The sequence below is a fragment of the Ranitomeya variabilis genome, chromosome 4 (assembly GCF_051348905.1).
Source record: "Ranitomeya variabilis isolate aRanVar5 chromosome 4, aRanVar5.hap1, whole genome shotgun sequence".
Lineage (NCBI taxonomy): Eukaryota > Metazoa > Chordata > Amphibia > Anura > Dendrobatidae > Ranitomeya > Ranitomeya variabilis.
The window spans coordinates 211,250,746-211,322,834 of NC_135235.1; the positions used below are offsets into that span (position 1 = coordinate 211,250,746).

At 44.4% G+C, this 72,089-nt stretch overlaps 2 long non-coding RNA genes across 3 annotated transcripts; one reads left to right on the forward strand and one right to left on the reverse strand.

The window, feature by feature from the left end:
* Window positions 1-15,327: 15,327 nt before the first annotated feature.
* On the reverse strand, window positions 15,328-37,020 carry LOC143768631 (uncharacterized). Its single transcript, XR_013213971.1, has 4 exons — window positions 36,667-37,020; window positions 36,411-36,557; window positions 26,149-26,278; window positions 15,328-15,456 (listed from the first exon to the last, which is right to left on the reverse strand). It is a non-coding gene; the product is annotated as an uncharacterized LOC143768631 (long non-coding RNA).
* On the forward strand, window positions 15,440-55,319 carry LOC143768632 (uncharacterized). 2 transcript variants are annotated; one of them, XR_013213972.1, is made up of 3 exons: window positions 15,440-15,576; window positions 21,294-21,478; window positions 55,154-55,319. It is a non-coding gene; the product is annotated as an uncharacterized LOC143768632 (long non-coding RNA). The 2 variants fall into 2 exon arrangements; XR_013213973.1 differs by lacking the exon at window positions 15,440-15,576 and adding an exon at window positions 20,948-21,073.
* Window positions 55,320-72,089: the final 16,770 nt, after the last annotated feature.

Here is a 72,089-nt window from a genome sequence, read left to right on the forward strand (position 1 = left end):
AAACTTTCTTTTCAGCTTGATGCCTCAAACATCTTTTATCTTCTATACAAAGGTCGTAGATTCAATAATAAATTACTAATGTTAATCGTCCTCTTGTATAGGGATATATAACTTTTTGTGTGGTGTCCTTCATGAATTGTTCATCCTGGGCTGACTGTTTCATTCTATAAATTTTACAACTATAAAACTGCTCAAGGGTGCCATCTTGTGGCAACAAAGAGGAATTGTCACATTCTCTTCTCCCGCAGAAAAGTGTAGCAGAATAAATGATTTAGTGACCAGACAGAAGACCCACCCAGGGACGTCATGTGGGAAAGTAGAACACAGTCTTGAACCAACAACAATTATTGTTTTATGGAAATTTCTGTAATTTTCTTACATTTTTAATTCTTCACCATTTCAGCTTCGCTCATGGTGCTCCCATTCCATTGGCAGCAAGCAGAGATGTTTCATACACAGGGCCAGTTTTAGACAAAGTGGGGCCCTGGGCAGAAGTTTAAAGTGGGGCTCCTAATGCTCACATATTGCACCATCACACAAACATTTCTGCGCGATCGACAATATTTAAGTCGTTTGACGCTTGTTTCGCGTCCTCTTTAGGGTAGGTGCACACGGTCAGGAATCGGCAGCGCTTTGGACGAAGCACATGTCCGCTGCCAGCTATTGAACGCAGGTGAATCTGCATGTGCTCATTGAACTTGGCGGATTCACTGCGTTCAATACATTGTACGGGTGAAATTTATCTTGCTGAGACAAATAAAGATAAATTAACATGCTGCGGTCTGGAAAGATGCGCCATATGTCTGTCTCTGCGGGTGAGCTGTGGGCATCTGTGCACACATAGTGGATGGTATTTCAAGAAACACCCTTCCCACTATGCTGTAACATCTGACCGCTGCACAAGTACGCAACATCCAACCTGCATCGTTACTGACTGTGTGCACCTACCCTTACTCTGGCTGAGGAAGAATTAGTGGTATAGATAGTCCTCGATACAGTATAATGCAGATCCCATATAGTACATATAGTAGAATGCACTCCCCATGGTCCTTCATAAAAGAGTATAATGCAGCCCCCTCAGAGTATATGCAGCCTCGTCAGAGTATGATGCAGCCCCCTCACACAGTATAATGCAACCCCCACACACAGTATAATGCAGCCCCCTCAGAGTATAATGCAGCCCCCTCAGAGTATAATGCAGCCCCCTCAGAGTATAATGCAGCCACACACAGTATAATGCAGGCCCCACTCCCACAAACAGTATAGTGCAGCCCCCTTCACACACAGTGTAATGCAGCCCCCCCAAAGTATAATGCAGCCCCACACACACAGTGTAATTCAGCCCCCACAATAAACACATAGTATAATGCAGCCCCCCCCACCCCGAGTATAAAGCATCCCCCTCAGAGTATAATACAGCCCTACACACAGTATAATGTAGCCCCCCACAAACACACAGAATAATGCAGTTCCCCCACACAGTATAATGCAGCTCCATAAGAGTATAAAGCATCCCCCTCAGAGTATAATACAGCCCTACACACAGTATAATGTAGCCCCCCACAAACACACAGTATAGTGCAGCCCCCACACAGTATAATGTAGCCCCCCCACAGTATTGTGCAGCCCCACACACAGTACAATGCATCCTCTCCCCCACACATGCACACTATCGTGCAGCAGATACACAGGTGCACTATAATGCAGACACATACACACGCACTGTAATGCAGACACGCACACAATACTTACCTCTCCCACTAATTCCCCTGCTGCTCTGACTTATGCAGAGCATCTCACCAGCACAACTGCTGAAACACGCTGACTCACAGGCAGAGGTAGTGATGGGAGAGGGAGCGCCACATGACGCTCTCTCCTCCATCAATGCTTTCAACTTTATCGGCATCTATGATGCTGATAAGTTGAATGTGCGATGCGGGGAGAGGGCAGCGCCGGGCCCCTCTTATTCAGGGCCCCATAGCAGCCGCTGGCTGGGGGCCACTGGAGGAGCGGGAGCCCTAGTCAGCTGCTTCGTCTGCCTGCCCCTAATGCCGGCCCTGTTCATACACTGGAGTAAGAGGCGTATAAATAAAAAAATAAAAAATCTACTCCCACCTATGAGCAGACGTTAATTTGACATCCAATTTACACCAGTTTTAATAAATCCCCCGACTCTTGTGAAAACTTTTGAAAAGTGTCATAAAGTAAAAAAAATAGTTGTACATTTTAGTCCAAACCCCAAATTTAATCTTCCCCAAAGTTGATTAAAAAGTTGTACAAACTTTTCATACGTAATGTGAAATATATTAAACGTTGCCCAATCTGGATTATATATTATCAGCGCCCCCCGTGGTCACATGTAGAATGCATATGGAGACGTTCTTTCCTATACTGGAAAGTATCCATCCCTGAGGTCCTGACCGGAATTTCCCCTCATAGGTAAAAGGATCATATGTTTTGACTTAATGGATGGAGCATTTTCCCAGGAATTTTTTGCAATTTTTTTTTTGGGGTGGGGGGTGATGAAAAGTGTTTTATCATTTTCTGTATGTAATAAACATTTCTCAGGAAATTCAGAGCGATGCACAGAGGATGGGAAACATTTTATCACACTGGTGCTGACATATTCCACAGCACAGGAGAATGTATCACACAAGATAACGATGAAAGACATCAGCGGATCAGATCATTTTGTCCTATGATCACACATGAGGGATTTAACATGGACTTTTCAAGAAGGGAAATCATAAAAACCAAAGAAAATAAAATTCAGCTATTGTAAGAAATAAAAAAAAATTGTTTGTCCCCATTTTCGAAGCCTTGTAACTTTTTAAAATTATATTATTACTGTATCAGTATTTTATTTTATAGTTTTTATCATTATGGTTTTAGTATTACTATTATTTTTACATTATTATATTGCTATTATTGTTATTATTACATTATTTATTATCACTGTATCATTAATTTGTATTGTTATTTATTATTTTATCACTATGATTTTAGTATTACTATTATTTTTATATTATATTGCTATTATTGTTATTGTTTCTATTATTGTTTTATTATTATTACTACTACTACTGTTATTAATATTGTATTTTATTTTTATTATTTGTATTTTATCATTATCTTATTATATTGCAATTATTATTAATGTTATATTATTTTTACTATTATTGTTGCGTTATTATATTATCAGTAATAATTTTCCATAAAAAAAAATCGTATTTTTCTGATTTTTTTTTGCGCTGTGAGCTGTAATGTTCATCAGTACTACATTGGGGTAAAAATGACTTTTTGATTGCATTTTAATTGCATTTTTGGGGGTGGACTAAAAAACAGCAATTCTGACTTTTTTCCTTCTTCATGCTGTTTACAAGATGGATTAATAATTTTAGATTTTGATAGATTGGACTTTTGCAGATGTAGTGATACCAGATATGGTTATTTTCTATTTTTATCTCTATTTTTAAATGAATTAATATAAGTGTATTATTTACTACTGTTGAATTAAAAATACATTATTTTTAATTATTTTAATTATATTTACATCTATTTTTATTTGTTATTTTTAATACATTTGTCCCATCTGAAACAAATCTATGCTATGAACAGTCAGATTTGTGTTACAATTTGCACCACTTTCTGTTGTAAGGAAGAATACATCGGTTTTGTGGCCGCAGCCATTCTCACTTAATCACTTTTTCTTATCTTTTAGCAGGTTTTCGCTATGTAATCTGAGAGCAGCATGATGTAGGGGCAGAGACCCTGAATCCAGTGATGTGTCACTTGCTGGGCCGCTTACTGTCATTTTGATACAATCACAGTTTTCTCTGCTGATCTAGCAGAGCTCAAATGCTGAGCTGTTTATAACTCTGCCCACATAACTGATTGGCTGCTTTGTGTACACTGACAGAAAACTGCCAATCAGCGGTAGGGGCGTGGTTGGACCAGGAGGCAAAAGACACCTAGTCCTGTAGTGATAATCTCCTGCTCATAAAACACTAATTTTATTGAAACAGCATCACACAACCTAGTGACACATCGCTGGAATCAGGGTCTCTGCCCCTAAATCATGCTGATTTCAGATTACATAACAAAACTTGCTGACGATTCCCTTTAACCTTTTTCAAAATAATGAAATGAGAATAAGTCTCAATGTGTAAAAGAGGAATGCTCGAAAATGTGCGCCTTTATTGAAAACTTCCATTAACCCCTTCACAATGTGTGACATACATGGACTTCACACATTAGGTGCAGTTGTATGGGGTGGGTTCAGGAACTGACTCTCCTCAAAAAAGGACAGTTGTCAGCTGTGTTATACAGATGTCATCCTCCTCTAACAGCAGCAATCAGAGATGGCTCCGATTACTGCTGTTTGACTGGGACATTTAAGGGGTTAATCTCCGATAGCAGCTTTTTTTTTTTTATAAAACATAATTTTGTAGTGCGATTGTTCTGGTGCCCGTCACCCCCGCCATGATGCAATTATATGGAGCGATAGGATCCCAGTCGCCACCATCTTGGCGATCAATAATTTTACTGTATACAGTAGAAGTGATCAAATATTCAGCTTCCCTAAGGGGAATAAAAAGTAAATTAATAAAATGTTAAAAAATATATAAAAGAAAACAAATATTAAAGTTTAAATCCAATAAAAAAAAAAATAAAAACATTTGGCATCATATTGATCAAGTGCGATAAATCAAAACATAAAGTTAATTAGCCTATACAGTAAAGACTAAGTAGAAAAAAAATCAAAATGCTAGAATTGCTGTTTTTTTGGACACCACTCTTGACCCGATGCGCGTTTCGCCAGTATTACAGTATGACTTTTTCCAAGGGCCTTAGAAAAAGTTGCTGTACCGGCGAAACGCGCGTCGGGACACATGTCCTGATATTAATGATAATATGTGGGAAAGTCAGAACAGATTGACACAGGGATATTGAGCACATTGCAGTGTGAAAGCAGAGTTGTCAGCCTGCTTTTAATTATACGAGAATCTGCCTATTACCCAAGTGCAGCAGAGGTATCACGCTCTGACTGTACAGCAGAGGTGTCAAACTGCATTCCTCGAGGGCCGCAAACAGGTCATGTTTTCAGGATTTCCTTGTATTGCACAGGTGATAATTTAATCACCTGCACAGAATGATTCCAGCACCTTGTGGAATGCTAAGGAAATCTTGAAAACACTCATGGTTTGAGGCCCTCGAGGAATGCAGTTTGGCACCTCTGCTGTACAGCATGTGTTCACTCCTGCTGCTAGCATCTGCTTCCTCTGCTCAGTGTCTCACGGTGAACTCCTACCACCTGACTGATGTCATTGCGAGCATGAGAAAGTTCACATGCTCGCGGTGCCATAAACATATGAACAGGTTATAACTTTTCATCCCTTACGGGAGGCACGGTTCTTGAACGTTGCAAAACAAATTTATAAAAGTATATCTGGCCTTTTACCAAGGTGTCCATGTTCATAAGTTTATATTAAACAGTACCGAGGCGGGGGACCTGTCATGAACCCCCAACGTAGGTCTTGGGTGGGCTACAAGGCATATCCAGACCCAGAATTCGCCACACCAGACGGTTTTATTTTTGGTCTGCTGAAACAAGGAAGGCTTTACCCACGCCGGCAGGTGGGCAGATCCAGGGTGCACCTTAAGGGTGCTGAACGATTTACAATGAAAGTTTTTGGGTAATCACTGTCCATTACCTCAATGTCCATTATAAACCTGTAACGGAATACATGCAAACATTTTCAAACAGGTAACACCAACTATTGACAGTCCCTGGATCTGGCTGGGATTTGACCCTTGGTGCTAAGAGTAGACCTACGTAATTCCTGGTCTAAGATGTTTGCTAATGTGTACCCAATGGTGCATGTACTATTTGTAAGCCTGCATTGTGAGGGTAAACTTGGTAATTGTCTGCGACTTCTCAGATTCACCACTGCTGGGTTGACATTTGCTGCTTGAACCTGCTAGTGTAAAGTCTCTTCTGGTTCAGGATGGTCTGGAATCACATTTTGTTCTGGTATTTCCAGCTGGGGAAAAGTCAAGACAGGTATCACTATGGCCTGATGTACTTGAGTCCAAGACTGGCGAAAATCTCCAAGAACGGTGTGAATTCTCTTTTCTTCTACCACGGGTTGAGCAGTTCCTGGATTTTTTTCTCTGTTCCTCAGTTTGTCATGACATACTTTAAGGTGATCTCTGGATACTGCAGTTGAAGTTTCTCCTCCATCTTTACTTATAAGGCATACTTTTGCATTGTCGAAGTTTGAGGGTAGGATAGTATACGGTTCTGCTTCCCACTGGTCGTCAAGTTTTGTGCATTCTCCTTTTACATTTTAGCACTTGTTCACCTGGTGACAAGGGAATTGCAGTGGCATGTTGGTTATTAGTCTCGCTCTTGTTTTTGTCTCGCTTGTGATAGACTTCTTTCAACGCACTCTTGTACTTGGCGGTACTTTTGTTGTCTCTCAGTATCTGAATCTGCATCAGGTGAGGTATCTTCTGGGGTTATGACTCCCATGTCTAGATCAACTGGTAGTTTACTAGATCTTCCTCTCATCAGGTATGCTGGAGTGCAGTTGGTGGAATTCACTGGAATGTGGTTGTACAAGTCTACCAATTCTGGTAACATCTCTGGCCATAAGTTTCTTTCATGTAAAGGCAAGGTCTTCAGTAAGTTAATCACTACTTGGTTCACCTTTTCACACATTCCGTTGGTTTGCTGGTGGTACGGTGTGGTTCTGATCTTTTTGCATCCATACAGGTTGCAGAATTCTAGAGACACTTCCGCTTCAAAGGCAGGTCCTTGGTCAGTAAGTACGTTCTCAGGATATCCATGTGGTCTGCAGAAGTGCTGTTGGAACGCTCTGGCTGCCATCTTTGCTGTCTTGCCATAGACAGATACTACTACCAGGAATCTGGAGTAATGGTCCACAATAGTCAAAGCGTAGACATAGCCTGACCGGCTTGGAATTAGCTTCACGTGGTCTAAGGCCACCAGTTCAAATGGCTGTTTGCTTACTATGGGCTGTAGGGGAGACCTCTGGCTGCCATGGTCCTTTCTGCGCAGGTTACATGGGCCACACTCTCAGCACCACTTTTCAATGGGTTTTCTCATGCCAATCCAGTAGAACCTTCCACGTAGTAGGATCTCCAACTTCTTCCATCCGAAGTGTCCTACTCCATTGTGGTACGCTTCCAGAACAATTGGCACATCTTGTCTTGGGACCACTATCTGCCAGACTAACTCATGAGTGCGTGGGTCGATGCTTCTCCAGCACAGCTTACCATCATAGATAAATAATTTGCCTTCCACAGTTGTTGCGTCTCTTGTGGATCATCTGGATCAGGGTGTGAATCTGCCTGCGTCAGCAGCTCCTTCACCAGACGGACCGCGGGGTCACAGTCCTGGGTCTCTGCCCACCCATGGTGGGGCAATGGGTTCAGCGTGGCTTCTTATTTGTTACTGCGCCTGTTCCTCACATAATGAGAGCACCGAGTTGCTCAAGGGCGATGGAAAGCTGGTAACTCTACCTCTTCAAGTATCTCTGGATCCTCTTCCTCCTCTGGCAAGTTAGGCATCCTGGATAACACGTCGGGATTCTTGTGCCCTGCACGGTATTTGATTGTGAATTCATAGTTGGACAACCAGACCATCCAACGCTGCTCCAAGGCACCTAATTTTGCCGTTTCCAGGTGAGTCAGCTGATTGTTGTCCTTGTAAACTGTGAATCTTGCTGAGATCAGGTAGTGCTTGAACCTTTGTTACCGCCCAGACGATGGAGAGGAACTCCGGCTTAAAGGAACTATAATTTTCGGGGTTCCTTTCTGTAGGGCGAAGCTTCCTGCTGGCGTAAGCATTTACCCTTTCCTTGCCTTTCTGCACCTGGGACAGTACTGCTCCCAATCCCACGCTGCTGGCATCAGTGTACAGCACAAACGGTTGGTCATATTCTGGGTAGGCCAGTACCTCATCTCCTGTGAGAGCCAACTTCAACCAAGTGAAGGATCCTTCCAGCCTGTCGTTCCAGTCAAACGGGGTATTCTTACCCTTGGTTTTCTTAGGTTGGCCCACCAACAGGTCTTGCAGTGGTGCGACTATCTTGGTGAAGTCTTTAATAAATCTTCTGTAGTAACCTATCAACCCGAGGAACTGTCAGACTTCATGGAGGTTAAAGGGTTTCGGCCAGTTCTTGATCACAGTGACCTTGTCAGGGTCTGGTGCCACTCCTTCGGAGCTTACCACATGGCCAAGGTACTGCACTTTGGGTTTCAACAGGTGACATTTAGATGGTTTTACCTTCAAACCAAAGTTGGACAGGGCTTCAAACACTTCAGCCAGGTGCTTCAGGTGGTCCTCATAAATCTTGGGGAAGACAATGACATCGTCCAGGTACAACAAGTACTTTAGTAGTAGTGTTTTCGAAGTTCTTGTGCCTGAGACAGCACTCCATCATTCTCTGAAATGTTCCTGGTGCGTTGCACAGTCCAAACGGCATGTAATTAAATTCAGGGAGACCCATTGTTGTTGTGAAGGCCGTCTTCTCCTTGTCTTCCTCTGCTACGGGAACCTGCCAGTACCCACTGGTGAGATCCAAGGTGGAAAAGTAGTTAGCAGATTTTAAGGCAGCAAATGACTCTTCTATTCTAGGCAACGGGTATGAAACCTTGTGTGTAAAGCGGTTTATCTGCCTATAATCTACACAAATTCTCATGGTGCCCTCCTTTTTCCTGACGAGGACTAATGGAGCTGTCCAGGGGCTACAACTATCTCTGATTACCCCAGCCTCCTTCATCTCTCGCAACATACTTTTGGCACACTGGTAGTGAGCGGGAGGTACAGGCCGGTACCTCTCCTTAATGGGTGGATGACTTCCCGTGGGGATATGATGTTGTACCCCTTTTACCTGCCCAAAAACTAGTGGGTGTTTACTGCAAACCCGTTCATACTTATGGACCACCCGGTAGACCCCTTGTTTCTGGTGTGAAGGTATAGAATCAGTGCCCACGTGTAATTTCTGACACCAATCTTCCATTTGTCCTGCAGAGCCATTGTCCTCCGCCTGGTTGGATGGGAACAAGGGTTCTGTTGTCTGCATTACATTATCGTCTACAGTAAACCGTTTGGCAAGTGTGGCATATCTGGTTACGTAAACCTTCTCTCCACAGTTAAGGGCACGTACTGGTACCCTCCCCTTGCGGACATCAACCACCCCTCTGGCTGTCAAGATTGTGGGCTTATTATCCGAATACACAGGATCTACCAGGGCCTGGTAGTCTTTACCTCTGATACCTATTGCTGCCCGACACAATATCAACATTTCACTCCTGGGGGTGGTATTACAATGGGGATTGGATCACTCACTGCGACTGCCAATTTCTCCACCAGATAGTTCTACATGCTGTCTCTGTACCAGGGCTCTGATTTCCTTTTGCAAGACTCTCTGCTCACTGGAATCAGCAGTTTCAGCCACCTGTTGTAATAAGACAACCTCGGCAAGACAATTTTCAATAACATTAGTACCAATGGTCATCATAGGGTTACATTCATGTCGATCAGTATCAACAATCACCATTCCTTGGGCCTTTAATTCCACCCGCCCCTCTTTAATGGTGACCTCCTTGTATCCCACCTGCGGCAAAAGCTGACCATTACTGGAAACTGTGGTTAAATCACTATCTGGACCATGGGTAATGTCTGTCAGCCCAATAACGCTTATAAAGAATGTAAGGCATAGTTGTAACCTGGGAACCGGTGTCCAACAAAGCGTTCATCGGCATGCCGTCGATCACAAACGGGGAGAACTGGTCGTCCTCCGACATACTTGGCTCGCCAGTTGTGTGGGCCTGGTCATCCTATTCCTTGGGGTTGGCCCTCTGCCCCAGGGGTCGCTCGTTTAAATGACAGTACCTTGCAATGTGTCCTGCCTGGTTGCAGTGGCTGCAGATGGGTCGTCCATCCTGGTGATAGCGGTCATCGTCTCGCCCGCTGGTCAGCGGTATCCTCTTCTGTCATCCCCAGGGGACATCCTCCGGTCTGGTAGCCAGCTTGATCTTCTCCTTAGGGGATTCCTGTAGAGACTGTCCGGGTAAATGCAGCAACACTCCAGGTCAGCTCTTGCACCTGTAGGCGTAGTCCTATGGAAGAATCATCATCTAGGACCTGTGCATCGTCCTCAACAGGGACCTGTGGATATGATGCCACCTCCTAGTGGTACATGAGGGCTGGACGCTTAAGAGGCATTGCATGGCTGGGCTGAGGTTCATGCAGCACCTGGATGGCTCTGTCCTTAAATTGTGCAAAGTCCAGGTCAGGGTTTTGTAAGGCCAGGATGCATAACTGAGTCCTGTGGGTGCTAGGCAGGAGCCCCTCGATGAACTGCTCTTTCAAGAGTTTATCTCCATCCTGTATGCTGTTAGGATCTAGATGGTTAACAGCCCGGAGCGCCTCCTGCAAATTAAGGGCATAGTCCCGTATGCTGTCTTGTGCTTTTTGCTTACACTCGAAGAACTTCATTTTTATCTCTGCAGCGGTGCGGGTGTTAAAGGTGACGGAGTTTAGCAAAGATCTGCTGTACAGTCCTTTTTTCCACATCTGGCCAGTATTTTACCTCCCTTAGGGCCGCACCAGTCAGGTGGCCAGTTAACATCTTAATTTTCTGGTGCTCTGTCAGGGGATAAACTTCTAACAGGCTGCAGAGCCTTTCCTTAAAGTCATTTAATGTATGGGACTCTCCGGAATACTGTGGAAGCCATGCTGCCCCAGGTATGTGCAGCGCCCCAGAGTCCTGGTCGTTGCAGTACTGTCGCTCCGCCACTAAGGGGAGTGATGGTACGTCTGATGGCACTGAAGGAGTTCACCTGACCAGGTATCACAGTCACACATTACACTTCACACTCTGGCCACCAGGGGGAGCAAAGGGTTCTATGATTAGGCCACGCCTCACAATCTGGTAAAACTGGGGGCTGGATAGGAAGTTAGGGAGAAGCTGACTGGGTTTTGCCCAGGCAACACCTAGTGAGAGAAGGGGTTGCTTGGGAAGATTCAGGGGGGTCCCTATCAGGGGTGGGATCCTGACAGAGGCCTAGCGAAAAGGACAGATTGTTACGGAACCGCGCCTGCACTTCATTGCGGCGGTATCTTAAGAAAGGACAAGAAGCGAGGTTTATTGTGGAGAAGTGAGAAACGAGATCACAGCAAAAAGGAGAATAGAACCAGTAGGAGTCGTGCCCCGAGATCGGCAACATCCTACTGAGGCGCGTAGCCGGTGGCCGGAACGCCGAGGAAGTATTGGGCTCCACGCATTACTTCAAACAGCGGCAGGGCAGTTGACTTTAGGTTGGCTGTCTCACCTAAATCACCTAAGCAGACAACGGAGGCAATTGTGGGAGAGGGGCGTCTCTAGGGTCCCAGAATAACTCCAGGCCTACCCCGTCATACGGGTGCGTCCTAGCCAAATCATCTGGGGGACGGAGCGAGAAAGAACATCAGAAACAGATACAACAGTTATGAGGACTATCCCGTGGTGCTCAGCAGGGAAGTACTACAACACCCAGGCGCTAGAAGGTAGGCACTGATTTCCACCTGCAAAGGGAACTCTGGATGTGCCTTTGTACTGGCCGGTCTCAGCCAGCCCTGTTAGCAGTGCTCTGGATTGCGGATCCCAAAGCCTTCAGTAAAGAGGTAAAGAGACTGCAACCCTGTGTCCTCGTTATTCATCGCGCCTTGCACCACGCACCATCATCACACCTTTCATTGGACGCCCCTTAGCAGGGTCACGGACCGGGTCTAGCCACCGTGACAACCCCAGGACCGAGACAGAGAGGCCCGGCACCGAGAAACCCCGCGGCCCTGCGTCTGGGGGCGCTCCAACTATACGGCATGGACAGGGGCATGAAGGGTGCTGTAGCTGTGGCGTTGTCCGGCCAGCTTGTTGGAGCTGTGGGCTCTGCGGGGCCTGGTAGAGGTATGGGGCCTGCAGCTGCGTCCACTGCAGGGTCTGGGGGCATCACTGGGCCTGCAGGTGCATCCGCTGTGGGGCCCGGGGGTTCTATAGTGCCTACGTCTGCAACCGCAGCCTATCCTCCCTCCTTGTCAGACATGGCTCTTCCCCCTTGCTAACCTGGTAGAGGCTGGGTCTCCTCTCCGAAGTCTGCAGCGGTTCCTCCGGTGCGCCGCTCGGCACTTTGCAGCGTCCTCACTTCTGGCTTCGCTGTACGGCGTCTTCACTTCTGGCGTTCCAGGCAGCACGGCACCCGTTTCTCCTGCTTCATGCTCTTTTCGGCCAGCTCCACCCATGAAGATACGTCTCCTTCCCCTCACGCTCCACGCGGCGCAGCATTGGCGGTTTTTGGCAGCAAACTGTCACAGTCTCTGGCACACAGTACCTGGCGATGCCAGGGCATGAAATCCTGTTCGTGACGCCAAATTGTTGAGCCAGCCAGGGCAGTGGGATACTCGGTACCGAGTCCGGTCTGCAGGGGGGATGTCACGGTGTCTGCGACCCGGTCCGTGGCCCTGGGGCTCAATGTTAAAGGGGAATTGTCTTTAAAGGGAAAATGTTTATGAGTCTGTCGTGACACCACCTGTGGTGTTCGGTCAGTAGTGGGACCGATGCTGCAGTGAAGGGGTCCCCTGGGGGATGTTGTGGCAGCACGGTTGTTACACGTTCCACAGGTGAAGCGGGGTCCCCAGGGGTCCTATGGTGTGTGGCCAAGATGATGGTATGTGCCGGTGAATAAATGGAGGAGACAAGTTGTTAAGTCTTTACCTGGTTTACTGCAGATGGTAGGCCACAGTCCAGGCCACCGGCAACAGGTATATTAGAAGTCCAGGCAGTCCAGAGACAAGTGGAATCCCCTTGGCAAGTCAGGTTGGGGGCCTTCCACTCTGCTTTTACTGTGTCTGAGGTCCCTGCTGCCACTAAGTGCTCCAAACAAGGTCCTAGTTGCTTCCCCTGTCCTGGGACAGGTTCCTGTATGGTAGGCAGCTTGAGCCGTACCTACTGAGGGGTCTTTGCACGGTGACTCCAGGCTCCAGGGTGCTGCTGTACCACAGGTGTAAATGGGCAATGTCCGTGTAATCCTATGCCCTCCGGTTCTGCTCTGTGTCTTAGTACTCCACAAAAGCCTTGGGCTCCCGGTACCTGGATTCTGCGCACTGACTCCCTGGAGGCCTACTCGTAGCCTCCTTGAGTTTTGTATCTCCTCTCTGCTCCCTTCATGTCTGTCCTCGCTCACAGACTCTGTGTACCAACTGAACTGACTCATGTTCTTTATCCAGGGAAGCTGCCCTAAAACAGGGTTTTGAGCTCCTGGCCTGGATTTGGAAGGTGTTGAGTGTGTGACAACCTGCCAAAGGGAATCTCACTCATCTCCAGGCATAGCACTAACCTCCCAGAGAGGAAGGCAGCGCTATTGTGGTACCCAAACTCCTGGGGTGCCACATATATACTGTATGTCATTTATTATATCCTGTCGTGCACTATGTGTTAATGACAGAGAGTTGCTGTATGTAAAAGCTCATGTTAAAAAATCACATTGCAATCGGATGTAAATCGGATGCCAACTTAAAAATTGGATTGTGCTCACATGAAAAACTCATGACACTCATCCAACTTCGCGGGAACAAAATCGGACCTATTTTAAAAATCGCTAGTGCCTCAATGGCCTTTTCCTGGTCTCCTCTCAGCTGATTTATGACCACAGACCACAAAATTGAGTGTGCAGTAAAACAAAAAGCCGAAAAAATACCAAATGGTCCAAAATTCTAAATGAAAACCAATTGCAAAATTGTTTTCTGGTCCCAAATACATACATAAAAAAATAAGTATGTAGACAATTCCTTTAATCCTTGATTTCTTTGAAGGTTTTCTTCAAGACTGTATTTTTCAGGACCACAGTTATAATTTGAATTAACAATTCATTTATATGTTTATTTTTTTAATAGTGTATGTTTTGAGAAAAGTTAAAAATTGGGTGAAGCACAATGTACTGCCACTAGGTGGTGCGGTAGTCTCATTTATCCTTTTTTCTTTTGTAGAATTTTTTTTTTTTTTTTTAAGACAGTAGCCACAACCCGGCCAAGTGGACTTTAGGGCACAAAAGATCATTTTGCCACATCCATAGCTTGATAAATTATAGTCTAAAAATAAAAGCAAAAAAACTCACTAGAAATCAAGAATTGCGTTTTTTTTCCCAGTCTTCAGAACACTGCTCAAAAAAATAAAATAAAAAAAGTGTTCACAATGTTGTATCTCCCCCAAAACGGTATATAAAAAAGTAAAAATAAGCCCCGACACAGCTCAACTGCTATAAAAATGAAAATATTAGCATTCTAGAAAATAGCGACACAAATATATATTTTGATGTATATGCAGTTTCATTTTTTAATATAGTGAGAGCTGTCTAAATTAAATTTGCCAGGAGATGGCGCTGCAATCAACTGTTAACTGGATATCCATGGGAAATATTTACAAATGATTGTATAGGTCCTTATTCAATTACATGCAGTTCTTTTTTTCTTTTTTTTTTTTTTTTATCTCAAAAATTACTTTAATAGTTTTTTTTAGCTTTAATTTTTATTTTTCAAAAATTTTTTTTTTTTTTTTAAAGCTCACTTTTACTCCTCAGTATGGGATATCACCATGTCATCCTCTGTTTATAAATTATACTGCATTATTTCTATAGGGTAAAACTGACATACAAGAATGGCCTAATAGGCTGATTTTTTTAAGCCAAAACTGAGCGAAAAATCAAAATAATCAAAAACTTGTAGATTCTGTTCCAAAAACTCCAGAAAGACTCCCTGTTTACATAACCTAAAGCTATGTTCACACTATTTTTTTCCGAGGAATTCCAAAACTATAATTTCTTTCAAGTGCAAACTTCATTCGAAAATCCAGCTTTTTTGTGTGTTTGGGTGGAGTTGAAAGAGTTTTTCCATTTCTTGAAGCTGCTGTGAAAACTTTGGGATTTTATTTTTCCCTGAATTATTGGCCAGGACGAAGTTTGGATAAGTTTCCTTCAGAATCTGTTTCAAAGACGTGACATGCACCTTTTTTCATCCCATCGGGTCCTTTTCAAAACCTCTTCAGATGTAAAAAAAAAAAAAAAAAAAGCCCCCAAAACTCCTATAACTAGCAAAATGGATTTTTCCATAGAATTCAGTAGAGTTTAATTAATTTTTGAGTCAGTTTTTAAGAAGTATTTTAAAGTGGATCCATGGTAAAAAAAATAAAAAATAAAAAATTTGTGTGAGCCGCAGTGTGCACACAGTTTTTTTAAGGAGTTTTTCGAGCAGAAAATGAGTGGAAACTTTCCTCCAAATCTCAAAAGTCCAGGTTGGGAACAGATGGGGATGGTGCAAGAAATGTGAGAATTCAAATGTGTCTTCGTTGTGCTCTCTGCAGGCGAGACATGGCTGGAAGACGTTATGGAGGTCTGGAAAAGAAGGGAAAAGTGAAATACTACAACAGAAAGAATCACCATCAATAACTGTACCGTAATCTCCTATATGTTCTGCAGGACTGGTATCTCCCACTACATGGTCACCATAATCCGGTAATATCAGTGTTTATCTTTGTATAAGAGATTTTCAGTAACAGAAGGGTCATCTGCTGAGGTTCCCCTACACTACACCCACTATTCGGGTGTGCCACCATAGTTGTAATCAGGGTTACCGGTTAGGGGCCTACTCGGTTGTTTCTATCCCTCTGAGCTGAACCCCTTTCTACGCCTCTGCCTCTAAAACATGTAATGCATTACTGTTTTTGGAATGTGAAGAAGAATAAAATTTGCTGCATCCATAAAGCATTATTCACAATAGTAAAAGTAGAAAATTTGGTGGCGGTCCGGCCACTGCAATCCCATCAATCCAGAACTTTGAATTCACTCTTCTGAATGAAGCGTTGGCCAGGCATCCATGCTACTACTCCTTTAATTATCTTTTATAGTGATGTATACTTTCCCATGGCTCCATTCCGAGGCAGAATCTTGGAGCTTTAGATCCGCAAGTTATCACCTTATCTTCTGATAGGATAGGTCATTAATATTAGATTGTTGGGAGGTCAACACCCGGCACCTGCTCAGGGGCTGATACCCTGCACAACAGCTTCTATACTTGTAAAAGGAGCTGTTCTGCAGCACATGGCAGCAGCAGCTACACGTTAAATGAAGCCACGCTTTTTATTATTATTATTATTATTATTTATTTATTTATATAACACCATTAATTCCATGGTACTGTACATGAGAAGGGGTTACATACAGGTTTATAGATATCATTTACAGTAAACAAATTTACAATGACAGACTGGTACAGAGGGGAGACCCTGTCGTTGCGGACTTCCATTCTATGGGATAATGGGGAAGAGACAGAAGGTTGAGGGTACGGCAGCTCTGGTGGTGGTGAAGCAGCAACTCGGGTGGTGGTGAGGCGGCAGCTCGGGTGGTTGGTGAGGCGGCAGCGGCTCGGGTGGTTGGTGAGGCGGTGGCGAGGCGGCAGAATGGTTATTGCAGGCTGTAGGCTTTCCTGAAGAGATGGGTTTTCAGGTTCCATCTGAAGGGTCCAAGGGTGGTTGATAGTCGGACGTGTTGAGGCGTGGAATTCCAGAGGATGGGGGATATTCAGGAGAAATCTTAGAGGCGATTGTGTGAGGAACGAATAAGTGTGGAGGAGATAGCTTTGCAGCTATATTCAAAGTGTTTCCATCTGATGTCCAGCGGAGCAAATAACAGCTGATGGATGGGGTGCTGAGTGTCAGACCCTCGCTGATGATATTGATGGATCGACGATCTATAAGTTATGCACGGACAAGCCCTTTCACTTCTAATCCCAGGAATAACCATTTAAGGCTTTAAAGAGCTCATCGTTAAAAATAATTGACTTACGGAGGAACTCTATACAAGCCATATATGCTTTGCTCTGCTTAGTGCTGGGCTCCCGATGTCACAAATCATTCAAGTCAGGTTTTGCATCTTTTGTTTTTGTAAAATGCTAAATTCATTGAAATGTAGTAAAAATCTGTAAATTGATTGTATTTTATCACACGTTCAGCCAGTGTTTATCTAATGTAAAAAAAAAAAAGTGCGAGACCTCTACTGTGAACTCTTCAGGCTGTCAAGATCTGTCATTTTTCAAATTGGTCCAGAGATGTAGGAACCGGTTGACTCTAGTCAAGATCCCGAGCGCCTCCCAAACTGGTTCTGCTGCTTTCTCGGCACAGATAGGATGTTTCAACAATCTGGATAGACAATTATGACCATTTACTTTTTGCATAAGTGGAACCAGAAAAATCCAGAATTTAGAATGACAGCGCAAGGAACCCTCTTCTGTACCACATTGTACATAGGGATTTAGCTACAGAGATTGTGGAAAAAGCAATTACAGCCAGATTGCAAAACTATCGGCAGATATCAAGAGCAAATAAGAAATCAGAATTTGGATGTCATACTTGTTAACTTTTCAATTGGTCTTGTGGGAGACTCCAAAATCTTTGTTGCATAACCGTGCCCCTGTTCCACAGCCCGTTTGCCCATCTGGTCTACAGGACTCAATCAGATGAAGCACTGTGCACAGGAAATATTCAAGGAGCATTGCTTACTGGGAGGTCCCTTGAGGCTTCTACGACGCTTAAGAGATTTGACAACTTTTCTTGGAGTCAGGAGGTCTCACATTTTTATGTGAACCTTAGGGAGAGTTGCCATATATGCTTTTTAAATAGTTATCCCCTACATTGGAAATTATTAATCACACAAGATAGGGAATACCTTGCTGATCAGTGAGGTTCCGACCGCTAGGATCTCCATCAGGAGCAAGAACGTGGCTGTGAAATGTCCTGGTGGGAATGGAGATGTGGCCACATATGCTCTCCTCTGCTCCAATCACTGGCTATGATGTTGGGCAAGCAAATTGCTTAAATTCCTTGACAATCTCTCAAACAATGCATAAAGGTACCACCTCCCTGGTGGCCTGAAGTACAAGACACAGAAGTGGAAACATCAAGACTAGGCCAAAAAATCCAGATATGTGGTCAATTTAAGGAGCGCTATGGCTATAGAGCACACTGCAATAGACTAGTGGTAAACAAACCTTTTATTAAACCACTACGTGTTTCGGCAGCGGACTGCTACCTTCCTCAGGTGGATTTACCTGAAGGAGGTAGCAGCCCGCTGCCGAAATGCATAGTGGTTTAATAAATGTTTTGTTTACCACCAAACTATTGTAGTCTGCTCTATAGTCATAGCGCTCCTTAAATTGACCACATGTATTTTTTCCAAAAAACATTGATATTCCCGTTGAGGGATTGTGGCTGGAGTAGCTTGGGGCCATAGAGTTCATCTCCCGAAAACAGGACCTGAAGTGACGTCACATCCTGTGCAGAGGCATCACCTTACTATGGGCCCAGGTGACCAGATTAGGAAGCACAGCACAGGAGAGGTCCCGGAGCAACAGAGAAGGAGTGCATGGAGACGTCTGCTACCAGAGTTGTAGGGGTGCACAACCCTTCCAGGTGAGAGGCTAATCCCCCCACCTTTCATTGAAACATCCCAATTAAACCACCTAGTGCTTCTCATGCTGCGCTCTACCATGAGTATGGTCTTTAAAAATATCTGGAGACCGATTGTTCAAAGGTTTTATAAACTAAGGAGATGAGTGATTCTGGATGGACCAGATGGATGGGCCCATGGCTGGATAATTAACAGGCAAACACCTCCACTTCCACTCAGACACCGGAATGGTGGAGGTTCACACTCATGGGCTGGTATTTTTGGGTTCAAGATGGACACAAAATCAACTCCCAAACCTGCCGCCAGAGTTTAGAAGACACTCTCTTCAAGCAGTGGTACAGGGAAAAAAGTTTCAAGAAAGCCATGATTTTTCTGCAGGGCAATGCTCCATCGCAGCATCGAAGTCTCAACCAGCAATTGGTTGCAGCAGGTCACCGCTGAAGTCAATAACTGTCTGAAGCGGTGACGTGTCCCTGAGTCAGGACGTCATTGCTGCAGTATTAAGTAGAATCTGGTGGGGAATTGACAGCAACAGATTGAGAGTGCCAGAACATCAGTGAGCCAGGTATTACAATTTATTAATTTAGTTTTTTGGGCAAAAATTTTTATCGAACCTCTTAAATTTAAGTGCCACCATATGTGAATCTATAACCACTAAGCTTCTGTTAGACTTTATTTGCAGTTGAATTAGTATACTGTAATTCTTTTAGTCCTAATCTGACCTGTGACTGTCATTCTTTAAAGGGAAAAACCTGTATGACCCCACCCGATATTGGCTTCTCTATTAACATGTCCTTTGGGGTTTTTCAAAATGCAAGTTATTTTTATGGAGGTCACACAACGACACCCTTCACTGACATGAAAAGGTGTCAACACATGAACAAATTGCCGCAATAGATCCTTTCATACAAATGAACTCTCTAAGGTACAGTCAGCTTAATAGATGGAATTCAATTTGGACACTGACTATTTGGGTTGAAAGATATTGCATGATTTCACCGAACTTTGGTGCTGTAAAATGGTCGTAGTAAGGGCTAGGGAGCTGCAGAAGGAACCACAATGGGCATATGAGCAGGACAATTGCCCTGCAAACAAAGGTGAATAGAGAAATTACTTAAAATAACAGAATAAAAAAAATAAAAAAGAATAATCTTGAACCAGGAGGCAGAGGTCCTAGTGGAGAGTGGAGCAATGACTTGCGTGTGTAGTTTACTGTACTTGTTACTAAATAAATAAATGAAAAAAATGACGTGGGGTGTTCCCTATTTTTAATAACCATCCAAGGGAAAGAAGACAGCTGTGAGCTGGTTTTATTATTCTGGGAAAGGGCCAATATCCATGCACCTTCCCAGCCTATTAATCAGTCCCCAGGCTGCCTGCTTTGCCTTTGCTAGTTATTAAAAATGGGGGGACCCATAAAAAAATGACATGGGGTACACTCCATTTTTAATAACCAGCTAAGGCAAAGCAGACAGCTGGGGGCTGATGTTAATAGGCTGGTTAAGTCCATGGATATTGGCCCATTTTCCAGCCTAAAAGGAAAGGCCCTCAGTTACCCCAGAAATGGTGCATCCTTTAGATGCACCAATTCTGGCACTTAGCTTTGGCTCTTCCCAATTGTCTTGGTGCAGTGTGTGGTTTTTTTGCGCCTGTGTGTATTTTTATTTTTAAATATGGGTTACTAATAGGGGTGTCTGATAGATGCCTCACCATCGCTAACTCCATGGGCTTGGTGCCAGCTGACATTACAGCTGACATCAACCCCAAAACTATTACCAGATTGCCACCACACCAAAGCAAGAGAAGCTGAGGTTAAGCACCAGAATTGGTGCATCTAATGGAAGATAGCTTCCAATATTACTGATAAAATGTGTGGGGTGTTTGTAAGGGGATGTCTAAGGACACAACACCTACAATAGCTCAGTAGACCATAGCTGCAGTCAAGACACCCTGTTTTTTTTTTTTTTTTTAAACAAAATGCCGCTCTGGCACCAAAATGCATAGATGTTGATAAAAAAAACCTCGACTGTACTCTAAGGACATTTGTTATTCTTCCAAGCTCAGCCCATGTGTCGTGATAATCTCTGATCTGGTATTCTGGGTGTTGGGATTCGAACCCAGCAGCTTTTGTGCACCAGGCAGCAGCTCTTCTTTTTGTGCTTTTGAGCTCGCTGGACAGTTCATTGCAAACCCAGATACAAGTACCTGTGTGGTTCCTCATTGTCTTCACCCTAAGTTCCTGATGGTCTCTACCCCGGGTTCCTGATTGGCTACACCCTGATTGAACAACCTACTTAAATCTGACATAGAAATTCCTTCCTTGTGAGATTATTGAGCTCCCAGGCTTTAGTCAAGCTTTCTTTCACCTGCTCCCTCATTCCAAGATTATACTGCTGCTCTGCATACCGACTCCTAGGATATACCTGCCTACGCTACCTGCCGATCCTTTAAACTACATTGTTGCTGTGTACTGACCCTTTGCCTATTCCTGACTACTCTACCTGCCGGTGCTGCCCTCCGTGGTTACAATACCACTACTCCACCTCAGGTCAGTCCATAACACTGTGCTACTTTGACTCAGATTAGACTTCATTGCTTGCCTGGTAATACTGTAAAGAGCCCAAGTAATGACATATACTGGCTCAGATACTGACCGGTTAGAGAAGATCATTTCCTTGTGCTTTTTGCATCATTTACCTCTTCACCTATTGATTGAGGGTCCGATGTCTTTTTGTCTCATTGTATTTTTTGTTTTGTTTTTTTCATAGGTTTGCTATATCTATGGACACCAATATACATGAAATGACTGGAGGATTTCTGCATATGAGATCTTGGCCACTTCAGGTGTAACTTAAACCACTTAGTAATAATAACAGAAGAGTCGGCCCTAAGGCAGTCAAATTCTCGAAGACGTAACAATTGTTCTGCTATGGACCAGTTCTTTCTGGCACTGGTAGGTTTTACAGATGCACAATTTCTAGGTATTCAACTGAACATTATCTTAATTCCTTGAAAAGATTTTACCATAATACTTTTCTCTATTGCATGAAAACAATGGTCACGGTTCATCAAAATGTTTACACCAGAAATACGGCAAAAAACACTTTGGAAAGTCTCAAAGTGTTTACGGAATTCAAGGTTGTGCAACCATTTTGCCACTTTTGGCTGTTTCCCGTAAGCTTCAGCAAACTCATAGGCAGAGCTGGGGCAAGACAAGGTTAGGACAGGGCGTGGAAACACCTGCTTTTCTAATTCGTGTTTAGTTGTGTCATACCTTACCTGACTGGAGTAAGAATTGTGGTGGTTGATTAACCCCTTTACGTCATATTTCTTGTATCTGAAATTGATACGGGCTCCCACACCGAGCCCATATCTTTCCTGGTAGATGATGGCTGAATTATTCAGCCATCATCCGCCTCTAACCGCCCACGGTTGTTGACTTGTTACATGCCGCTGTCAATTTGTTGTGTCATTCCACGCACTTGTGACATGACCGCGGGGCGACGAATGGTTGCTTTTTTTTTTTCAAAATTTCTTTTCACCGCTTGACTAAAAGAAAAAAAAAATGCGTGTTTGGTATCTGCATAATCATACTGACCTCATAAATAAAATTACCATGTCAGTTTTACCGTATAGTGAACATGGTAAATATAAAAAACAATTGTAAAATTGTACTTTTTTGGAAATTTCACCACATTTTGATTTTTTTTCCTGCTTTCCAGTGCATCACATGATAAAATGAATGATGTCATTCAAAACTACAGCTTGTCCTGCAAAATACAAACCATCATATGGATATGTGAATGCAAAAATAAAGAAGTTATGGCTCGTGGAAGAAGGGAAGGAAACAATGAAAATATTGAAAATTGCCTTGTTGTGAAGGGCCCATTTCTTGGTGTTTTCAATGCTGAAAAATACAGGCAGAAACTAATCCATAATGCAAAACCATAAGGGAGGCGTCTGAATGGCTCCAAAACTTACAGCCAAGGTCATTAATCCTTTAAGGTCCAGCAAATATTTCATTTTTGCGCTTTCGTTTTTCATTTGTCTTCTTGCAAGAGCCACAGCTTTCTTTTCCCATTTTACATAGATGTATGATGGCTTGTTTAATGTTGTAGTTTTGAATGCACCATTTTTTTCTACCATACAAATGTACTGAAAAATGGCAAAAAAACTCAAAGCGTGATGGTGAAAAAATGGAACTTCGCCATTGTTTTGAGGATTTTTGTTTTTACGGCATAACATTTTTATCTTTCTGCTGATGAGACTGAGTGACGATTTGATTTTTGCGTGGTGAGATGACGTTTTTATTGATACCAATTTTGTGTATATGAGGGTTTGATTGCTTATTACACTTTTTAGGGTGGTGAGGTTACATAAAAAAATGCAATTCTGATGATTTTTTCTCTTTACGGCGGTTCGGAGAAAATGTTTTCTCTCTCTCTGCCTCCAAGTAAATCAGATCACAAACTCTGATCAGTGTGATTGATATTATTGGAACGATTTTTCCAAATGTGGAGAAAACGGTCATCTGCACTTGCCCTTATGGTCAGTCCTATGTAATTGCAGGAAGAGCAAGCACTTACCGTATATTGTTAATGCCTTGAAATCATTCTGTACATTGTCTTACTCAGAGTATAAATGTTCAGTAGGAAGAAAAATGAATTCTCCTCATAGCAATCATTGTGAGTTGCATCATCGTGCATCACCACGCCTTGTTCGCTAGGACTTTTCTTTTCTCAGAAGTTTTTCAATTTTCAGGATTGCAGATGAAGACAATGAAACCAGGTTCTAGGGACTGGAAGGAATGCAAAGAATTAAAAATATTATTTTTAAGGCAGATCTCTTAAATGATTATTTTACGCCATGAACTTCTGTTAGTAAATCCAGTTAGGGCATAATAATGTCATAGAGAGAATATTCTTCATGGAATCTCATTTAGGCCCCATTCATAAGTCATTTCTTTATGCGATCTCTTCTATAAAGACCGCAAATGCGGACATACACACACACTGTATTCAATGGTGGTGTGCACACGTCAGGTTTTTCCCATGGACCATGTGCGTGTGTTAAAAAACCTCAGGCATATCCTTTTTTTGCACAGCATGGACAAAATAAGTGCCTTACGCGTGCACAAGGATGTCATCCGTGTGACACATACCGGCGCCTGGGAAAAAGCAATACAGCTGCTCCCAGGTGCTTTGTGCTGAAGGCAGCTCTCATCATTATCGCTTGGTCTCCCTGAGCTCAGCGCGACCAGGCGACAAGGATATGCATGGTTTTCAGCACCTTCTGTGTGTGTAAGTTCTATGGCCATGAAATTATCACCTGATGTCAGTAACAACCCATCCAATCCACACATGCACAGAAATCAAACCACAGATTTCCGTATATGAAGTTATGTGAAATAAAGAGAAATGACACAGGGAAAAAGTATTGCACATTTGAAGCAAGAGAGGTGTAAAAAGCCATGGAAAGTCATAACACCAGCTGAAATCTATCAGTAACTAGAAAGCAATCCTGCCATTTAGGTGCCACATAAGAAACATCTCATGGTGGGTAAAACAGGTGAGCTGTCTCAAGACCTTTGCAACCTTACTATTGCAAAACATACTGATAGCATTGGTTACAAAAGAATTTCGAAACCACTGAAGGTTCCAGTGAACACTGTGGAGGCCACAATCCGGAAGTGGAAGAATATTGTTTCACTATAAACCTGCCATAACTCAGACTGAGGAGTAAAAAGAATTATCAGAAGAGTTTTCCAAGAGCCAAGAACCACCTGTGGAGAGCTACAGAATGACCTGGAATCAGCAGGTACAATTGTCTCTAAGAAAACTATAAGAAATGCACTTAACCTACATGGCCTGTATACACACTCACCATGCAAGACTCCATTGCTGAACAAAAAGCTCTCCAACCTGGATTGTCTCAGCTGTTCAGTGTTGGCCACTCTCCTCTGATATATATGCTCATCACTGGCACTTGAGAATTGCCAGTGATAGTTCTTACTGCCTGGTTAGGAGTTGAAGGCGAAGTTCATGTTTGGAGAGTTGTTCAGGAGATAGTTGCTTTGAGTTTTTGAGTGTACATCCTCGTCCTCTCATATTTGGTTACTCCTTCCTATACCTCCTCTGTGTTCCACTCTGTTTGGTGAGTGTATTTTGTATGATTGTAATTTTCATTTATCCCTGTCCATCTTCTCTTGTTTGTCTGGTTAGTGTTATCCTACACACTTTGGCATCATGCCTACCTGACTGGGGGGGGGGGGACAGATAAGGCTTAATATAGAAATATAGCAAGGCACGTGAAACCGGCTTCTCCACCTTCAGGAGTAACTCTGGGGACAGGGATAGACTAGGGTGCCCCTAGGAATGGAGAGGATGGTAGGGAGTCTCAATGCAGGCAGTCCGAATTGAGAAAGGTAGTGGATTGAGAATGATGCTGGAGGGTGGCGATCCTACCGGTGAAAACAGCACTGGGTAACAGGCAGGAAAGGATTTGGTTTCAGTATTCCATCCAGGTAAAATCAGTTTATTTAGTCCATGATTAAAGCAAAAGAAACTGCATAGAAACAACCTATGCGTTTCTGGCTCGATAGGCCCCTTTAGTCATAGGATGTCAGAAAGTGAATGGGGAAAGTTATATATAGAGGACAATATCCAATCACAGTGTAATCTAAAAAGATTCTTTACTGATCAACTCTTTTTGGCAAATTAGAAACCCATTGAGACAAGAGTCTCGTAGATATGAAGACCAGTGATTATGTGGTCGTAAGGCTGCAGTCTATTTTTCACAAGACTGTAGAAGACCTGTTTATTCTGCTACAAGTAATTTTCTTGCAGTCAATACTAAATATATCCAAAAACACAAATTCTTCCATGCCGAACAACATGTGCTGGACACTTTCAGAAATGTACCTCTACAGGATGCCCCAAAGAATTTGCTCTCTATGAAAACGTGCCATGCCATCACATACGACGTGTATGCATTCCAGTACGAAGCAGTCTAAACAGGCAGCAACCGTACTGTTAGTGTTGTATTTTTCTAAGTTTCTTCTAATATTTGCATACAGTTCCATCTCTGGTTTTCGGGTAACAATGGGACATTATCTATACCATATACCTGGCCCCTTCTGTAAATCAGTTTTTTTTTTATAACTATCAATACATTTGGATCATATAATTGGACTATCACATACCCATCACTTCCTCTTATGCTGTCGGTAAGGCCACTTTAAGGAGTTCTGAATGAGAGTAAATTATTGCATAGAATGTCATGTAGAAATAATTATGCATTAAGCAGAGTCCTTGTAAAATTACAACTCTCCCTATCTCCTCATACTTGTAATCTGGAAAAACTACGTAAAAAAACACCCAAATTGACTATTTTCCAATTTCAGTAACTAAACGAAAATCTATTTGTTTTTGTTGTAGCACATATCAATTTGTAATCATATACTCTACCCCAATTTGCATTTAACAATCCAAAAGAATAAAAGAATATAATACTAGGTAAATTGTTGTATTTGTTGATTTAAAAAGAAAAAATCACACCGAGAACACAGGAGAAAAAAAACAAGAAAATCTACAAAAAAGTTTGATTGACCTAAGGTAAAATTACCTGCAATTCTGATAAATCCTTTGAGGCGCACTTAAGCCTTTTGTGATACAAACCAGTTCATTCTGCAGCAGGTAGGTTTCACAACCACCCAAAATTTCAAGTTCGGCAACTCTTCGCAGTATAATATTTTCTCCATGAGACAGAAGTAACAAAACAAGGGTGAGCTCAGTTACATACAGAATCCAAAAAGGCAATAAAAAGAGTGAAAGAAAAATACACAAAATGGGAAACAAAAAAATCAAACCAAATAACAGGTAAAACTTATAAAAAAGAGCAAAAAAAATTTGCTAATTTTATTTAGTGATAATGTCTGGGCATTATACAGTTATGTGCAAAATAATAGCAGCGTGATTAAAAATACTGAGAAAAACTCAGTAGCATAATAGTAATAATGAAAACATGAACATATCAATTTTTTAACTGAAAATGAAGAAAAAGGAACAATAGGCTAAAAAAATAGCAGTGTTTACGTCTACATTTAAACTCAAATATTTACAGTACAAACTGAAATTTGGCTCCAGACTGAGCTTTTGGCCTCATACCCATGACCGTACAAAAAAAAAACTAAAACAGTCTGATATTGTAGCTGAAAAGTCAGATGAGTGTCATGCGATTTTAATGTGAGTACAATCCAAGTTCTATTACCTAGCATCAGATTTACATCGAATGACATGCAATGCAATCCGTATGCCCTGCGATTTTCACATGAGCTTTTACATAGAATAATTCTCTATGTAAAATATATATTACAAATATATAAATATGTGAGTGAGATATACAATCAGAGCTTTACGAGTGTAACTTACAATAAATGTATTTTATTGTTAAATAAATTATTTTCAGAAAAAAAATGTCATGGGATCCCTCAAAATTTTACTAACCAGTAGAGGAAAAGCCGACAGCTGGGGGCGGATAATTATAGCCAAGGAAGGGGGCAATATACATGGAGCTTCCCAGACTATTAATATCAGATCACAGCTGTCTACTAGGCCTTTACTGGTTATTAAAATGGGGGACCATTACCATACAAGGATAGGGATGAGGAGCCATGCATACAAGGATGGGTGTCATGATCTCAATGGCAAGAGAACATAGCATAAGCATATATAGGAACTAGCTCTTGGAAGATGGGAACTGAGCTGACCATGAACTAAACCTAACGCACAACTAGCAGTGGCCGGGTAGCATGCCTACGTTGATTCTAGATGCCCAGCCCAGCCGGAGGACTAAATAAAGCTAGCAGAGGAAAATATTAGTCCTAGCTCACCTCTAGAGAAATACCCCGAAAGGAGACAGAGGCCCCCCACATGTATTGGCGGTGAGTCGAGATGAAATAACAAACGTAGTATGAAAATAGGTTTAGCAAATTTGAGGTCCACTTACTACATAGCAGAAGACAGAAAGGACACTTTCATGGTCAGCTGAAAACCCTATCAAAAACACCATCCAGAAATTACTTTAAAACTCTGGCATTAACTCATAACACCAGAGTGGCAATTCCCGTTCACAAGAGCTTTCCAGACACAGTAACGAAACTACAGCTGTGAACTGGAACAAAATGCAAAAACAAACATGGACAAGAGTCCAACTTATCTAGTAGTTGTCTAGGAGCAGGAACAAGCACAGAGAGGCTTCTGATAACATTGTTGACCGGCAAGCAACTAACAGAGCAGCAAGGTTATATAGCGACTCCCAATCTTGATGGGAACAGGTGAACAGAGAAGATGAAGACACCAGTTCAATTCCACCAGTAGCCACCGGGGGAGCCCAGAATCCAAATTCACAACAGTACCCCCCCCTCAAGGAGGGGGCACCGAACCCTCACCAGAACCACCAGGGCGATCAGGATGGGCCCTATGAAAGGCACGAACCAGATCGGAGGCATGAACATCAGATGCATTCACCCAAGAATTATCCTCCTGGCCGTATCCCTTCCACTTGACCAGATACTGGAGTCTCCGTCTGGAAACACGAGAGTCCAAGATTTTCTCCACAACGTACTCCAACTCACCCTCAACCAACACCGGAGCAGGAGGCTCAACGGAAGGCACAACCGGTACCTCATACCTGCGCAATAATGACCGATGAAAAACGTTATGAATAGAAAAGGATGCAGGGAGGTCCAAACGGAAGGAAACAGGGTTAAGAATCTCCAATATCTTATACGGGCCGATAAACCGAGGCTTAAACTTAGGAGAAGAGACCCTCATAGGGACAAAACGAGAAGACAACCACACCAAATCCCCAACAGAAAGCCGAGGACCAACACGACGGTGGCGGTTGGCAAAAAGCTGAGTCTTCTCCTGGGACAACCTCAAATTGTCCACCACCTGCCCCCAGATCTGATGCAATCTCTCCACCACAGCATCCACTCCAGGACAATCCGAAGATTCCACCTGACCAGAGGAAAATCGAGGATGAAACCCCGAATTACAGAAAAACGGGGACACCAAAGTGGCAGAGCTGGCCCGATTATTGAGAGCGAACTCCGCCAATGGCAAAAAAGCAACCCAATCATCCTGGTCAGCAGACACAAAACACCTCAGATATGTCTCCAGGGTCTGATTAATCCGCTCGGTCTGGCCATTCGTCTGAGGATGGAAAACGGACGAAAAAGATAAATCTATGCCCATCCTAGCACAGAATGCCCGCCAAAATCTAGACACGAATTGGGTCCCTCTGTCAGAAACGATATTCTCAGGAATACCATGCAAACTAACAACATTTTGAAAAAACAGAGGAACCAACTCGGAAGAAGAAGGTAACTTGGGCAGAGGAACCAAATGGACCATCTTAGAAAAACGGTCACACACCACCCAGATGACAGACATCTTCTGAGAAACAGGCAGATCTGAAATAAAATCCATCGAGATGTGCGTCCAAGGCCTCTTAGGAATAGGCAAGGGCAACAATAATCCACTAGCCCGAGAACAACAAGGCTTGGCCCGAGCACAAACGTCACAAGACTGCACAAAGCCTCGCACATCTCGTGACAGGGAAGGCCACCAGAAGGACCTTGCCACCAAATCCCTGGTACCAAAAATGCCAGGATGACCTGCCAACGCAGAAGAATGAACCTCAGAGATGACTCTATTGGTCCAATCATCAGGAACAAACAGTTTATCAGGTGGGCAACGATCAGGTCTCTCCGCCTGAAACTCCTGCAAGGCCCGCCGCAGGTCTGGAGAAACGGCTGACAATACCACTCCATCCTTAAGGATACCTGTGGGCTCAGAGTTACCAGGCGAGTCAGGCTCAAAACTCCTAGAAAGGGCATCCGCCTTAACATTCTTAGAACCCGGTAGGTATGACACCACAAAATTAAACCGAGAGAAAAATAATGACCAGCGCGCCTGTCTAGGATTCAGGCGCCTGGCGGTCTCAAGATAAATCAAATTTTTGTGGTCAGTCAATACCACCACCTGATGTCTGGCCCCCTCAAGCCAATGGCGCCACTCCTCAAAAGCCCACTTCATGGCCAAAAGCTCCCGATTCCCAACATCATAATTCCGCTCAGCGGGCGAAAATCTACGGGAAAAGAAGGCACAAGGCCTCATCACGGAGCAGTCAGAACTTTTCTGCGACAACACTGCCCCAGCTCCGATCTCAGAAGCGTCGACCTCAACCTGAAAAGGTAGAGCAACATCAGGCTGACGCAACACAGGGGCAGAGGAAAAACGGCGCTTAAGCTCCCGAAAGGCCTCCACAGCATCAGGGGACCAATCAGCAACATCAGCACCCTTCTTAGTCAAATCGGTCAATGGCTTAGCAATATCCGAAAAACCAGCAATAAATCGACGATAAAAGTTAGCAAAGCCCAAAAATTTCTGAAGACTCTTAGGCTGGGGTCACACATGGCGTAAGAAAATACGCCACGTATTATACGTCCGTACTACGGCCGTAATACGGAGAAATGTCCCCAAAATATTGATCCGTAGTCAGGGTGTTTCAGCGTATTTTGCGCATGGCATCCTCCGTATGTAATCCGTATGGCATCCGTACTGCGAGATTTTCGCGCAGGCTTGCAAAACCGACATCTAATGGATTTATGTGCTCAAATGTTAGGGAAAACATATATACAGTATATATATATATATATGTCATTGAGACACATATATATATATTCTGTATTTAGATTTCATTCAGCGCGATATCTGTGAACAGCCGCTAATTCAATTGCCGGCTTTTCATTTCTCCTGCACAAACCCGACAGGATATGAGACATGGTTTACATACAGTAAACCATCTCATATCCCTTTTTTTTTGCATATTCCACACTACTAATGTTAGTAGTGTGTATGTGCAAAATTTCAGCGCTGTAGCTGCTGAAATAAAGGGTTAAATGGCGGAAAAAATTGGCGTGGGCTCCCGCGCAATTTTCTCCGCCAGAGTGGTAAAGCCAGTGACTGAGGGCAGATATTAATAGCCAGGAGAGGGTCCATGGTTATTGGCCCCCCCGTGGCTAAAAACATCTGCCCCCAGCCACCCCAGAAAAGGCACATCTGGAAGATGCGCCTATTCTGGCACTTGGCCACTCTCTTCCCACTCCCTGTAGCGGTGGGATATGGGGTAATGAAGGGTTAATGCCACCTTGCTATTGTAAGGTGACATTACGCCAGATTAATAATGGAGAGGCGTCAATTATGTCACCTATCCATTATTAATCCAATTGTAGGAAAGGGTTAAAAAACACACACACACATGATTACAAAGTAGTTTAATGAAATAAACACAGCGGTTGTTGTAATAATTTATTGTTCTCCCATTCCATTTCCGGGACCTCGCTTGGCAACATAATAAACGCACAAGATACATACCTTCTGCTGTCAGATCTCGTCCCACGAAGTAATCCATCTGAAGGGGTTAACTAATATTACAGGCAGGAGCCCTGCAAATGCAGCTGTGCTCCCTGCCTGTAATCCCCAGCGAATGAATGAAATGTAGGTCATTGACCTACATTTCCTTCAGTCGCGGTGATGCGCCCCCTGGTGGATGTCCTCATATGACCTGGAGCGTGGGAAAAAGTTCCCAGGCTGCAGTTCATGAGAACATCCAGCAGGGGCGCATCACCGCGACTGAAGGAAATGTAGGTCAATGACCTACATTTCATTCATTCGCTGGGGATTACAGGCAGGGAGCACAGCTGCATTTGCAGGGCTCCTGCCTGTAATATTAGTTAACCCCTTCAGATGGATTACTTCGTGGGACGAGATCTGACAGCAGAAGGTATGTATCTTGTGCGTTTATTATGTTGCCAAGCGAGGTCCTGGAAATGGAATGGGAGAACAATAAATTATTACAACAACCGCTGTGTTTATTTCATTAAACTACTTTGTAATCATGTGTGTGTGTGTTTTTTAACCCTTTCCTACAATTGGATTAATAATGGATAGGTGTCATAATTGACGCCTCTCCATTATTAATCTGGCTTAATGTCACCTTACAATAGCAAGGTGGCATTAACCCTTCATTACCCCATATCCCACCGCTACAGGGAGTGGGAAGAGAGTGGCCAAGTGCCAGAATAGGCGCATCTTCCAGATGTGCCTTTTCTGGGGTGGCTGGGGGCAGATGTTTTTAGCCACGGGGGGGCCAATAACCATGGACCCTCTCCTGGCTATTAATATCTGCCCTCAGTCACTGGCTTTACCACTCTGGCGGAGAAAATTGCGCGGGAGCCCACGCCAATTTTTTCCGCCATTTAACCCTTTATTTCAGCAGCTACAGCGCTGAAATTTTGCACATACACACTACTAACATTAGTAGTGTGGAATATGCAACAAAAAAGGGGATATGAGATGGTTTACTGTATGAAAACCATGTCTCATATCCTGTCGGGTTTGTGCAGGAGAAATGAAAAGCCGGCAATTGAATTACCGACTTTTCACTAACAGCGCTGCGTATTTCTCGCAAGTCACACTGCAGGTCCGTGTGGAATCCGTATTTTTCGCGCCCCCATAGACTTTCATTGGCGTATTATTTGCGCAGTACGCTGACAAACGCAGCATGCTGCGATTTTGTACGGCCGTAGAAAGCCGTATAATACTGAACCGTAATATACGGCTAATAGGAGCAGCCCCATTGAGAATAATTGTGCCGTATGTAATGCGAGTTTTACGGACGTAGTTTCTGCGCTCTTACGTCCGTAAAACTCGCATGTGTGACCCCAGCCTTAAGAGAAGAGGGCTGCGTCCAATCACAAATAGCTTGAACCTTGACAGGATCCATTTCAATGGAAGAGGGGGAAAAAATATATCCCAAAAAGGAAATCCTCTGTACCCCAAAAACACACTTCGAACCCTTCACACACAAAGAATTAGACCGCAAAACCTGAAAAACCCTCCTGACTTGCTGGACATGAGAGTCCCAGTCATCCGAAAAAATCAGAATATCATCCAGATACACAATCATAAATTTATCCAAACAATCGCGAAAAATATCATGCATAAAGGACTGGAAAACTGACGGAGCATTAGAAAGACCAAAAGGCATCACTAAATACTCAAAGTGGCCCTCGGGCGTATTAAATGCGGTTTTCCACTCATCCCCCTGCCTGATTCGCACCAAATTATACGCCCCACGAAGGTCAATCTTAGAGAACCACTTGGCCCCCTTTATGCGAGCAAACAAATCAGTCAGCAACGGCAATGGGTATTGATATTTAACAGTGATTTTATTCAAAAGCCGATAATCAATACATGGTCTCAAAGAGCCGTCTTTTTTTGACACAAAGAAAAAACCGGCTCCTAAGGGAGATGACGATGGACGAATATGTCCCTTTTCCAAGGACTCCTTTATATATTCTCGCATAGCAGCATGTTCAGGCACAGACAGATTAAATAAACGACCCTTTGGGTATTTACTACCCGGGATTAAATCTATGGCACAATCGCACTCTCGGTGCGGAGGTAACGAACCAAGCTTGGATTCTTCAAAGACGTCACGATAGTCAGACAGGAACTCAGGAATTTCAGAGGGAATGGATGATGAAATGGAAACCACAGGTACATCCCCATGAGCCCCCTTACATCCCCAGCTCAACACAGACATAGCTCTCCAGTCGAGGACTGGGTTGTGAGATTGCAGCCAAGGCAATCCTAGCACCAAATCATCATGTAGATTATACAGCACCAGAAAGCGAATAATCTCCTGGTGATCCGGATTAATACGCATAGTTACTTGTGTCCAGCATTGTGGTTTATTATTAGCCAATGGGGTGGAGTCAATCCCCTTCAGAGGAATAGGAGTCTCCAAAGGCTCTAAATCATACCCACAGCGTTTGGCAAAGGACCAATCCATAAGACTCAAAGCGGCGCCAGAGTCGACATAGGCGTCCGTGGTAATAGATGACAAAGAGCAAATCAGGGTCACAGATAGAATAAATTTAGACGGTAAGGTGCAAATGGAAACAGATTTACCAAGCTTTTTAGTGCGCTTAGAGCATGCTGATATAACATGAGTAGAATCACCACAATAGAAACACAACCCATTTTTCCGTCTAAAATTCTGCCGCTCGCTTCGGGACAGAATTCTATCACACTGCATACTCTCTGGCGACTTCTCAGTGGACACCGCCAGATGGTGCACTGGTTTGCGCTCCCGCAAACGCCTATCGATCTGAATAGCCATTGTCATGGACTCATTCAGACCCGTAGGCACAGGGAACCCCACCATAACATCCTTAATGGCATCAGAGAGACCCTCTCTGAAAGTCGCCGCCAGGGCGCACTCATTCCACTGAGTAAGCACAGACCATTTACGGAATCTTTGGCAGTAAATTTCCGCTTCATCTTGCCCCTGAGATAGGGACATCAAAGTTTTTTCTGCCTGAAGCTCCAAATGAGGTTCGTCATAAAGCAACCCCAAGGCCAGAAAAAACGCATCCACATTGAGCAACGCAGGATCCCCTGGTGTCAATGAAAAAGCCCAGTCTTGAGGGTCGCCCCGGAGCAAGGAAATCACAATCCTGACCTGCTGTGCAGGGTCTCCGGCAGAGCGAGATTTCAGAGACAAAAATAATTTGCAATTATTTCGAAAATTCTGAAACCCGGATCTATTCCCCGAGAAAAATTCCGGCAAAGGAATTCTCGGCTCAGATACAGGTGCATGACAAACAAAATCTTGCAAATTTTGTACCTTCGTGGCGAGATTATTCAAACCTGCAGTTACACTCTGAAGATCCATTACAAACAGGTGGACACAGAGCCATTCAAGGGTTAAGAGGAGGTAAGAAGCAGCTAGACAGCAATTAAGGGCTAGGCAGCAAAACTCTGAGGGGAAAAAAAAAAAAAAAAAAATTTCCCTTCAACACTTCTTTTTCTCCTGCTTCAGCCCAAACAATTAACACTTTGCGGGCCGGTCAAACTGTCATGGTCTCAATGGCAAGAGAACATAGCATAAGCATATATAGGAACTAGCTCTTGGAAGATGGGAACTGAGCTGACCATGAACTAAACCTAACGCACAACTAGCAGTGGCCGGGTAGCATGCCTACGTTGATTCTAGATGCCCAGCCCAGCCGGAGGACTAAATAAAGCTAGCAGAGGAAAATATTAGTCCTAGCTCACCTCTAGAGAAATACCCCGAAAGGAGACAGAGGCCCCCCACATGTATTGGCGGTGAGTCGAGATGAAATAACAAACGTAGTATGAAAATAGGTTTAGCAAATTTGAGGTCCACTTACTACATAGCAGAAGACAGAAAGGACACTTTCATGGTCAGCTGAAAACCCTATCAAAAACACCATCCAGAAATTACTTTAAAACTCTGGCATTAACTCATAACACCAGAGTGGCAATTCCCGTTCACAAGAGCTTTCCAGACACAGTAACGAAACTACAGCTGTGAACTGGAACAAAATGCAAAAACAAACATGGACAAGAGTCCAACTTATCTAGTAGTTGTCTAGGAGCAGGAACAAGCACAGAGAGGCTTCTGATAACATTGTTGACCGGCAAGCAACTAACAGAGCAGCAAGGTTATATAGCGACTCCCAATCTTGATGGGAACAGGTGAACAGAGAAGATGAAGACACCAGTTCAATTCCACCAGTAGCCACCGGGGGAGCCCAGAATCCAAATTCACAACAGATGGGGATGAGGAGCCATGCATACAAAGATGGGGATTAGGAGACATGCATACAAGGATGGGGATGAGGAGCCATGCATACAAGGATGGGGATAAGGAGCCATGCATACAAGGATGGGGATGAGAAGCCATGCATACAAGGATGGGGATGAGGAACCATGCATACAAGGATGGGGATGAGGAACCATGCATACAAGGATAGGGATGAAGAACCATGCATATAAGGATAGGGATGAAGAACCATGCATACAAGGATGGGGATGAAGAACCATGCATACAAGGATGAGGATGAGGAACCATGCATACAAGGATGAGGATGAGGAGCCATGCATACAAGGATGGGGTTGAGGAACCATGCATACAAGGATGAGGAACCATGCATACAAGGATGGGGATGAGGAACCATGCATACAAGGATGGGGATGAGGAGCCATGCATACAAGGATGGGGATGAGGAGCCATGCATACAAGGATGGGGATGAGGAGCCATGCATACAAGGATGGGGATGAGGAGCCATGCATACAAGGATGGGGATGAGGAGCCATGCATACAAGGATGGGGATGAGGAGCCATGCATACAAGGATGGGGATGAGGAGTCATGCATACAAGGATGGAGATGAGGAACTATGCATACAAGGATGGGGATGAGGAACCATGCATACAAGGATAGGGATGAAGAACCATGCATACAAGGATGGGGACGAGGAACCATGCATACAAGGATGAGGACGAGGAACCATGCATACAAGGATAGGGATGAAGAACCATGCATACAAGGATGGGGATGAGGAGCCATGCATACAAGGATGGGGACGAAGAACCATGCATACAAGGATGGGGACGAGGAACCATGCATACAAGGATGAGGATGAGGAACCATGCATACAAGGATAGGGATGAAGAACCATGCATACAAGGATGGGGATGAGGAGCCATGCATACAAGGATGGGGATAAGAGGACAATGCATACCCAGCTTATACTCGAATCAATACATTTTCCCAGTTTTTCGTGGCAAAATTAGGTGGCTCGGCTTATACCAGGGTCGACTTATACCAGGGTCAGATTATACACGATTATATATGGAATTATGTTATCCAATAAACAATATATTTTTATTGATTTTGGCTCCTTACACAATATTGTTTAGGTACTCTATGTAAATAGATATTACCATTGAGTATGTGACCACAAGGATTTACATTCCACCCATAGTAAGCTTTTTCTCAGGACCGGTTCATTCTGCTTACAAGCAGCTTAGGGTCAGCGCCAATTTCTTTGCAGTCAAAACTAACACTTCACACTAAGGTAACACAGCTGTCTGGAACAACAAAAGTAATGAAGAATGTGTGATGGCAATGAAAAGAAAGCGTTCCTTGTGAGGATCAATGAGGTAAAACAATATTACAGAGGTAAGTTTACTCACTCACCTGAACTTGTGCAGCGTCATTCACAACACTGATGATTGCAGGGAAAAGCTCTCAGATGGCTGCAGCTATCCCCTCTGGATCTCAGAGAATGAGGATCCGGACAAATAATGGAAAATAAAAATAAAAAGGAGTTTTTATTTGGATTAATAGTGCTGCCAAAAACTGAGAAAAATAAAGTTATAAAAAACTTTTTATTCGAGCTAGCTCAATCCTCAGAATCATACAATACAGAAAGTGAAGGCTAGCTGATATACCTTCCCCCAAAGACATCAGCAATCAGGTTTAATTAATTAGTATACAAAACATGTACTATCAATCTTAACAGAAAGCTAAAAAGTATTAACAATACCAATGTTTGACACATGCTTAGTATACCCCCAATCATAGCAAGATTTTCTTTAATATATATATTTAAATAACGACCAGGGAGGACAACATACTGATAAAAATAAAAATTACAATTAAAAAAGATCCCCCAAAGGGAATCCTTAATCAAACACCTGTCAATGAATAGTATATTCTATACATTCTGTAATGGGACTAGAGGTGGAACCACTGTGATGTGAACAGAGGGGAGCCTGCAGGGGTGTGAGAAGGTGAACACTTGACTCTTTAATAGAGCCCCAGATGGTGGGGTGAGACTTGGCTCCGGATGGATGCCAGGTGCTACTCCATGACAGACCTTGGACACAAGGCAGGTGACCCCCAAACGGGCAGATAGTTGGAACAGTCAGGAATGGATGTACTTTGACAAGTACAGACAGGTAGTGTGGCGAGCACTCTTGCCGAGATCCGAGGTGCTGGTGAAGTGGGATGGCAATCCCCGTAATAAAGTAATGTTCACTCACCGCACACTCTTTATAGATTCTTGTGAAGACTTTATTATACAGGTGTAGATGCAGCGATACCACAATTCATGAATAAGGAATTGGTGCAGGGATAGAGAAAATGGTGAGGCAACAAGAACATTAACGTTTCGACCCTCATAGGGTCTTATAATCACTGTTGGCAAAATTCACTGAACGGTGTAAAGGATATCCTGCTTGCAAAAGGACACCTGGGTCAGTCCGACGCACCTACGCCTTGGATTGTAGGCTGCAATGCCATATTCTGGTGGTGTCCTTAATTACAATGTAACTATAGGATTAGTAATGGATAGGTGTCTTATAGACGCCTCTCCATTACCAAGCCGTGGGCTTGATGTCACCAAACAATACAAAGGTGACATCAACCCAACAATATGAACCCCACTTGCCACCGCTACAGGGCAAGTGGGAAGTGCCAGGCACAGCCCCAAAATTGTCTCATCTAATAGATGCACCTTTTCTGTCCGGCTGCAGGATGCTATTTTTAGGCTGTGAGTGGGGCAATATCCACGGCCCCTTACCAGCCTGAGAACACCAGCCCCCAGCTCTCTTTAGCAAGGCTGGTTGTCAAAAATGAGGCAGGGGCACCATTTTTTAAAATTATTTAAATAATTAAAAAATACAGTGTACGGACCCCTCTATTCTTGATAACCAGCCTTGCTGAAGCTGACAGCTAAGGGTTTATACCTGGCTGGTTATCAAAAATAGGGGAGAATTAATGTCTTTTTTAAATTTATTTACAGTGGAGGAGTCGACTGACGAATACTCCCATCTGCCGCTCCTGCTCTCGCTGTTATTAGCAGCAGCAGGCATCGGATGATGGGAGCAGTAGTCCCATCAGCTGACACTAGTGGAGGTGAATTTTATGCCTCTAATCACAGCTGGGTGCTCCCGCTGTCTTGTGACAGTGTGGGAACTGCGTCTCTCTGACTGGCAGGGATGATTTCACCACCGATCAGAAGAGGTGTTGGCCATGCACATGACAATATGGAAAACAATATGTTCAGTCCCCCCATTCGAGGGAATAGGGTTCGGATCTGGGTTCAGGTACTGTTCGGATACCTGAACTTTTTGTAACTGTTCGGCCGAAACCGCCGGACCCGAACATCCAGGTGTCCGCCTTTCTCTACTCAAGAAACATCTGAAAACTGGAGACAAGAGGATCCCATCTCTCCCATAGGAGATTGAGCCATGCCAGAGCTTCGCCAGTAAGATTGGACATGATGAATGCCACTTTAGCCCAATCTGAAGCAAACTGATGTCACAAAGTCACAGTACAGAGTGCATTGATTAATGAATCCATGGCATAGAGTAGGATCACTGTCATAATGTCGAGGAGCCGAAAGATGAGGCCCAGAACCAGGGACATAGTTGGTAGGCTGGTGAGTCACGGCTAAAGTTGCAGTAGCTTGGACGGGATGCATTTACAAGTGTCAGCGTGTCCAAGCAGATGATCACTGTCTGCAGATAGAAGATTTTGTCCTGCTGGTCTTTCTGCCGGGAGGCCTCCTGGTACAGGTTGGAGATAGAAGAAGAATGAGAGTCAGCGAATTCCATGGCCTGAGCAATCTAACAGGAATGGGGAAGGAGGGGAACCTCTGTGACGTGGACCGAGGAGAGCCTGGAGGGGTGTAATTAGATCACTATCTGAATCTTCCCTAGAGCCCCAGATGGTGGGGTTTGACTCGGTGCCGGATGGATGCCATGTCCTACTCCAGGACAGACCTTGGACACACGATTGATGACCCCCAAATAGGCAGGTATTTGGAATGTCCAGGAATGGATGGACTTTGACAAGTGTAGGCAGGCATGGCGGAAATATTGGAAGACAAGGCATGTGTAGACAGGTAGGTTGGTATACAGACTGGCATGGCAGGTGCAGGCAGGTACGGCTGGTATACAGATGGGTATTCCAGGTATTTCGAGAATTCTGGTGGGTAACATCCTGTATTACAAAAGATTTTTAGACGAGTTATTTTTTATTTGGACAGGGACATCTGAAGAGGCAACATCTTTTGTACATCAACTTAGTAATAATTCTTGGGGGTTACAATTTTAATTTTCTTTCTTCTCAATGAGGATAGAATTTCTGGACTTAGTCATATACAAAGGAGATCAGAGTGCTATTCACACATCAACATTTTTAAAAAATGTTGATGTGAATAATTACCTGGAATGGTCACTACCCGATATGGATTAAAAACATCCCTTGTGGGATCACATTGCAACCCCCAAGGTTATTGGAGCTGCGACAAACAAGTCCCAAAAAATCTCATGGAGTTAGACTTCACATGATTTGCTTGCCATGGTCGCAGTACCCAAGGGGTTAAAATGCGACCCTATTCACTTTTTAAATGTAATGTAGCGCTGACATTTAGCGAACTTAAAAAAAAACAAACCAAAAAAGGAGAGCCAGCCGAAGAGCATAGTTGGTCCACACGGGGAGATGGGGAGTTGAAGGATTCAAGCTCCACTTTGTGGGGGGGAGAAAGATTCCTATCGCCCCTTCTTCCATGTCAATCTCAAACTTTTGAGAACTTTGGTCGTGCGACAGGAATCTTGGCCAAAGTTGCCATATAGCCCCAGCCTTGTAAAATGTAGACAATGAACAGAAAAGTGCAACACTGATCATCAGAGAAAATTGAGAAATAGAAGGGCACCATGAGGAATTGAATGAAGAGAGGAACAGAACAGTTGCAGAAATTTACAGTCTGTTATTGAGTTCTGGAAGGCCATGCAATCCACCACAAATCCTCCAGGGGTCAGGTCATGTCCAAGATGGTTGATCGCACTGCTATAGCTCTCCTTACCACTGCATACATTCCCTACATGCTCTTCATGGGATTGCATCAGCCTCTTGTCTAACATTTCTCTGGGGCTTCTCAGGAGGTCTGTGCCGCTGCTAGGTTTGTTGGTCCCTGAAATATTATCCCTAACATGCACTCTATGAACATGTGAGTTCTGTGGAGTAACTAGAGTCCGATGGGCCCTGGTGCAAAATTTAGACTTGGGTCCCAACCTGCATGTTGGACAGATATATGGGCCCTTGTAGCACTCTATATCCTGTCAATACAAATTGCCTCTTTAAAGAGAGAGGAAGAGGACTTGAACTGTAGTGCCACCTATTGGAAGTAGCTACCTTAAAAAGTCAATGTCACCCTTTAATGAGCCTAGCCATATGACTAGATAAAAGCCAAATCAGAACCTCAATTTTCAGACACTGTTTTGGGGTGTTGCCCATCAGTAGGGTTGAGCGAAAAGGATCGGACAAATTGAAAAATCGCCGACTTTCGTCAAAGTTGAGTTTCGTGAAACCCGACCCGATCCCACTGTGGGATCGGCCATGAGGTCGGCAATCTTCACACCAAAGTCGCGTTTCGTATGACGCTTTCAGCGCCATTTCTCAGCCAATGAAGGAGGATGCAGAGTGTGGGCAGCGTGATGACATAGGTCTCAGTCCCCACCATCTTAGAGAAGGGCATGACAGTGATTGGCTTGCTTTCTGCGGCGTCACAGGGGCTATAAAGGGGCGTGCACGCCGACCGCCATCTTACTTCTGCCGATCTGAGCATAGGGAGAGGTTGCTGCAGCTTCGTCAGAAGAAGGGATATTGTTAGGGAGGAAAGATTAACCCCCAAACCGCTTGTGCTGTAGCGATTTCCACTGTCCAACACCACCTTTTCTTTGCAGGGACAGTGGAGGCTAGTTTTTTGTGCATCAGCTCTGTAGCTTATAAGGCTCCCTGATAGCTGCATTGCTGTTTGTACACTGCTGTGCAAACCAACTTCTTTTTTAAAAGCAAAAATCCTGTTGCTCCTTTCTGCACAGTTCTATTGTTTATTTGTCCACACTTTTGTGTGCAGCAGTCCTTTTTATTGCTGCCATACTTGTCCTGAGATCATTGTAGGGAGATTGTTATTGTAGTACGAAAAGAAAAGAAAAAAGACCACTCTAAAGGACTGCACACCACAATCTATAATGAATATAAAAAGGCAAACTTTAATTGATATGCTAATAAAAACAATTAAAACCAGTGAAATGCAAACATACCCATGCTAATCCCTGTAAACAATTGTCAGGAAGGGATGCACGTACCCAGATAGCATGAAAACAATATGTTATATGCAATCAAAAATCAATACAATAATCCGGATACAGTGCAACAAATGTATTCTATCCTGTATAATATGGCCTCTTGCAATTAACACCAACCTCACCAATGAAACTATCTCAACAATACTAATGGAGGTCAGAGTGAAAAAAAAAAAAAAAGGTTTATCTTTTTCACCAATTCAACAGGTGGACAAATTTACATTAATAAAAGATCTTTTCTTGTTCTGCAGAAAAATCGTCTTACAGGTTCTGCACAATAAACCACATATTGCTTATTTCTCGGACCAGACGGAGCAGAATGTATTTCAGGACCTTATGGATTTGTTACAGGAAGGACAAGATGATACAGGTAGGCCCAAGTTTCCGCACAGAAACAAATCCTCTGTTTCTCCACCTTTTTCTATTGTCCCTGCCGTTAGGATATTCTTCGAAATGGCCAAGAGGGACATTGAGGCGTTACCTGTTAGGATTCCTATGATTGACAATCTTACGTCCAGTGAGAAGCGTGCCCTGTCTAGTTTGAAGGCCAGCAATGAGTTTATCATACGTGAGGCTGACAAAGGAGGCAACATTGTTCTTTGGCCCCATGACCTCTATGTAGAGGAAGCTCACAGACAACTGGTTAATGTGAGATATTATCGCAGACTCCCCTCAGATCCCACGGGCATTTATTCCATCAAATTGAGAACACTTATTGATAGGGCCCTGGAATTAGGGATCATCAATGTGGGTGAACGAGACTTTATTTGGGTTAAACATCCTACCACATCAACGTTTTATATGTTGCCCAAATTACACAAAGATCTCTGTAAACCACCCGGACGCCCCATTGTTTCCAGCATAGGGAGCCTCTGTGAGAAGGCCTGTACATACCTTGACTTCTTTCTACAGCCTCTGGCTCTAAAACTTCCTTCGTATGTTAGAGACACATCACACTTTATTACATCTTTACAAGGAATTATTTTGGACCAAGGTGAAATCATGGTTACTTGTGATGTTGAGTCTCTATACTCAAATATTGACCATGATCATGGTCTACAGGCTGTGCTTTTCTTTCTTGACTTACAACAAAATTCGGACAGGCTTCATGATTCTTTTATTGTGGATCTCCTAGACTTTATTCTCAAGCACAATTTCTTCTTGTTTGACAGAACCTTCTATCTTCAAGTCTCCGGCGTGGCAATGGGGGCCCGCTGTGCCCCATCTCTTGCAAACATCTTTTTGGGGTGGTGGGAGGCTACTGTCGTCTATAACTCCACGTGGTATAAGTCTAAGGCACGACGTTGGTCCAGATTTATAGACGACATATTTTTCATCTGGTCAGGTTCTCAGGATGAGTTGGGGACTTTCATAAATTCTTTGAATGACAATGGGCTTAATATATTTTTGACCTTTTCCCATTCCTCCTCCTCAGTGAGCTTTCTGGATCTTAACATCGTAAACCGGGATGGTGTCTTATCAACTTGCCTATATCGCAAACCTACAGCCACGAATAATTTATTGGAGTTTCGTAGCTTCCACCCTTTCCATACCAAGAAAGGGGTCCCCACTGGACAATTTCTGAGAACAAGGAGGAATTGCACACGGGATGAAGACTTTCAAAGAGAAGCGCAAGATCTGACTGGGAGATTCAAGAGAAGGTCTTATCCCAAGAGATGTGTTTCTCAAGCTTACCAGAGAGCTAATTGTCAGTCACAGGTCTCCTTGTTGGAGCCGAAAACGAAACCACCAGACAAATCGGTCCGTTTTATCACAGGATATAATACCCACTGGTCGAAGGTAAGAAACATTTTACAAAAACATTGGGGCATTCTTACAACCGATTTAGCAACATCACAAGTGGTCAGTGAACGACCCTTGATTACTGCCAGGAGAGCGCCGAACCTGAGAGATATTCTCACTAGGAGTCATTATACTAGGCCTAGTGTCAGATTGAATCGGGGTATCGTACTCAGGGGTTCTTTTCCCTGCGGAGATTGTAACATCTGCCAGTATATGCGCCCAGTTAGAGATTGTTTCTGTAATCCTACTGACCACATGACACATGGTCTTAAATCTTACATCAATTGCAAGTCCACAAATGTCGTTTATGCGATTATTTGCACCTGTCCATTTGTATATGTGGGACAGACGTCACAGGAACTTCGTCGACGCATACAGAAGCATTTCTCCACTATCAGTACTGCACCGGCTGATTCCCGTAAGGGCAAAACTCTTACTACGGTGGCATCTCATTTTTTACTTCAACATGCTGGCAGGCATGTAGGGACTAGGATAGTTGGTCTGGAACAGGTTAAAGGTTCGGGCAGAGGTGAATCTTTGGAACGCAAGCTTTTGCAGGCGGAAGCCCGTTGGATTTTCCTATTACACTCCACAGCCCCTTCAGGCATTAATGAGGATCTTCTTTTTACGGGCTTTTTGGGATAAATTGTTTTGTCATCATATGTTCTATGTGTCCATTCTAGGTTGCTTTGCACGTGGGTCCTATTATCTAACATGTCATTCTGACTTTTGGACTGGGAATTCGGACGTTTGACACAAATGGATCAAGTTTCTCATATGGGATTCTCAATATCTATCGAGGCCGATTTTTTTGATGTGAAGATCTGTCAAGATTAAGAAATAAGGAGGAATGAATCTAGAGGCCATATACCTATGGAGATGATTGGACTATAGCTCTGGACGATATTGGACTTACATGGATATATATATGCAGACATGTTGTTTATGGACTATATACCTTTCTGCCTACCATGGAGGCCTTATATAAGTACAACACTGATTTTGCCAACTGCATTCGGTGTTTTTCCCCCTTTTTTTTTTTTTTTTTTTTTTTTTTTTTTCGTATTCAGGGAGTTTGTTGGGTTCTTGTTTTTGTGCTCCGGTATATGTATATATATCCTTCTTGCACATTCCCCATCATTCACATATTTAGTAATCCTTTGCTCTATCACCAGTGACCGAGCAACAAGGGTCTAACATTGAATGTGTAGATTCATGCATGCCTCTCCTTGTTCATGCACATGGGTGTATATATATATGTATATATATGCACGTTTACATATGTGTTTATATATATCTGTACATTTGTTTCAAGGTATTTTGTTTGTTTCCAATAAACAACAACATTCATCAGTGGTATTAATTTGACCAGGTTGCTCTATACATCCTTATTTTTTCTTTCTTTTTCGTGGAAGTTTTGTGTCTACCCCATTATCCTCATGTGTGTGTATATGTGTGATTGTTGCCATCTTGTCCCATATGGGGTCCTTGGGAATTTGTCATTGTACACCGTTATCTCCAGTACAAGCCCCTTTTTTTCGTTCTTCATTGGTCCTTATTCACTCTGTTTTGGCATTTCTTGCACAGTGTGTTGCGCTAGTTGATTCGTGCGCATGCGCACTGTGCAGTACTGGCAGAGACGTCTGCCTGTACTTGCTCTTCCGCCCTGCCACTGTGTCATTTCCGGTTCCGGTCTTCCGGCGTGTCTCGCTCATTCCTGATTTCACCACAAGGTATTTAAACTTCTATTGTTTGCGGTTTGAACACCCTTCCCCTGACGAAGCCGTCCTTGCAACGGCGATACGCGTGGGGCTCTTCCCCATACTCATCCCTGCCTCTTTATACTTTGTCCGCTGCGGCATCACTTTTATGTGCCTTGTGCTGTCTTCATGGCTGGATCTGAGACTTCTTACGCATGTTCCTGGTATGCGGTAATTATAGTCCCATACACAGCAAGCTAATTGCATGCGTGCACTATGTGCAGGCACTCTGGGTTCTATATTACATTATTTTGTTATACCAGTGTTCTCATGGCCGTGTTGGCACACAGATATTAATCTTATTTGGTCTCATTGATCTTTCAACCCTTTGTTTGGACAAAGCCCTTTTTTTCACTCTGACCTCCATTAGTATTGTTGAGATAGTTTCATTGGTGAGGTTGGTGTTAATTGCAAGAGGCCATATTATACAGGATAGAATACATTTGTTGCACTGTATCCGGATTATTGTATTGATTTTTGATTGCATATAACATATTGTTTTCATGCTATCTGGGTACGTGCATCCCTTCCTGACAATTGTTTACAGGGATTAGCATGGGTATGTTTGCATTTCACTGGTTTTAATTGTTTTTATTAGCATATCAATTAAAGTTTGCCTTTTTATATTCATTATAGATTGTGGTGTGCAGTCCTTTAGAGTGGTCTTTTTTCTTTTCTTTTGATACATGATGTCACCACTCTTTTTGCACCCCTGTATGTCCTACGTTCATAATTAGTAGTGCGCTGGTGTGTTCATTTTGTTATTGTAGTACGGACCCTTTTTTTTTTATATATATCTTCCAGCCACGTTCTGCCACATACATTGTGTAGTGTAGCACAGCGGGCCTGATTGTTGCAGCAGTCTCTCCCCCCAAAAAAGGAGATTTAAATTGCCCCTAAGTGGATCTGCGTCAGTTCTGTTTGTCGTATATCTGCCAGCCACTTTCTGCCACTTACATTGTGTAGTGTAATACAGCGGGCCTGATTTTTGCAGCAGTCTCCCACATAATAAAGGGAGATTTAAATTGCCCCTTAGTGGATCTGCGTCAGTTCTGTTTGTCGTATATCTGCATGCCACTTTATGCCACTTACATTGTGTAGTGTAATACAGCGGGCCTGTTTTTTTGCAGCAGTCTACCACATAATAAAGGAAGATTTAAATTGCCACTAAGTGGATCTGCGTCACTTCTGTTTGTCGTATATCTGCCTGCCACTTTCTGCCACTTACACTGTGTAGTGTAATACAGCGGGCCTGGTTTTTTGCAGCAGTCTCCCACATAATAAAGGGAGATTTAAATTGCCCCTAAGTGGATCTGCATCAGTTCTGTTTGTCGTATATCTGCCAGCCACTTTCTGCCACTTACATTATCTAGTGTAATACAGTGGTACTGGTTTTTGCAGCAGTCTCCCACATAATAAAGGGAGATTTAAATTGCCACTAAGTGGATCTGCGTCAGTTCTGTTTGTCGTATATCTGCCAGCCACTTTCTGCCACTTACATTGTGTAGTGTAATACAGCGGGCCTGATTTTTGCAGCAGTCTCCCACACAAAACAGGATATTTAAATTCTCAACAAGTTTATATACACCTTCTACCTTGTTTTATAGTACCATATAACGGTTGTTAGTTTGGTTACATTTTCCCAAATATGAGGAAGTCTGGTGGAAGAGGCCGTGGGCGGTCATTGCCAGCTGGTAATGATGGTGGTGGTGGTGGAGCATCTGGTGGTAGTGGGAAAAGCAAAATAGCACCTAAGGCTCGAGTTGTTCAGACAGCGTCATCGTCTGGCTACACAAGGCCTCAAAAGCTCCCTTATCTGGGAGTAGGAAAACTGCTTTTAAAGCCGGAGCAGCAGGAACAAGTTTTGGCTTTCATTGCTGACTCAGCCTCTAGCTCTTTCGCCTCCTCTTTCGAAAATTCGAAATATAAAAGCAGCGAGTCGTCAGTGGATGCTCCCGGTCAGGAACAAGTCGCTTCCTTGTGTCCTTCACCCAAACCAAAAGTGAAGGATGCGGCAGGCAACACTACAGTTTACTCCATGGAGCTCTTTACACATACCGTGCCAGGGTTAGAAAGGGAAATAGTTAACAGCCCATTACAAGATGAATCGGACATGGAGTGCACAGATGCACAGCCACAGCTAGATTATTATGCTGTTCCATTGACTCAGATCACTACATTGCCCTCGCAGTGTACTGAGCCAGAATCTGACCCTGATGAGACTATGGTGCCCCGTCCCGAACGCTTTAGCACCTTACACAGTGATACAGAGGACGGTGCACAGGACATTGAAGAGGAGGTGATAGATGACCCAGTTGTTGACCCAGATTGGCAGCCATTGGGGGAACAGGGTGCTGCTGGCAGTAACTCTGAAGCGGAGGAGGATGATCCGCAGCAGGCATCAACATCGCAACAGCTTTCATCTGGCAGGCCCGTATCAGGCCCAAAACGTGTGTCTAAAACAAAAACAGTTTTAGGACAGCGTGGCCATCCGGTGAAAGTAGCACAGCGTGCAATGCCTGAAAATGTATTCGATAGTAGGAAGAGTGCAGTGTTGCAATTTTTTAACCAAGATCCGAATGATCAGTGCAAAGTTATCTGCAGGAAATGCTCAAAGACCTTTAGCAGAGGGAAGAATCCCCTAAATTTAAATACATGCATGCGTAGACATTTAACCAGCATGCACTTGCAAGCCTGGACTAACTACCAAACGTCCCGTAACATTGGTGCACCCGCTCAGAATGAAGTCAGCAACGCTACATTGCTTCCCTCACTGTAAGCCCACCGTTTAGGACACCACCTGCAGCAATTGTGGAGATATCGTCGCAAGGCCAAGGCAGTCAGGGAATCACCAGGTTCTTGGGAGGAAACACTGCATGTAGGCCAACATCAAGAATACCATCACCAACCCTCTCTCAATCTGCCATGTCCACCACCACCCCCGCTAGTTCCAAAATATGCAGCTCTCCAGTCCAGCTCACCCTACAAGAGACTCTCGTTAGGAAAAGGAAGTTCTCATCCTCTCATCTGCGTACACAGGGTTTGAACGCCCACATTGCTAGACTAATCTCGTTAGAGATGATGCCCTACCGGTTGGTTGAAAGCGATGCTTTCAAAGCCCTGATGGCCTACGCAGTACCAGGCTATGACCTACCCAGTCGACACTTTTTTGCAAGAAAAGCCATCCCAGCCCTCCACCAGCATGTCAAAGACCGCATTGTCCACGCACTCAGGCAATCAGTCAGTAGAAAGGTGCACCTCACAACAGATGCATGGATCAGTAGGCATGGCCAGGGACGTTACGTGTCCATCACGGTGCACTGGGTTAATGTGGTGGATGTAGGGTCCACAGGGGACAGCCATAGTGGGACAGTTCTGCCTAGCCCGCGGTCTAGGAAACAGTTGGCAGTAGGCGTTCGACACCCCTCCTCCTCCTCCTCCTCCAGAAGCGAAAGGTCGTCCACAGAGCGCAGTCGCCCTACCACTCCATCCGCAGCTGCCAGTGTTGCACACGAGGTGTCCCATTATGGAACAGCTAGTGGTAAGCGTCAGCAGGCTGTGTTGTAAATGATGTGTTTGGGCGACAACAGACACACCGCGGAAGTACTGGCAGAGTACTTGCAGCAAGAAACTCAGTCATGGCTGGGCAGTGTACATCTTGAGGCAGGCAAGGTAGTCAGTGATAACGGAAGGAATTTTATGGCTGCCATAGCCCTTTCAGAACTGAAACACATGCTCACACCTTGAACCTGGTGGTGCAGGGCTTCCTGAAAAGTTATCCGGGCTTACAAGCCCTGCTCCTGAAGGTGCGAAGACTTTGCTCGCACATCCGCCGGTCGCCCGTACACTCCAGCCGTATGCAGAACCATCTGCGATCGCTGAAGCTTCCCCAGCACCGCCTAATAATCGACGTTGCAACAAGGTGGAACTCCACACTGCACATGCTTCAGAGGCTGTGTGAACAGAGGCGTGCTGTAATGTTTATTTTGGGGGGGTATACACATGCACGGGCAGACAGTTGGATGGCAGACTTGGAGTTATCAGGTGTGCAGTGGTCGAAGCTACAAGACCTCTGTCAAGTCCTTCAGTGTTTTGAGAAATGCACACGGCTGGTAAGTGCAGATGACGCCATCATAAGCATGAGCATCCCACTAATGCATCTGCTGATGCAAAGTTTGACGCACATTAAGGAGCAGGCGTCTGCAGCCGAGGAGGGAAGCCTTGATGACAGTCAGCCATTGTCTGCTCAGGGAACTCTTCTGGACAAGGTGGCGGACGAAGAGGAGGAGGAGGAGGATGATGGGGATAAATATTTATGAGAGGAAGATGCTTCTCAGGGGGCAATAGAAACTGGTGGCGTTGCAAGGTCAGGTACAGGGTTTTTGCGGGAGACAAGTGATGTTGAACCTACTGAACCGCCGCACAACCAGCTCTGCCCTCTCCTAGTGTATCATCACCCATCCCCTGCAGATTGTGAGCCCTCGCGGGCAGGGTCCTCCCTCCTTATGTACCCGTGTGCCTTGTTTTTTTTGCTCATGTCTAATGTATTTGGCTATATTTGCCCCGTATTTCACATGTAAAGCGCCATGGAATAAATGGCGCTATAAAAATGAATAATAATAATAATAATAATGTTGATTTGCAAGAAAGTGCTCCTCAGCTCAGCACAAGCAGTGAATTGACACCTGGAACATTGGCCCACATGGCTGATTATGCCTTGCATATCCTAAAAAGGGACCCCCACAGTATAAAAATGATGAACGATGACGATTACTGGTTGGCCTGCCTCCTGGATCCACGCTACAAAGGGAAATTACAAAATATCATGCCACATGAGAACCTTGAGCAAATATTGGCTATTAAACAAGCAACTATTGTAGACCGTTTGGTTCAGGCACTCCCAGCACACAGCGGCGGTGATGGTTCTCACACGAGCTGCAGGGGGCAACATGGCAGAGGTGTTAGAGGTGCACAAATCAGAAGTGGCGTTGGACAGAGGGGTTTTATGACCAGGTTGTGGAGTGATTTCGCAATGACCGCAGACACGACAAGTACTGCTGCATCAATTGAAAATGACAGGAGACAACATTTCTCCAGTATGGTTACGAACTATTTTTCCTCCCTTATCGATGTTCTCCCTCACACGTCATTCCCCTTTGATTACTGGGCATCTAAAATAGACACCTGGCCTGAATTGGCAGAATATGCATTACAGGAGCTCGCTTGCCCAGCTGGTAGTGTGCTATCAGAAAGAGTCTTCAGTGCTGCTGGTTCAATACTGACCAAAAAAAGGACTCGTCTGGCTACCCAAAATGTTGATGATCTAACCTTCATTAAAATGAACCAATCATGGATTTCTAATTATTTTGCCCCACCTTCCCCTGCTGACACATAGCTTGCCTGGAAAATGTCTTGCTTTTGGCCTCCTCTTACTGACTCCTCCAATTCCTCCATTGGCAGCTGCTGAATGTCCACCATAGGCCATTTTTTTACCTCCCTAAATGGGCTGACTCCCCCCACAGGGCCGTGGTCACCACCTGGCGCAAGCACCCTTGCGAGTGCCGTTTGCCTGGACAGGTGGGTGTGCCTACTCTTGGGAGACGGCACTGGCACAGGGTCCCTCATTACAATGAAGTGTCTGACGGTGGTGGTGCACAACCAACGTCAGACACACCGTCGTAATATGAGGGGCCCTGTGCCAGTACCGCCGCCCATGAGAGAGTATTCCCCCCCAGGTCGAACAGTGCTCTACCACTTGCAATACTTACCTCTCCCTGCTCCACCACAGTGTAGTCTGTGCTGATAAATCCTTCTATGGCACAGCCAATACAAATTTGTTGAAATGATAGATGATAGTTAAAATATACAGGGGCCCTGGCCTCCATTTAGAGCATTTAATACTTTGCGCCAACTACCACTGTCTGCTACTCAGCAGAGGAGCCCACCCCTGTACGTAGCTATGCCACCTGTTTATTTTTGAAAATTGTTTTGGCAGACATTTACCTCACTTTATTATTTTGGCCTACTAACTGTGTCAGACACTCCTTACAGTTGTAATCCACTGAACAAAGCTATGCCGCCAGTTTACTGCTGTTATCAATTTTGAACTGCATTTAGCCTACTACTTTTTTGGGCCTACTAACTGTGTCTGCCACTCCTTACAATCGTCCTCCGCTGAACAACGCTATGCCGCCTGTGTACCCCTGTAACCAATTTTAAACTGCATTGAGCCTACTTTTTTATTTCAGGCCTACTAAGTCTGTCTGCGCCACTCCTTACAGTTGACCTCCACTGAACAAATCAATGCCGCCTGTGTACCCCTGTAACCAATTTTAAACTGCATTGAGCCTACTTTTTATTTTAGGCCTACTAAGTCTGTCTGCACCACTCCTTACAGTTGACCTCCACTGAACAAACCTATGCCACCTGTGTACCCCTGGAACCAATTTTAAACTGCATTTGCCCTACCTGTTTGGTTGGGCCTACTAACGATGTCTGCTGCTCCTTGCTTTTCTCCTCCACTGAACAAAGCTGAGCTTCAATTTTCAGGCTTTCAGCCTATATCAGATATGAAACTGCATTTGGCCTACTTGTTTGGTTGGGCCTACTAACAGTGTCTGCCGCTACTTGCTTTTCTCCTCCACTGAACAAAGCTGAGCTTCAATTTTCAGGCTTTCAGCCTATATCAGATATTAAACTGCATTTGGCCTACTTGTTTGGTTGGGCCTACTAACGGTGTCTGCCGCTCCTTGTTGTTCTCCTCCACTAAACAAAGCTGAGCTTCAATTTTCAGGCTTTCAGCCTATATCAGATATGAAACTGCATTTGGCCTACTTGTTTGGTTGGGCCTACTAACGGTGTCTGCCGCTGCTTGCTTTTCTCCTCCACTGAACAAAGCGGAGCTTCAATTTTCAGCCTATATCAGATATTAAACTGCATTTGGCGTACTTGTTTGTTTGGGCCTACTAACGGTGTCTGCCGCTGCTTGTTGTTCTCCTCCACTAAACAAAGCTGAGCTTCAATTTTCAGGCTTTCAGCCTATATCAGATATGAAACTGCATTTGGCCTACTTGTTTGGTTGGGCCTACTAACGGTGTCTTCCACTCCTTGCTTTTCTCCTCCACTGAACAAAGCTGAGCTTCAATTTTCAGGCTTTCAGCCTATGTGAAATATGAAACTGCATTTGGCCTACTTGTTTGGTTGGGCCTACTAACGGTGTCTGCCGCTGCTTGTTGTTCTCCTCCACTGAACAAAGCAGTGCCGCCTGTTTACTCCTGTTACCAATTTTGAACTTCATTTGGCCCACTTTATTACTTGGGCCTACAAACTGTGTCTGCCACTCATTACAGTTTTCCTCCACTGAACAAAGCAATGCCGCCTGTTTAGTCCTGTTACCAATTTTGAACTGCATTTAGCCTACTTTACTCTTTGGGCCTATATTTGTGTTTCCTCCTCATCCTGCCCATTGCCCAGCCACTGCTAGATGAGTCTGCTAGTACATTGACCACTACATTCCCCTTGCACTCTACACAGCCAGTATCTGACCCTGCTGAAAGTCTGGTTCCCCTTCCCGCATACTATACCACCTTACACGGGGACAAAGAGGAAGGCGCAGATGAAAGTGCAGGTTCCTTCATCAGGTGGGGGGCATACTCATTGGCGACGTCACTGGCACAGGGCCCCTCACAGTACACAAAAGTGTCTCCCCCCTGCTTGCTCAGGATCACAGCACTTACCTAAAGGTGAAATACTTTCCTCTCCCTGCTCCACCGCCGTGACGTAGTCCGCGTTTCCTGGGCCCACGGAAAATTTGAGCCAGCCCTACTCCCCCACCACTTTAGCCAAATGACCCCCAATTTTCAATGCCTAACTATTATTATAAGGCAAATTAAGATTGACAAGCTTAAGTAACAAGAATTGATGTTTTTGGCATTAAAATGGGCACTGTAGGTGTTTTCCTTTCCTCCACTCACTGCCGACTTTGCTTCCCCATTGACTTGCATTGGTTTTCGTGTTTCAATCGGATCCCCGACTTTTCGCAATAATCAGCCGATTTCACCCGACCCGACATTTGACAAAGTCGGGTTTCGCGAGACTCGATCCTAAAAAAGTAAAAGTCGCTCAACTCTACCCATCAGTTTAAAGTACGAGATCTGATTTGGCTGGGTGAGAAGCTAAAGGCCAAGATCTAAGGGGTATGGTTTCTCATTGTGGAGAGTTACAAGCCAGGACTGGCATGTCAGGGTGAAAAGACTTACCTCTTAGATTCCAGATCTATAAAGACATACGTGTTGCCCCCCCATGTAATAATGTCCCCCATCCTGAAATAATATTCCCCATCATTGGCTCCTTCCTGTAATATTGTAGTTTGAGTAACAATGTCCTCCATAGTCCGTCCTGGGCACCTTCAATGTAATAATGTCCCTATTCTGGGCCCCATCCTGGTATAATTATGCCCATCCTGGTGCCCTTCCTGGTATTATGTCCCCCATCATGGGCCTACTGCTATAACAATGCCACCAATCCTGGGCTTCTTTGAGTAATCATGTCCTCCATCCTGGGCTCCTTCCAGTAATAATGTTCTCCATCATATGCCCTTTTCAGAAATTTCCTCCATCATGTGCCCCTTCCTGGTATAATGTTCCCCATCCTGGTCCCATTCCGGAAATTACACTGACAAGCAAAAGGGTAACAATGTTTTGAACTTTTGACTTTCAGGCTCCATACCTCTTCATCTACTACGGTTTCGAATGTGAGACCACCATCATTTTATACACAATCTTCTTGATTGATTATCTCATACATAAATCTGACTTGCAGCTATGTAGCATATGATTAGTTATGCAGATTCTTGTCATATCACGGCATTGTTACTGTTTTGCTCCTGGTGGTGGAAAAATCATTTTCTTCCTGTTTACAACAAAAATATAGCTTAGCTTAACCCCACTGAAGAAAACTGCAATCGGCTCAATTAGAGGATTCTCCAAAAAAATGTAGGAAAACCGTCTTTGTTGATCATAAATCTCAATGCAGCTTTCTTTTTATATTCTGCTCTTAAAAAATGAATGATAAATTATGTTTTTTAATTAATATAATTTAGTACTTGCTTTTTTTAGGTTGTGTTAATTTTAGCTGTTTTAACATTATAATTATGAGAGTCATAGCTCATGGGATTCTAATATTTTTTTTTCAGAATCCCTTGTATTGTAATGTTACAAAAGCCACACAAAAAACACCATCACCAGAAAATACAAGTCACATTCACACATGCTTTAATTTTAAGGGAGAAAATACAATAGTAGTTCAGAGAGGAAAAAAAAAACACCACAAACTGCATAAAAAAGGCCATACCCAGCGCAAGCTTGTCATGACCATCAGACAGTATGAGCTACGTGTTAACTATTCTATGGGTCAATACAATTAAAGTAAATCTTTCTGAAAGATCAACCCTCATAAAAGGAAAATATGTATGTATGTATGTATGTATGTATATGAGGGCCAACAGCCCGAAACACCGTGTCTGCGAATTGAGATACTGATTTGGCTTTTATCCTGTCATATTGCACGACTCGTTAAAGGGTTGATTGTGACTTGTAGGATCGCTACTTCCAATAGGTGGCGCTATAGAGTTAAGTCCTCTTTTTTTCAGCAGAGGCAATTTGCATGTATATATATACACACACACACATACATATATATGTATATATATATATATATATATATATATATATATATATATATATATATATATGCACACGTATGTAAGGCTTAGTGGGATTGATCATACACACATATTCCCTTCGATACCTAATTTGCATAGCCATCGATGTTTTGCTGTTTTTCCAAACCAAGTAGCCATAACTTTATTATTACTTTTCTTTTTTTTGATGAGTTGAAATTTTAATTTTTCAGTACCATTTCTGAAAGTTGTTATTGTGATAACATTGTTTTTTGTTTTTTTTTCAGGCTGAAGAACAAACAGTGCGGTAATTTTGGGGTTATTTCTATATATTTTTTTACAGCACTCACAATGTGGATAAACATGATACTGTAAACCGATTTCTATAGCTGGGTTCATGACAAACAACCATACTAATTATGGAGAGGGGACTTTCTTCCATAACGAGTATGGGGAAAAGTCGTAGTTACTCACCGATAACGGTGTTTCTCAGAGCCCATGACAGCACTACCAGAGAGAGGGAATCCGCCCTTCAGGGACAGGAAAACCTACAGGATAAAAGGGCGGTACCTCTCTCCTGCCTCAGTTTAGTTTACATAGCATCAGAGGTCCTCCAGGTTAGTGACAACAAGAAATACACATATTTTTAGCAAAATACTTATGAAGATTACACCGTGTCTAAATCAAAACACACACTTCGTATAATAAAGTGCTCACCGCACACGTGATAAGGGGGGGGAATAAGCAGGTGCTGTCATGGGCTCTGAGAAATACCGTTATCGGTAAGTAACTACACTATTCTCAGTTGCCCATGACAGCACTACCAGAGAGAATTGCAGAGATTATTGCTTTAGGGAGGGACCACAGCCTGCAAGACCCTTCTTCCGAAGGTTAAGTCCGACGAAGAGGCTAAGTCTAAGCGATAGTGCCTAAAGAAGGTTGAAGGTGTTGACCAGGTGGCCGCTTTACAGATTTTATCTATTGGTACCTCCGACCTTTCGGCCCAGGAGGTCGCCATAGCCCTTGTAGAGTGTGCCTTGAGTCCTTCAGGAACTGCGTTTCCCGTGGACGAGTATGCCAAGGCTATCGCATCAGTAACCCAACAAGCTATAGTGGCTTTGGAGGCTTTGAGTCCTTTCCTAGGTCCCTGAAAGCAGACAAAAAGACAGCCTTCCTTCCTACACTGACGGGAGGATTCTAGGTAGTGTATTAGACACCTTCTCACGTCTAAGGTGTGGAATTTTTCCTCTTTTTGATTTTTTGGGTTTGGACAGAAGGAAGGAAGGATTATTTCCTGGGATCTATGGAAATTGGAAGCCACTTTGGGTAGATAAGCAGGGTCTGTTCTCAACACTACCCTATCCTCCATGATTTGTGTGAAGGGAGGGTTCGCAGATAGAGCCTGAAGGTCACTAATCCTACGGGCAGATGTTAGTGCTGTAAGAAGGGCCGTTTTGAGGGATAAGATTTTAAGTGGTATCGAATCTATGGGTTCAAACGGGGGTTCTGTCAGAGCTGATAGTACTAAGTTTAAGTCCCAAGATGGAGGGTTTTTGATTTTTATTGGCCTAGACCGTACAGCGGCTTTAATGAATCTTGCTATCCATGGGTTAGTGGCAATACTATCATTGTATAACGCCCCTAAGGCTGCTACTTGCACCTTTAAGGTGCTCACCGATAGACCCATATCCAAGCCTTTCTGTAGGAACTCTAATATTTTGACCACTGGAACCCCATCTTGTAGTTTTACCCCGGAGGTGGACAGAAACTTTTTCCAAGTTTTACCATAGATTTTAGTTGTTATTGTCTTCCTACTTTTTAATAGCGTGGAGACTAAATTATCTGAGAATCCCCTTGCCCTTAGCAGTGACCTTTCAAGTTCCACGCTGTCAAGTGTAGATTTGCCGACTGAGGGTGGAACACCCGCCCCTGTGATAAGAGGTCCGGAAGATCCGGAAGGACCCAGGGATCTGTGACCGATAGGATTCTCAGCCAGGAAAACCAGGCCCTTTTGGGCCAGAAGGGGGCTATTAGAATAATTCTCACCCCGTCCTGTCTTATCTTCCGTAGGACTGCTGGTATAAGTATATAAGGGGGAAAGGCATATGTCAGACCGTGAGTCCAGGGAATCGAGAATGCATCCAGTGCTCGGGGGTTCCCTCTGTGGTTTAGAGAACAAAACTGTTTTACTTTTCTGTTCTCTTTTCTGGCGAAGAGGTCTATTACTGGTACCCCCCAGATTTTTGTGATCTGATCGAAGACCTTTTGGTTCAGAGCCCATTCCCCCTGTTTCAGCTGGGTACGGCTTAGGAAGTCTGCCTTTTTGTTCACTACGCCTCTTATGTGTAGCGCCAAGAGGGATAGGAAGTGATGTTCGGCTAAGGTGAAGATCTGGGAAGTAGTTTCCATCAGGGCTTGGGATCTGGTCCCCCCCTGGTGGTTCAGGTAGGCCACTACTACTTGATTGTCCGAGAAAACCCGGACATGTTGTCCCCGTAGTTTGGGAAGAAAAACTGACAGAGCATGGCTCACTGCGCAAAGTTCTTTTTGATTTGAGGATATCTGGTATTCTCGATCTGTCCAGACCCCCTGAGTAACACTGTTTCCCAGGTGAGCTCCCCACCCCGTGGGACTGGCATCCGTGGTAACTACTCGATGTACATCTATCACCCACGGAACCCCCTTTGATAGATTGTTGGAATCTAGCCACCAGTCTAGGGAACGAATAGTGTCTGAACTTAGAGTCATGCGACCTTCCAGGCGTCCCCTCAGTGTAACCTGATTTTTCAGGACATCCCACTGGAGGTCTCTCGTGTGGATCTGAGCCCACTGTACTGCCGGGAGACAAGCAGAAAGGGACATCGCTCCTCTTAAGGTCATATGAGGGTTTGAGCGAGCTCCGGACACAATGCTTAAGATTTTTTGTTTTTTTCTGGTCTGGAAGGCGACATTCCTGTAAAACTGAGTCCAGAGTTAGGCCCAGAAACTCTTGCACCATGGTCGGTTCTAGTTTTGACTTCTGGAGATTTAGGAGCCAACCTAATTCTGTTAGAGTTTTTATCACTCTGCTGCACTGTTGGCGACAATGTTGGGCTGAGTTGCTGACAATCAGGAAGTCGTCTAGGTATGGTATTATAATAACATTTTCCTCCCTTATGTGGGCCATCATTTCTGCTACCACCTTGGTAAAAACACGGGGCGCTACCAAAATGCCAAACGGGAGGGCCTTGTACTGGTATTCTTTCACTACTCCCTCCATGACTACTGCTAGTCTGAGGTATTTCTGTGAGTTTTTGTGGATGGGGACGTGATAGTACGCGTCGCTGAGATCCAACACTACCATGAAACAATTTGGAAACAGGTTTTTTATTGTAGATCTTATCGATTCCATTTTGAATGTTTGATTCTTTACGTAACCGTTTAATCTCCGTAGATTTATTATTGTGCGGAAGGAACCGTCCGGCTTTGGAATCAGAAACAGTGGGGAAAAGAATCCTTTCCCTCTTTCCGGTAATGGAACTTCTCGGATCACGTCTTTGGTTATGAGTTTTGAGATTTCTAGTTCCAATGCCTGTTGTTGCCGCCATGAAGGTTTCAATGGAGTGACCACATAGTGTTGGGGAGGAAGGGTGGTAAAGTTTATTTGAAGTCCCATTTTTATTAGGTTTAAAATCCAAGTACTGGAAGAGATTTTTTCCCAGGCCGGAAGGTATTGAGACAGTCTCCCTCCCACCCTGGGGGAGGTGTCACTTAGGGTTTTTTTTATTTCTGGGGGAGTTGCCAAAAAGGAAGCCCCTGTCTCTATTTCTCCCCTCATCCCATCTGTTCTGTTCTCTAGGGGGGCGTCTGCGGAAAAAATTCCTGTTCCGAAAGGGCCGTCTAACGTATGGCGTGGCCAGGTTAGGGAATCCCTTCTTCTTATCCCCTGCTTTTTGTAAAATGTCATCTAGGGTTTCCCCAAACAGAAATTTTCCCTCACATGGGATTGAACAAAGTTTTTGTTTTGTCTGTAGATCGCCTGGCCAGTTTTTCAGCCAGAGCGTTCTACGAGCTGCATTGGACAGGGCTGCCGATTTTGAAGTCAGTTTGATAGAGTCCGCCGAAGAGTCAGCCAAGAAGGCTGCCGCCCCCCTAATCATGGGAATTGATTCGATGACTTTTTGTCGGGATACTCCATCCCTTAACTGTTTCTCCAGATTGTCTATCCAAATCATTAGAGATCTGGAAGTACAAGCGGCCGCTATGGCGGGTCTTAAACATCCCCCTGCTGACTCCCAGGCCCCTTTTAGGAAGGTGTCGGCTCTTTTATCAAGGGGGTCTTTTAGCGTACCCATGTCCTCAAAGGGCAGCGCAAATTTCTTTGACGCTTTAGCTACTGCCACGTCAAGTTTAGGGGCTTTGTCCCATGCTGTAGAATCATCTTCCGCAAAAGGATATTTCCTTTTAAGGGAGGGTACAGATGAGTTTTTTCTTTCTTGCTTCTCCCACTCCTTTTTAATCAGGGCCTGCACGTTTTTGTTAAGTGGGAAAACTCTGCGTTTTTTCTGGCCCAGGCCGCCAAACATAATGTCCTGTACCGTTTTGTCAGGACGTGGGTCTAGGACCCCCATTGTAGATCTTACAGTCTTTACAAGGGCATCTACTTCATCTAAGGGGAAGCAGTGGCGGCCTCCACTCTCCGAGTCTGAGGAGGAGAAGGAACCTTCCTTGTCTGACACATCCTCATCAGAGCTAGAAGGATCGGAGTGAGAAAGGGGGACAGGTGTTTTCTCCTTAACCCCCTCCCCTTTAAGGGATTTAAACGCTGTTTCTACCTCTGATCTTATTACTGAACGTAATTCAGAGGCAAAACTAGGGGTTTCCTCACAAAGGACTTGTCCTATACAGGAACCGCATAATTTTTTATCCCAATTCTGTAACAGGGGTTCTCCACATAAGGGACAGTCTCTATGTTTAGTTTTCTCCGTTTTTTTTCTTGCCTAAAAAATAAACGGAAAAGGGGACCCTAATTACTTGGTGAACTTTCACGAAGATCACTCACCCATCTTGCGCAGCTACAAATACCAGTTCTGGAGGAGGCACGGGATCTTGTATGAGACCCGAAGTAGAAGGTGTCGGCTGGCTGGACATATTGGAGGCTTTACTCTGCGGCGTGGAATGGCTCCTGGAGCGGGTACTTCGGGTGCCTGCAGAGGTCCTTCTCTTTGTCTCGCCCGACTTGCGCTGGTGGTGACGCTGCTGTTGCTGCGGCGGTGGCTGTAAGGGCTGCGCCGGCTGGAGCTGATGATCGCTGTCCGCCATATTGGGACTGCATGCAGCAAAGGGCGCTCTCACCGCGGTGTTTTAAATAGCCCGCCGATCACCCCTCCTCCAGGCTGCGTTGCAGGGAAGCGCTGGTCCCCAGTGCGCATGCGCGCTCCCCAGGACCCGGAAGTAGACAGCGTCTATATCCGGTGCGGCGGCCATCTTGGTGCTCTCACACACCAGGCCGTCGCTCCGGACCAGGCCTCTCTGCAGAGGCACGCCGGGTCCCTGAAGCCCCTACCCCAATCCGGGGAGGCAGCCGCGCTCCCCTCCGCACGCTCTGCAGCCCCATCGGACCCAGAAGCGGCGGCGTCGGACACCGAGCCAGCGGTGACAGGGGCCTCCCCGCCGTCATACTTCCACTGGTCGGCTCCGGATACAGGTACCGATCCTGAGGGTTCCCCTGTCAGGGACAGGAAACAAAACTGAGGCAGGAGAGAGGTACCGCCCTTTTATCCTGTAGGTAGGTTTTCCTGTCCCTGAAGGGCGGATTCCCTCTCTCTGGTAGTGCTGTCATGGGCGACTGAGAAAAAGACATTTATTTTACAATTTTTCAAATTTTTCTTATTTTTTTATTTTTGATCTTTAATAAACTTGATTGGTCATATATTGCACTGCAATGCTTCTGTATTGAGGTGCATAAAGTCTATAAAGCGTGACACTTTCAGGTATCCTTTAAGAATGCACTCATGGGGGCCATCGTTACGCATAAAAAGTTTAAATAGGTAGCTTATAGATTAAAAGCTACCCTCCTCCCGTAACTGTTGAACTATGTGTTGCTCTATATTGTCTGCACATGTCTTCACTTAACTATATGGGTGCTTTTACCATGCGCTTATGTTCATGCTTGTGAATCTTGTCGAGACTTGCGACCAAAACCCACCACAAAGCGGGGTTCGGGTGTATGTGCCAATGAGGCAATAGACTATAATAGTGCCAGCAGAGCAGATGTGCATTGTCATGCACCATTTTACGGCATGTATGCCTACTGGAGGCTGCCACCCAGACCGAGTCTACTACGCCTAAGTGCCTCAAGTAGATGTATATGTCAGAAAATGATGCATGTCAGAGTGCATGTTCCCTCTGACAGCACCATTACACTATGGCCCAATAGGCATAGATCCAAATCCCGTTTTGCAGGGTTATTTGGACCTAAACCCCAACTGGACACACAAACGTGAAGATAAGTGTAATGTGAAGGCACCCTTAAGCATATCTGAAGATCGCCGCTCACGCAAGTTTCAATTAATCCTTGACTTTATTCCATGAAAAGTTCAGTACATAAAATATATATATATATATATATATATATATATATATATATATATATATATACACTGAGCTAATCATGGAATAAAGTCAAGGATTAATTGAAGCTTACGTGAGTGGAGGTCTTCAGATTCGCTTGACAAGCGGGACGCCACCCCTAGACGCCAGCACTGCACTCATCTCGAGTGCCAACTGGAAACATATGTGGATCCGCTCAATTGTAAAGTCTGCGGAATATGTTAGTGCCATATAAATAAAATTCTATGATTCTATGGAATTTATTATTATTATTATTATGGCGCTGTCTGTCATGATCTCTGCAAGCAGAGATCATAGCAAGCCTATAGAGGGACAAGCTCTCGGAAGATGGAACTATACTGACCATGAACTAAGCCTGCCGCGCAACTAGAAATAGCCAGGTAGCATTTCCTATTTATCGCTAGATGCCCAGCTCTGGCCTAAGACCTAAATAGCTAGCAGAGGGAAATATAAGACCTGGCTCACCTCTAGAGAAATATTCCAAAGAAGACAGTAGCCCCCCACATATAATGACGGTGAGTTCAGATGAAACAACAAACGCAGCAGGAAAATAGTCTTAGCAAATTTGAGGTCCGCTTACTAGATAGCAGAAGACAGATAGTATACTTTCATGGTCAGCAGAAAAACACTAACAAAACACCATCCAGAGATTACCTTAAACTCTGGCATTAACTCATAACGCCAGAGTAGCAATCCCTGATCAACGAGAGCTTTCCAGACACAGTAACAAAACTTCAGCTGTGAACTGGAACAAATAGGCAAAACAAAACATGGACAAAAGTCCAACTTATCTAGTAGTTGTCTAGAAGCAGGAACAAGCACTGAGAGGCATCAGATAACATTGTTGACCGGCAAGAAACCACCAGAGAAATGAGCTTAAATAGCGACACCCACTACTGATGGAACCAGGTGAAACAGGAAAGAGGATGACAAGTCCAATTCCACAAGCGGCCACCGGGGGAGCCCAGAATCCAAATTCACAACAGTACCCCCCCCTCAAGGAGGGGGCACCGAACCCTCACCAGATCCACCAGGGCGACCAGGATGAGCCCTATGGAAGGCACGAACAAGATCAGAAGCATGAACATCAGATGCATTGACCCAAGAATTATCCTCCTGGCCGTAACCCTTCCAGTTGACCAGATACTGGAGTTTCCGTCTGGAAACACGAGAGTCCAAAATTTTCTCCACAACGTACTCCAACTCACCCTCAACCAACACCGGAGCAGGAGGCTCAACTGAAGGTACAACAGGCACCTCATACCTGCGCAATAACGACCGATGAAAAACGTTATGAATGGAAAAGGACGCAGGGAGGTCCAAACGGAAAGAAACAGGATTAAGAATCTCCAATATTCTATAAGGGCCGATAAACCGAGGCTTAAACTTAGGAGAAGAGACCCTCATAGGGACAAAACGAGAAGACAACCACACCAAATCTCCAACACAAAGCCGAGAACCAACACGACGACGACGGTTGGCAAAACGCTGAGTCTTCTCCTGGGACAACTTCAAATTGTCCATAACCTGCCCCCAGATGTGATGCAATCTCTCCACCACCGCATCCACTCCAGGACAATCCGAGGATTCCACCTGACCGGAGGAAAATCGAGGGTGAAACCCCGAATTACAGAAAAACGGGGACACCAAGGTGGAAGAACTGGCCCGATTATTGAGGGCGAACTCTGCCAATGGCAAAAAAGCAACCCAATCATCCTGGTCAGCAGAGACAAAACACCTCAGATATGTCTCAAGGGTCTGATTAGTCCGCTCGGTCTGGCCATTAGTCTGAGGGTGAAAAGCAGATGAAAAAGACAAATCTATGCCCATCCTAGCACAGAATGCCCGCCAAAATCTAGACACAAATTGGGTACCTCTGTCAGAAACAATATTCTCAGGAATACCGTGCAATCGGACAACATTCTGAAAAAACAGAGGAACCAACTCAGAAGAAGAAGGCAACTTGGGCAGAGGAACCAAATGGACCATCTTAGAGAAACGGTCACAGACCACCCAGATGACAGACATCTTCTGGGAAACAGGCAGATCCGAAATAAAATCCATCGAGATGTGTGTCCAAGGCCTCTTAGGAATAGGCAAGGGCAACAGCAGTCCGCTAGCCCGAGAACTACAAGACTTGGCCCGAGCACAAACGTCACATGACTGCACAAAGACTCGCACATCTCGTGACAGGGAAGGCCACCAGAAGGATCTTGCCACCAAATCCCTGGTACCAAAAATTCCGGGATGACCTGCCAATGCAGAAGAATGTACCTCAGAGATGACTCTGCTGGTCCAATCATCCGGAACAAACAGTCTATCAGGCGGACAACGATCCGGTCTATCCGCCTGAAACTCTTGCAAGGACCGCCGCAGATCAGGAGAAACGGCCGACAAAATTACTCCCTCCCTAAGGATACCTGTGGGTTCAGAATTACCAGGAGAGTCCGGGTCAAAACTCCTAGAAAGGGCATCTGCCTTAACATTCTTAGAACCCGGTAGGTATGACACCACAAAATTAAAGCGAGAAAAAAATAAAGACCAGCGCGCCTGTCTAGGATTCAGGCGTCTGGCAGTCTCAAGATAAATCAAATTTTTGTGGTCAGTCAATACCACCACCTGATGCCTAGCCCCCTCGAGCCAATGGCGCCACTCCTCAAACGCCCACTTCATGGCCAAAAGCTCCCGATTCCCAACATCATAATTCCGCTCTGCGGGCGAAAATTTGCGAGAAAAGAAGGCACAAGGCCTAATGACGGAGCAGTCGGAACCTTTCTGCGACAACACTGCCCCAGCTCCGATCTCCGAAGCGTCAACCTCAACCTGAAAAGGCAGATTCACATCAGGCTGACGCAACACAGGGGCAGAGGCAAAACGGCGCTTAAGCTCCTGAAAGGCCTCTACAGCATGAGGGGACCAATTAGCAACATCAGCGCCTTGTCTGGTCAAATCAGTCAGTGGTTTAACGACATCCGAAAAACCAGCAATAAATCGGCGGTAAAAGTTGGCAAAGCCCAAAAATCTCTGAAGACCCTTAAGAGAGGAGGGCTGAGTCCAGTCACAAATAGCTTGCACCTTGACGGGATCCATCTCAATGGAAGAGGGAGAAAAAATATACCCCAAAAAGGAAATTTTCTGGACCCCAAAAACGCACTTAGACCCCTTCACACATAAAGAATTAGACCGCAGAACCTGAAAAACTCTCCTGACCTGCTGGACATGAGAGTCCCAGTCACCAGAAAAAATCAGAATATCATCCAGATATATTATCATAAATTTATCCAGAAAATCGCGGAAAATATCATGCATAAAAGACTGGAAAACTGAAGGGGCATTAGAAAGACCAAAAGGCATGACCAAATACTCAAAGTGGCCCTCGGGCGTATTAAATGCGGTCTTCCACTCATCCCCCTGCCTGATCCGCACCAAATTATACGCCCCACGAAGATCAATTTTAGAGAACCACTTAGCACCCTCTATACGAGCAAACAGATCAGTAAGCAATGGCAATGGGTATTGATACTTAACAGTGATCTTATTCAGAAGCCGATAATCAATACATGGTCTCAAAGAGCCGTCTTTTTTTGAGACAAAGAAAAACCCAGCTCCCAAGGGAGAAGAAGATGGACGAATATGTCCCTTTTCCAAAGACTCCTTTATATATTCCCGCATAGCAGCATGTTCCGGCACAGACAAATTAAACAAACGACCCTTTGGATATTTACAACCCGGTATCAAATCTATGGCACAATCGCACTCACGGTGCGGAGGTAACGACCCAAGCTTGGGTTCGTCAAAGACGTCTTGATAATCAGAGAGGAACTCAGGGACTTCAGAGGGAATGGACGACGAAATAGAAACCAAAGGTACGTCCCCATGAATACCCTTACATCCCCAGCTCAACACAGACATTGCTCTCCAGTCCAAGACTGGGTTGTGAGACTGCAACCATGGCAATCCCAGTACCAAATCGTCATGTAAATTATACAGCACCAGGAAACGAATAATCTCCTGGTGATCCGGATTGATACGCATGGTTACTTGTGTCCAGTATTGTGGTTTATTATTAGCCAATGGGGTGGAGTCAATCCCCTTCAGAGGAATAAGAGTCTCCAAAGGCTCTAAATCAAAACCACAACGATTGGCAAAGGACCAATCCATAAGACTCAGAGCGGCGCCAGAGTCAACATAGGCGTCCGTGGCAATGGATGACAAAGAGCAAATCAGGGTTACAGACAAAATAAACTTAGACTGAATGGTGCCAATGGAAACAGACTTATCAAGCTTCTTTGTACGCCTAGAGCATGCTGATATAACATGAGTAGAATCCCCACAATAGAAACACAATCCATTCTTCCGTCTAAAATTCTGTCGCTCGCTCCTGGACAGAATTCTATCACACTGCATACTTTCTGGCGTCTTTTCCATAGACACCGCCAGATGGTGCACCGGTTTGCGCTCCCGCAGACGCCTATCAATCTGAATAGCCATTGTCATGGACTCATTCAGACCTGCAGGCAAAGGGAACCCCACCATAACATCCTTAACGGCATCAGAGAGACCTTCTCTGAAAGTTGCCGCCAAGGCGCACTCATTCCACTGAGTAAGCACAGACCATTTACGGAATTTTTGGCAGAAAACTTCAGCTTCGTCTTGCCCCTGAGATAGTGCCATCAAAGTTTTTTCTGCCTGAAGTTCCAAATGAGGTTCCTCATAAAGCAAGCCTAAGGCCAGAAAAAACGCATCCACATCGCGTAACGCAGGATCCCCTGCTGGCAATGAGAAGGCCCAATCTTGAGGGTCACCCCTGAGCAAGGAAATCACAATCCTAACCTGCTGAGCAGGGTCTCCAGCTGAACGAGACTTCAGGGACAAATAAAGCTTACAATTATTTCGGAAATTCTGGAAGCTAGCTCTATTCCCTGTGAAGAACTCCGGCAAAGGAATTCTCGGTTCAGATACCGGAGCATGTACCACAAAATCTTGTAAATTTTGTACTTTCGTGATGAGATTATTCAAACCCGCAGTTACACTCTGGAGATCCATTATTGTCAGGTGCACACAGAGCATACAGAGATTAGGAGGAGAGAGAGAAAAAAGACTGCAGCAAGGCAGACTGGAGGAGAAAAAAAAAAAAAAAAAAAAAAATTCCAGCAGACTTCTTATAACTCTCCTTTCTCAACCTGGGTCTTTAACACTTTAAGGGCCGGTCAAACTGTCATGATCTCTGCAAGCAGAGATCATAGCAAGCCTATAGAGGGACAAGCTCTCGGAAGATGGAACTATACTGACCATGAACTAAGCCTGCCGCGCAACTAGAAATAGCCAGGTAGCATTTCCTATTTATCGCTAGATGCCCAGCTCTGGCCTAAGACCTAAATAGCTAGCAGAGGGAAATATAAGACCTGGCTCACCTCTAGAGAAATATTCCAAAGAAGACAGTAGCCCCCCACATATAATGACGGTGAGTTCAGATGAAACAACAAACGCAGCAGGAAAATAGTCTTAGCAAATTTGAGGTCCGCTTACTAGATAGCAGAAGACAGATAGTATACTTTCATGGTCAGCAGAAAAACACTAACAAAACACCATCCAGAGATTACCTTAAACTCTGGCATTAACTCATAACGCCAGAGTAGCAATCCCTGATCAACGAGAGCTTTCCAGACACAGTAACAAAACTTCAGCTGTGAACTGGAACAAATAGGCAAAACAAAACATGGACAAAAGTCCAACTTATCTAGTAGTTGTCTAGAAGCAGGAACAAGCACTGAGAGGCATCAGATAACATTGTTGACCGGCAAGAAACCACCAGAGAAATGAGCTTAAATAGCGACACCCACTACTGATGGAACCAGGTGAAACAGGAAAGAGGATGACAAGTCCAATTCCACAAGCGGCCACCGGGGGAGCCCAGAATCCAAATTCACAACAGCTGTCCCTCTGTCTAACCACTTAGGTGCCACAGCCTTTACTGAGCGCGGCATATAAGGGGGTTTAAATAAAGCTCCGATTTACAGTATGTATTCTTCTACTAAGGAGTAATTTACAACATTATTTCTTATCAAAACTGATCCAGTGCTTTAAGTTGCCTTCATGGGTTATGTGTTCTGTACTTTTTAACTAGTGTGACACATCCAAATGACTATGTACAGATGTACCCATTTATAGAGGAATGTTATGGAAAAACCTTTACAAAAGCAGTATGCCACCTTATTATTGGGCGTGATAAACATGAGAAGCCATTAATTAGGTTTTTTTTAAATCATGATGCAAGATGCTCTCTATGCACTTGTTTCCGCGAGGCTCAGTTTTAATTCTAAGTGTCGTATCTCAACTAGACTGGTTTATTCTGCTACAAGTAGGTTTCTGTTTCACGCAATATTTCCAAGCAGTTAACATCGCAGACAACACCTGGAACAACTTCTAGGTGTGGTGCTCAGGGGACATACCTGTACCTGTCAAAGATTTGCCTACATATCTATGAATAGAAAACCTTGCGTGAATAGAAATATCCTCTTGGGGAAATCATGAAGAGTTGAGTGGCTCTTGAAGAAAATTGGGAAGGATAGGGTGGGGGGAATGTATGTTTAAAATGTCTATGGGCAGGTGGGACTGAGGTTCTACTGGAGAACCTCCAAAGGAATTTGAAAGCGATGAACGAATAAATACAGTGGCTACATCAGTATTCCCTGGCCATTGGACAGACCGCTTCTTTCCTGCCAACTCCCCAAAATAATTCACCGATTTATTAATAAGGGTCTGCTAAAATGTAACCTTTATGAAATATCCTTAAGAAAACAAGCCCTCACATGGCCATTTTCACTGAAAAAAAAAATAAAAAGTTATGGGTCTGGGAAGAAGGGGAGCAAAAAATGAAAACGCAAGAACAAAATTACCTCTGGTCATTAAGGGGTTAAAGAAGCCCTTGTTAGGGCTAGCGGAACGCACCAAATAATAAAGAGGTAGATATGAGGTGCGTTCGCAGCCCGGGGTCCAACGAGCAGAGATGGTACCTGCTGCTGAGTAATGGCGGATGGACACTTGCTCACACGTGGGTTAGACTTCACCCAGTATGTATGGAAGCGAACTCTGTTGCTTCACAGAGTCGCCAAAATACACTGTGCCCTGTTAGACACAGGGTGCAGCTGCAAGACACTAGTGGGATCCCTATGAATCACCCCCACTAAACTGGTGATTGGACTCGCTCTGACCCTCGGTGGGCTTTTGAGCCCGCACCTGAGCACGCCCCGAGTCAGATGCAGAGTCCAAGCAGGAATTCCCACCATACACTGACAGGCTGTCAGGAAAGCGCACTGATTGTGCACGGTGCCGTAAAGACTGGCACTGCAAAAGGCACTGTAACGTGTGCTGCGTGTGCACGTAGCACTGCCGGGCACTAGATAGCTTCCACCATTCGCGAGCAGTCAACACCACAAGGAATGGGAATGATTAACCCCTTTCTGACCTCGGACGGGATAGTACGCCCGAGGTCAGAAGCCCCGCTTTGATGCGGGCTCCGGCGGTGAGCCCTCATCAAAGCAGGGACATGTCAGCTGTTTTGAACAGCTGACATGTGCCCGTAATAGGCACGGGCAGAATCTTGATCTGCCCGCGCCTATTAGCTAGTTAAATGCCGCTGTCAAACGCAGACAGCGGCATTTAACTACCGCTTCCGGCCGGGCGGCCGGAAATGAGCGCATCGCCGACCCCGTCACATGATCGGAGGTCGGCGATGCTTCTCCATTGTAACCATAGAGGTCCTTGAGACCTCTATGGTTACTGATCCACGGTAGCTGTGAGCGCCACCCTGTGGTCGGCGCTCACAGCACACCTGCATTTCTGCTACATAGCAGCGAACATCAGATCGCTGCTATGTAGCAGAGCCGATCAAGTGGTGCCAGATTCTAGCCTCCTATGGAGGCTATTGAAGCATGGCAAACGTTAAAAAAAAAAATAAAAAAAATGTGAAAAAAATAAAAAAAAATCTAAAAGTTTAAATCACCCCCCTTTCGCCCCATTCAAAATAAATCAATAAAAAAAAAAATCAAATCTACACATATTTGGTATCGCCGCGTTCAGAATCGCCCGATCTATCAATAAAAAAAGCATTAACCTGATCGCTAAACAGCATAGTGAGAAAAAAATTAGAAACGCCAGAATTACGTTTTTTTGGTCGCCGCGACATTGCATTAAAATGCAATAACGGGCGAACAAAAGAACATATCTGCACCGAAATGGTATCATTAAAAACTCCAGCTAGGCATGCAAAAAAATAAGCCCTCAACCGACCCCAGATCATGAAAAATGGAAACGCTACGGATATCGGAAAATGGCGCAATTTTTTTTTTTTTTTTTTTTTTTTTAGCAAAGTTTGGAATTTTTTTCCACCACTTAGATAAAAAAGAACCTAGTCATGTTTGGTGTCTATGTATTTGTAATGACCTGGAGAATCATAATGGCAGGTCAGTTTTAGCATTTAGTGAACCTAGCAAAAAAGGCAAACAAAAAACAAGTGTGGGATTGCACTTTTTTTGCAATTTCACCGCACTTGGAATTTTTTTCCCGTTTTCTAGTACACAACATGGTAAAACCAATGATGTCGTTCAAAAGTACAACTTGTCCCGCAAAAAATAAGCCCTCACATGGCCATATGGACGGAGAAATAAAAAAGTTATGGCTCTGGAAAGGAGGGGAGCGAAAAACAAACACGGAAAAACGTAAAATCCCAAGGTCATGAAGGGGTTAAGGAGCTTTCATCCATTGACAGCCATTCGTCTACACACACACGTTATCAAGTTTATACTAGCGCATGGCCGTGCACCCATGCAAACCTTTTATAGAGGAAGCTCTCTGGAACCTTCCTACTGGTCCAATAGGAGCTGCTACAAGACCTGAGCATGTGACCCCTGACCTCCAATGAGAGGTGGTCCCTTGGGCATCCTCAGTAGAGGAAAAGCAGGACTTAAGGCCCCGTCTCACATAGCGATTTACCAACGATCACGACCAGCGATACGACCTGGCCGTGATCGTTGGTAAGTCGTTGTGTGGTCGCTGGGGAGCTGTCACACAGACCGCTCTCCAGCGACCAACGATCAGGGGAACGACTTCGGCATCGTTGAAACTGTCTTCAACGATGCCGAAGTCCCCCTGCAGCACCCGGGTAACCAGGTAAACATCGGGTTACTAAGCGCAGGGCCGCGCTTAGTAACCCGATGTTTACCCTGGTTACCAAAAAAACAAACAGTACATACTCGCCTTTCGGTGTCCGTCAGGTCCCTTGCCGTCTGCTTCCTGCTCTGACTGAGCCGCCGTACAGTGAGAGCAGAGCGCAGCGGTGACGTCACTGCTGTGCTGTGCTCTCACTGTACGGCGGCACTCAGAGCAGGAAGCAGACGGCAAGGGACCTGACGGACATCAGATGGTGATTATGTACTGTTTGGTTTTTTTTACATTTACGCTGGTAACCAGGGTGTAAACATCGGGTTACTAAGCGTGGCCCTGCGCTTAGTAACCCGATGTTTACCCTGGTTACCAGTGAAGACATCGCTGGATCGGTGTCACACACACCGATTCAGCGATGTCAGCGGGACCTCAACGACCAAAAAACGGTCCAGGCCATTCCGACACGACCAGCGATCTCACAGCAGGGGCCTGATCGCTGGTACGTGTCACACATAGCGAGATCGCTACTGAGGTCGCTGTTGCGTCACAAAACTAGTGACTCAGCAGCGATCTCGCTAGCGATCTCGCTATGTGAGACGGGGCCTTAAGTCCTAGGAGCGTCTGCTCGCCACTGAACAGTGCTGGTTACAATGACTGAGCCTGGAAGGGCAGCAGTAACCATGCGCACAGTATCTGCCTGAGCCAGACGCTGGGACCGATGTCTCTACTGAGCAGGCTCCACTGCGGCTGGAGAAGAATGGGAGACCGCAGCGGAGGTGGTTCGAGATTCCCCCTGTGCAGAAGCGGGACTCGACAGCCCTCCCATCAACATTTTTATCCTCTTAATATATTGCAGTAATCATATTATATGGCACTGCGCATTTACAATTGCTCTTTTTGCCTTTCTACTCTATGGTTTTATTTTGTACAAATCTAGGTTTGTAATTTTTGTGGGGCTCAATCTCTTTTTAAAAATGTCCAAATTTTCCAATTCTGAAATGTCTTATTATGTGGCAATGATTCTAGAATGTTTTAACATATCCCAGATTTTAAGATTGTTTTTTTTCACGGGACATTATATTTTATGACAATGGTAAATTCAGGTCGATATGTTTTGTGTCTACATATAAAAGTATCAAAAATTTGTCGAAAATTCCTAAAATGAGCAACTTTGAATGTTTATCTCTTTAAACCAGATAGTGATATCACACAAAATAATTAATAAATAAACACCACCCCTCCCCCCGTCTGCTTTACATCAGCACTGTCTGTAAAATGTTATTTTATTTTCTAAAGATGTTAGAAGCTTTAAAAACATTTTTTTTCAAGAAAATCTACAAAATTTAATTTTTGTAGGGAACTATTCACTTTTGAAGTGACTTTGGGGGACTAATATTTGAAATCCCCAAAAGTGATACCAATATAAAAACAGCACCCCCTCAACAT